The sequence below is a fragment of the Cheilinus undulatus genome, linkage group 2 (assembly GCF_018320785.1).
Source record: "Cheilinus undulatus linkage group 2, ASM1832078v1, whole genome shotgun sequence".
Lineage (NCBI taxonomy): Eukaryota > Metazoa > Chordata > Actinopteri > Labriformes > Labridae > Cheilinus > Cheilinus undulatus.
Genome location: NC_054866.1, coordinates 8,598,765 through 8,670,853, shown reverse-complemented (window position 1 = coordinate 8,670,853; position 72,089 = coordinate 8,598,765). Strand labels below are relative to the sequence as shown.

General features: G+C 38.2%; 2 protein-coding genes across 5 annotated transcripts in view; one reads left to right on the top strand and one right to left on the bottom strand.

Moving 5' to 3' along the window:
• The window catches only part of mmp13b (matrix metallopeptidase 13b), a 10,396-nt gene extending 9,953 nt beyond the window's left edge, over positions 1-443 (top strand). Inside the window, exon 11 of the mRNA XM_041809616.1 lies at positions 117-443. Within this exon, the coding sequence (XP_041665550.1) occupies positions 117-217 (101 nt within the window). The 3' untranslated portion in view covers positions 218-443. The remainder of the gene's footprint in view (positions 1-116) is intronic.
• Positions 444-34,863: 34,420 nt separating this feature from the next.
• Positions 34,864-56,912, bottom strand: tsku (tsukushi small leucine rich proteoglycan homolog (Xenopus laevis)). Of its 4 annotated transcripts, XM_041801863.1 has the most exons (4): positions 56,649-56,912; positions 56,157-56,531; positions 41,052-41,363; positions 34,864-38,243 (listed from the first exon to the last, which is right to left on the bottom strand). In XM_041801863.1, the coding sequence occupies exons 3-4, from the start codon at positions 41,358-41,360 to the stop codon at positions 37,503-37,505; spliced, it is 1,050 nt and encodes a 349-aa protein (XP_041657797.1). In that variant the 5' UTR covers positions 41,361-41,363; positions 56,157-56,531; positions 56,649-56,912; the 3' UTR covers positions 34,864-37,502. The 4 variants fall into 4 exon arrangements, with proteins under 4 accessions (XP_041657797.1, XP_041657805.1, XP_041657779.1 ...); XM_041801871.1 differs by lacking the exon at positions 56,157-56,531 and having other exon boundaries at positions 56,645-56,912; XM_041801845.1 differs by lacking the exon at positions 56,157-56,531.
• Positions 56,913-72,089: the final 15,177 nt, after the last annotated feature.

The following is a 72,089-nucleotide window of genomic DNA, read 5'->3' as shown; positions in this document are numbered from 1 at the left end:
CAAATAACCATGCCTGGAGCTGCAGCTATCACTAGCATGCAACATACAAACCTGTGCTTTTTCTCAGCTTCATCATCAAACTACTTTAACTATTATCCTGCTGTGTTTTGTTTCAGGGTACTTGTACTTCTTTCATGAACAAATGCAGTACGAGTACAGTTACAACGCAAGAAAGGTGATCCGCATCATGAGAACTAACTCCATTCTCAACTGCTGAAGAGCTGGCCTCCTTCTGTCAACACTGCTTTATCAACATTTAACGAAGAATACGTAAATACTCAGTTATCTCCTCCTGAGACACACAGAGATGAAACTTCATGTGCAGATATGGGCAGGGACCGTTTTTATTTTTTACTAGTGCTGGACACCTGTGGATCAGACAACGAGCTCTGGAGAGTTTCTGAGAGAGAAGTACTCCGTTAGATCATTGTTATTTATTGCACTTCTCCTTATTTTTACACATAAACACTCTATGGTCTGTGAGCTCATTATTTGACTACTTGTTTTTGTGATGCAACAAAGATTGTATGATGTTTTTGTGAATATCAATAAAGAATAAAAATGTTAAAAAAATATATATATATATTTTGTGATTGATAAGCAAAACATTCAGTAATGTACTGCTTAGTAAAACTTCAGGGAGCTGCAACATAAAAGAGCTAATTTAAAGTGTTGTCTTTGCATGGCAATCCATGCAACTGCACAAAAATATACTGCAATATGTCGAGTACAGCAAAGATTGCTCAACCTATGACGGCCGGTGGGATTTTTGAATGAAGTCTGAGCCAAAACACAGAGACTTGGTGTTTGTTTGCTTCCACTTACAGGCTTGTACACAGTGATCAGGTGCAAAAACCTCAATTTCAGTTATTTTTTATTTTAATTTGTACATAACTGTATTTGAACTGGGCTTAATGGGTCCTGTGGCCATTATACAAGCATCATTATTGTATAATCTCAGAGGTTTGGAAGGGCATTAAGACTTTGACTTTTGGTGCCGATATTTGTGTACAGTTAATTTAACCCCACATCATTTTTTTCAAAACTACTTTAGGCCAGTGTCTGTAGATTAAAAGCAATATTGGAACAGTAGCTACTGACTTGTCTTTCAAACATTCACTGCATGATAACATCATCAATCCAAGATGGCCAGCAGGTAGGCTATGAGTTAAATCCCTCTGTCAAATCTCTTAAAACCTATCTTAAGGAGTCTGATTATGATGAATAAACATGAACAGTAAAATGCATGTTTATGTTTTGTAAAGCAAAATTTAGAGGTTTTTTTTTTTTTTTTATCAACCATCAAACAACTGTACTCCAAGGACGTCATTCAGCAGGTCTGATTTTGTAATACGCTAATTTATCTTTTTCCAGGGATCACAGACACCTCTTGTATGATAAATATTTAAACACAAATATCAATACATATTGCATATTACATGATGAAAAATATGTGAAAATGTGTTAAAAAAAAATAAGACCAGTTAATAAATAATCAACAGTTTGTTAAACTTTATTTGGGTCACATTGATCCATCAGTAAAAGCAATATTTGCAGCAGTGAGTGTTTAACACACTGTCAGTTTACTGGATTCATGTAACTTGGAATTCAAAGTAATGTCAATTTAAAAAATACTTAACATAAGTGACTGCTGAATTTTCAGCCCCTTCAAGTCAGTATTTAGTAGAGTCACCTTTCACTGCAATCACAGCACTGAGTCTGTGTGGACAGGTCTCAGTCAGGCTTGCACATCTGCACACTAAAATTTTACTCCATTCTTCTTTGCAAAACTGTTCAAGCTATGTCAGGTTGCTTAAGGACTGGGTGTGAACAGACCTTTCCAAGTCCAGCCACAAATTCCACAAATTCTCTATTGGATAGAGGTCTGGGCTTTGACTTGGCCACTCCAGAACATTCACCATGTTGTCTTTAAACCATTTCTGTGAAGCTTCTGCTGTGTGCTTCAGGTATTAATGTCCCCTTGCAGCAAAATAAATCTTCTCCTGCAGACTGAATAATACGCTTGCCTCCAATGATTTCTTATAGCAAATTCACCCATTACCTTTACAAGCTATTTAGGGCTGGCTGCTGAGAAATATCCCACAACATGATGCTGCCACCAGTGCTTCACAGTGGGGATGGTGTGTTTGTGGTGATGTGGCTTCTCTCACTAATCTCCATCTTGCACAGTCACTCAGTTTGTGAGGACGGCTTGATCTAGGCAGATTAACACATGTGCCATATTCCTTCAGTTTCTTGATGATGAATTTTACTAATCTCCTGGGGGACGTTCAGTGCCATGGAATTTTTTGTAAGCATCCCCTGACTTATACTTGCTTGAGTTGCTTGGAGTGTTCTTTAGCCTTCATGGTGTAATGGTAGCCAGGGATACTGATTAACCAGTGACTGCACCTTTCAGACACAGGTGTCCTTTTACCTCAATCACTTGAGACACATTCACTGCACTCAGGTGATCCCCTTTTCACTCATTTTGAGACTACTAGCACCAGTTGGCTAGACCTCTGTTGAATTATGTCAGTCACTTTAAAGGGGATGAATATTTATGCAATCACTTATTTTATATCACATGTTTTTATACATAGACATTGTATAGATGTGCTACCTGTGGCTTTTGCAACAAGACAAATACAGAATCAAAGGTGGTGATTAAATTAATATTTAACATAAAGTGCTTAACAAATTTATTAGACCACCTGTCATAAAAACAAGAAAACATATTTTTTAACTTTTACTTTAATGCGGACTCTTTCATTTCCAGTGAGCCCTCCATGTTTTACCATTTTGAACAGGAAACTGAATTCTCCTTTTTATACACAAATCTGAGCCGGCTCACTGGGCTTCTCTGAGAAGTCAGAAATGAATCAAGCATAACATTCAACCACTAAAACTCATTTTTCTCTTCAGGAATGCAAGTAAATAACTATAATTTGGCATATTAATCAAGAAATATTAATGTGCTTCTCTATTTTTTCAGTTTTTTTGTAAATCGGTACATTTGAAAATTCATGGATAACAATAACAATTCTATTTTAGCATCAAAAATATCATTTGGGTTAAAGAGCTTCCACATATTGGTGTATTAACCATTGCAGAAACATAAAAAATGATTTTGGTAATTGCCAGTGCTGTTAATTTAGGGCAGCTGTGGCATAAACCTTACTTTGGTTAGGGTTAGGGTGGTCTAGTAAATTTGTTAAGCAATGTACTCCTATACAACAGTTGTTGGCACTGTTACAAGGACTCTTGCACATGCATGTCATTCTCTACTTTTTCCACTAGAGAGCGCCCTCATCAATGATTTGAGGGAGTCAAGGCCCAGCTTTCAGCAGAGACTTAACAGTTCTTAAATATCTGGAACAGATAGGTATTATAAGAGATAAATGAAATATAATTGAAATCTTCCACAGTGAGCCATCATGTATCTTCATCAACAACAGCCTCAGTCCATCCTGAAACCCAAACAGGTCAATGTTTGACTCTCTGATCTTGTTATATCTGACCTAACATCACATCGGAGAGATTATATTCAGTAATCGTGTTGTTAAAGGGCCATTACACCAATCTTAACCTCTAAAGACATACTCCAACAGTCCAAAGCTCTTAATCTGAGCAGGGAGCTTAGAAATACTCAAGGTGTTGTATGAAAATGATTCATTCAGAGTGCTTGGATCCGAAGGTCAGTAAAGCATCTCTAAGTGAAGTTTAGGAAACAGTGTAGTTCAAGCCAAGAGGCATAATCCACAGGCCCAATCATGTGGATGTAATTACAGTGCAGTCAAGCAGTCATCTCATTTGCTCATTTCCGAGGTTTTGCATGGTGCAGGCTGTGTCAGCAACACACACAAACCCTGCCTTCATTACTGACTTTTAAAGCCCAGCTCCAGGTAATAGAAACATATTGTTCATCTGAAAGAATTATGAGTTTACATTAGGACTGTCTTTGTATTTTTACATTCTAGTTCTCTGCTGTGTTTATAGAGATTGTGCAGATGCTCAGGCCTGCTGACAAGGATCCAAATCCTCATCCTTATCTGTAGTTTTACCTTAAAGCCAAGGATGTTCATGCATACCCACTTGTGGTGCAGCATAAATCAAACCCAGATGTTTAAAGTGATACACTCACCGACCACTTTATTAGGTACACCTTGCCAGTATGATGTACCCTCTCTTGTCTTCAGAATGGATCCACAAAATACTAGAAATATCCCCAAAGGTTTTGGTTCATATATACATGATAGAATCATGCAGTAGCTGCAGGTTTGTCAATTTCACAACCATAATGTGACTCTCCTGATCCACCACATCCCAAACGTGCTCTGGATTGAGATCTGGTGACTGTGGAGGCTTGTTTGAGTACAGTGAACTCACTGTCATGTTCAGCAAACCAGTTTGAGATGCTTTGTGGCATGGTGTGACACCCTCCTTGAAGTAGGACAGCACTGTAGTAACAGGATGGGAACACTTTTCTTATAGCATCAACTTCCGGGACAAATGTGGCATTTATCCAGCACCTTTGGCTGAGATGTGGCATGGCAAAACAGAGGGCTGAATGGTAACCACATGCACTTTGCTATACCTTCAGATTCAGAGGCAATTTCTCCTCCAGGAAACTTGTGTAGCTGGAGCACTTGGCCAGAATAAGGTTCGACTTTTGGGCCACATGTGGTTAGTAACCGGCAAACATGACATGGCAGAACATGCGAGGGCCAAGCCATAACCACGTGTGTTTTGCCACATCTTCAAAACTGGAGCAGCAGTTTTGGAAAATGAGGTGGAGGTGATGATGATGTGGTTTCACCTGGTACGTGACAGAGACAGTGGGAGAAAAAGACTAAGAACATGCCTCAGACTTTGAATTGAGTCACAGACAAATACAAGTTCTGACTTTTTAACCCTCAGGTTGCTTTTCTACATTTCTATATTCTTAAATTCTTAAATGTTTGATTTGCTTTTGTTATGGTCTTGATTTTGTTCAGTGGTGTTTTAGTTTCAGCTTTGGTTTTATCAGGGTTTTATTTTGTCAGTTTATCCCTCCCCTGTCTCTGTGCTCCTTAGGTGTCCCATCATTATTTTCCAAATTATACTTTCTAGTCTTTAAAGTGTTATTTTAGTTAGCTCCATTCCTCTTTGCAAGCTTGGTTAAGTTGGGGACAAGAGTGTTAACAGCCCTTTTCAAATCCAACAACAAATTCTCAATCGGACTGAGGTCAGGGCTTAGACTTGGCCACTCCAGAGCTTTCACCTTGTTGTCTTTAAACCATTTCTGTGTAGCTTCATACCCAGTCACGCTGCCTGTACCTCTACAAGCCTTCCAGGGCCATCTGCCTAGAAGCATCCCCACAGCATGATGCTGCCACCACCGTGCTTCACAGTGGGGATGGTATGTTTGTGGTGATGTGCATTGTTACATAGCATCTTGTCTGATGACCAAACAGCACCATTTTGGTCTCATCAGACCAAAACACTTTCTCCCACTTCACTTTGATTGCTCTCCCTAGATTCACCTGTGTCTTCTTGTTTGTCACAGTGTGGAATCAGACCTAGTTTATCTGATTTAGTTTCCATGTAGGTGTGACTCTCTCTTTGTTTGTCGCATGTTTTCTGCCTTTTCTGTCTCTTTATATGGCGTTTGGAGTTACTTGGTGAGCTTTGTTTGTTTTTGAGTTGGTTTTTTTTTTTTTTTTTGTGGACTTTTTCTGATATTAGTTTTTGCCTGTCTGTTTTAATGCACTTTTATGTGCTGCATCTTGTTCCTCTTTTATCTATTTTTTTTGCAAACCCTGACAGATCTCTATGCACTTGTGCACTGTTTCTGAAATGGACCATGATTCAGAAACTGATCTTTGAAATGTATGGTTCACAAACTGGTGTGGTCAAAATGAAATATCTATGTTTAAAGGAAGTGTGTGATTCTTTTTTGCAGTATTATTCATATCCATTTTCTAAAAAACATCTAAACTTAAATTAAACACTGTTTTTATTGGCCCATCATTCACCCCTGACTCTAGGCCAGATTAGAATAGTAGGCAGTTTGGTCCGTCGGTCACATTTAACTGTATAACACCATTAAGGCCTTATCGAGACTCCCTCATACAGGTTTTCCATATCAGGCCCATCTCTGAGCTATATCAACTGTTTTATTTGGTGTAGTCTTGGTAGAGGTCTGGCTAACACTGCTGTCACACACTTGGGCTAGATCAGGGCTGTCATTCACCTCCCAAATGACGGCTACATCTTTGCTGATCATTTGACCCATGTCTGAGCCAAAGGAGTTTTGCTATCAGGGTTTGGTCCTAAAGGGAAGGACAGGATCAGGAACAATATATTCAGACAGGCTTTGGCGTTTAAATGATGCTCAGTTGGTACAAATGGGTCAAAAGTGTGCCAGCAAAATATCACCCACATCATTACAACCCCGCCAGCAGTATGAACTGTTGATACAAAGCTGCAGAAATCCATGTTTTCATGTTATTTACACCAAAGTGTGACTCTACCATTTGAATAACAGCAGAGATGGAGACTCATCATATCAGGGATTACCTTTCCAATCTTCTGTTGTCTCATTTTGGTGAATCTGTACAAATTATCACTTTAATTACCAGTTCTTAGCTGTCACCTGCGTTATAGTCCATCTGCTTCAAGGTTCAACGTGTTGCGTCTTCAGAGATCCTCTTCCTCATACCTAAGTTGTAATGAGTGATTTGGGGTTTTTGTTTATTTTCGATCAACTCAAACTGCTCTGGTCATTCCTCTCTTCCATCATCGAGACAATCTGGCCTGAAGGACTGTCTCACAGGATATTTTCCTTTCTCCTCACTGTTGTGAAATACTCAGATGGTTCAGAGTTGCTTGAATTACCCCTCTTCCCCATTTTGATGCTAGGTTTGAGGTTGTATTCATTATGACACTGGTCATAGGCAAATTGTCAAATATGTGATCCTCTGCATAAAAGTTCCTTTACCAGCAGGTGTCTTGTGTTTTCAGCCAAACAGCAGTAGAAGCCAGTTTCCACCACAGGTATTGCAGTCACTGAAGATGACAGCACCTACAAATCGGCCCATACCCCGACATGTTTTAACTACTTCAGTGCGAGCATATCTCCTTTTATAATCGCTTTGACTATCTCTATGACTAACACCCTTGTGGTTTGCAAATTCAAGCAGTAACTGGAGTTCAATCGACTCCTCTCTGCAGGGAGGAGGTTCTTTAGCCCACGTGGATTTAGAGGTCATCTAGTCTCTGTTTACTTCATTCCTGTCACAGCTGGACACCTCTCCCTTTTTCTGCCTCGTCAGAAATCATCATGATTCTCAGGTTCCCTCCTCAGTGATACTGCAAGATCAAGAATCTGATCTAGAGCCAGAAGGAAAGACCATAAACCGTGATGTGTTTGCCTTTTATTGGTCACTTATCAAGTAAAGTGATGCTGTTTTAACAAATATTCTGGAAGCTGCTAATGTGTTTAGACCACAGGTGTCAAACTCAAGGCCTGGGGGCCAAATCCGGCCCATGGAACAGGTAAATCCGGCTGGCAAGCTGATCCCATATTTCTGTTATAACTGGCCCATCAGTGTGAGGTCTGCAGATTTCCTCAGTATAAAAATGTGAACTTATCCTTGATGATTACAGATATCCTTGTTAAGTCTTAAAATCTGAAAAAGTAAGGAAAAAAAAATTCAGATAAGAAGTCAGGAATTTGGGAAAATTAGTTAACTTGTGTTTTAATTTCATATTTTCAATTTTGCATTTCACAATTAGAACTCAAACTTGTGATTTTAACTTTTAATTTCTTATTTTGAGCATTTCAACTCATAATTTTGACTTCTCATAGAGTATTTTGAGCTTTAAGATTCATAATTCTAATTTTTAAGTTATATTTTGACCTTTTAAACTAATTATTGTGTATTTTACCTCAAAATTTCAACTTTATAATCCCATAGTTTGACCTTTAGACTCATAATTTAAAATTTTGAATCATATTTTGACTTTTTATTTCATGACTACAAATTTTATTTCATATTTTGACCTTTTAAACTTCTGATTTTGACTTCTTTATAATACATTTGCCATTAAAAAAACATTGTTTTTCAATTTCAATTTCATGTTTTGACCTTTTTGAACTACTAAATGTTCTTTTCTCAGATTGTGAGCCTTTAAACTTTTCTTTTTAACTTTTTAATGTCAAAATAGTTTTTTGTCAGTGCTGTTTTTAAATATTTTATTATAGGTGAAATGAGGTTGATAGTTTATGGTTAAAAAGGGGGCTGTGTTAGGCCCTCAGGTTAGTCCTGAATCCAGAATCCAGCCCCTGCTGTGACTGAGTTTAACACCCCTGGTTTAGACTGTAGTAAACTCCCTGCAGTTATTACATGAAACATAACATCATCCAAGCCCGTAGCCAGAGGCCTTCAAGTTTTTTTTAACAAATGTGACACAATATAAGAATTCTTAATCTCGCCACTGACACTGACGCTCAACAACGAAAGCGCAAGGCAAGAATTAAACCCTTTATGTGGTTTTTGGGGAGTTAGATGGTGTCTTTTTGACTGATTTCCACAGTTTTGACAGGCAGAAAAGCTACACAATTCTTTTGTGAATCAGGCCCTCAGATATCATGAAGTATACCACTATTTGGCTGTAGATAAGAGCTGACCAGTGCAAAATATCACATTGACATAAGTATCCAGATCCTTTGCAACAACACTTGAAATTTAGCTCAGGTAACTCCAATTTATCTGAATCTTTGCTGAGATGTTTCTACATCTGTGGTAAATTAGATTGATTGGACATGATTTGGAAATGCATACACCTCTCCGTAGAAGGCCTCACAGCTGACGATGCATATCAGAATGAAAACCGAGCCATGAGGTCAAAGGAACTGCCTTCAGAGCTCAGAGACAGGACTGTGGAAATGCACGGATCAGGGGAAGGCTAAAAAAACATTTCTGCTGCTCTGCAGGTTCCCAGGAGCACAGTGGCCTCCATAGTTCTCAAATGGAGAAAATCTGGCACAACCAGGACTCTTTCAAGAGCTGGTCGCCTGGTCAAACAGAGCAGTCAGGGGTGAAGGGCAGAAGTATGAGAGGTGACCAAGAACCTGATGGTCACTCTGACTGAGCGCCAGAGATATTGTGTGGAGATGGAACAAAGTTCCAGAAGCTTTTGTAGAATATATTAAGCAACTGGCTCCAGTGATAGTGAACAGCTGCCTGTTGAGCTCATTTTACTCATCAGGGCTGTGCATGCCAAGTTTGTCAGATGTTGTGCTGCTAAGAATGGCATGTAATTAATGTGATTGACAGATCATTTGTCAAATGTGAAATATATCCAAAGCAATGGATATGTGAAACAATCTACCTGGAATGTCAGGTTGGTTAATTCCATTATTATAAGCATTAGCTATCTGGTACCATCTGGGAACTGCTGCCCAGCTACACTTCCTCTGAGCTCTCAGTGCAGCTCATTTTAAAACTGAGGGGAGAAACTGCAGGTCCACTTCTTGGAAACAAAAAAAAACAATCCCCTTGAACAGGCTGGCTACAGCCCTCTTACAACACACCTGTTACCGTCCTTTTAAATTTGCATTATGAGATTACTCAATTAAGTTGCTCGATCATGCATCGTAGCTCTTTAGAATCAAAAGTCTGCAGAGACAGAGCAGAGGGTGTGATGAGGTTAATGAAAAGTAGTGATTCCAGTGGAAAAAGGTGGTATCCTTTGGGAAAACATTGACACAGTCCAGCTCAGCAGCAGCTGATGGAAACCAGATGGAGAAGAACGGCAGAGAGGGCAGCAGTCTCAGGATATATTCCTTTTCCTCTGGGAAACTCCCTCCTCACACCAACAATGTGAGGGAGGGTGATGTAAGACTGCCGCTCCTCCGACAGTGAGACGTTATTGTGTGAGCAAGCAGACTGGGTCTGGGACTTTTAAAAAAACGCAAAGAAATACATCTTTTTTCAGACAGTATATAACTCTATGTATAAACCAATAAAAAACATTTACGGGGTAATTCAGATACTAATGATGAACTGATTTGAACCCAAACACTTGACAAAATGCATATTAGATTCCAGGTGGACAGTGCTACAGGATCTTTTTAAACTTCATGAGTAAGGTGAATGGACGTGTCTTTTATATTCTTGTTTAGTGTTAAAATCGAAAAATGTAGGTCCGTCTCTTTGTTTATTTTCTATTGACCCTTATATCTGGCAGTCCTGTTCTCATTTTCCCTTCTCCATTATGATAAAAAACATCTGAAGTCATATTGTTTTTAATGTAAGCAGTGCTTCACGAGAAGAGCAGTCTGTTTTTCCTCCTGCATAGCAGCAGGAATGTGCAGGCTGTGCCCTGGATTGACCCATAAGTGAGTAAATCTGACCAGAAATGACCCAGGGGCAGATAGAGAGGGCCGAAGTAGGTGAACATAGTTTGAAGACCTGGTCCTAAAAAAACAAGAGGGCGTCAGTTTAACCCTTTAAAGCCTGAAAACTCAAATTATAGCCAGAAAATTCTAATTTTTTGGAACTGAAATGTTTATTTCACTTTCTAATGAAATCCAAAAAAATATAAATTTCCATAAAATGTAACACACACACACATACACACACCCACACACCCCCACACACACACACACACATACAGTTGAAACCAGAAGTTTACATACACTATATAAAAAGGCACATAAACTTTTTTTCTCACCATCTAACATTAAATCAGATTAAACTTTTCCTGTTTTTGGTCAGTTAGGATTACCAAAATTATTTCTTTTTGCTAAATGCCAGAATAATGAGAAAAGGATTTTTTTAGACAATTTTTATTACTTTCTTCAAAGTCAGAAGTTTACATACACTAAGATTACTATGCCTTTAAACAAGTTGGGAAAGCCCAGATGATGATGTCATGTCTTTGGAAGCCTCTGATAGGTTTATTGACAACATTTGAGTTAATTAGAGGCACACCTGTGGATGTATTTTATATATATTGTACTTAGGTTTATATATATATATATATATATACATATATATATATATATATATATATATATATATATATATATATATATATATATATATATATAAAGATCTCATTTCATACTTTAGGTGTTATTGGTAACTGATAATCCACTTAAGGGCATTTTTATCATTTATCAGATTGTGTTCAGAAGTTTTTTTTTAGTCATTTATGATCATTTTGATCATCACAAAACTATGTATCAACTATGATACAACAAGCTTTAAGGGGTTAAACTAGATCTACCGCATGATGGTTATATGCCTTGTGAGTTACAGACGAATCATACGGCTGATTAGTGACGCTGCATGTTGGGTGGCCGCCATAACCGAGGTGGAAGCTGTGGTGTCTCCTGTTGCCTGCTGCCTGTGACAGCAACAGAGACAGATGAAAAACAGATAACTTCTGAAAAAGGTATCTTAACCAGAGGTTCTTAACTTTCATGATACTTAACATGTTTGACATTGTTTTCATACACATAGCATGTCTAGTTTCTTTTAAGAAATAGATAAAAAAAATAATTTTACTGGCTGCCACATATTTGTAAAAAAAAAAAAATACAATGTTATTCTACTTGTCTGATGGCCAAAAAGCTCCATTTTGGTCTCATCAGATTAAAGAACTTTCTTCCACTTGACCATGGCATCTCCCACATGCCTTTTGGTGAACTCTAGTCCAGATTTAATCTGAGTTTTCTTCAACAGTGGTTTTCTCTTTCCCACTCTCCTATGAAGCAACCAGCAACAGCCGTTGTCTGCAGAATCTCTCCCATCTCAGCTGCTGAAGCTTAGAACTCCTTCAGAGTAGTCATAGGTGTCTTGGTGGCCTCTCTCACTAGTCTCCTTCTTGCACACTCACTCAGTTTGTGAGGACGGCCTGATCTAGGCAGGTTTACACATGTGACATATTCCCTTACATTTCTTGATGATGGACCAGGGGGATGTTCAGTGCCTTGGACACTTTTTTGTTTCCATCCCCTGACTTTTACTTTTCGGTCACTTTTCTCTGAGTTGCTTGGTGTGTTCTTTTGTCTTCATGGTGTAATGGTAGCCAGGAAGGCTGAATAACTAGGACCTTCTGGACCTTCCAGATACAGGTGTCTTCATAATACAATCATTTGAGACATATTCACTGTACTCAAATGATCCCTATTCCACTAATCATGAGACTACTAACACTAATGGGCTGGACATCTGTTGAATTAGGTCAGTCACCTTAAAGGGGTCCAATATTTATGCAGTCACAATTTTTTTCCTTCACATATTTTTATTCAGTCGACATTACTTTGTAAAAGATGTTTTCCATCAAAGAGGGATTAAAAAAATATTTTAAAAAAGCCAAAGTATATTGTCCACGACTGATTTATGAATGTGAGGCTCAGGGGCTCAGAAACACCTGGAAAACCGGCTGCTGGGGCCTATAGGCCAGAAAATATAAGAAACTAACTACTGTTAAAATATTTCTGACAGACTCCTGGCACTGCTGTCAAAAATAACCCACAATGGAGTTAAAGGAAGTGTACACAGATGGAGACACCATGCTGAAAGCCTTAACCACACTGAGACATTACTTCATCAGCAGACTCTCCATAATTTAAGGAATAAATAAATAAAATGATAAATAAACTTTGCTTGAAGACCAACAGTAAGTGTTTCTTTCATAAACTGGGACCTTTCTAAACTCTTCATACATCTTTGTGCTGTATTAGCAACAATGGTTGTTCCAGCGTTGGGGTACTGGAGCAGAATCAGCTCAATAAAAGTGCCACCATGCAGAACCTGCACATGCTGAGTCATGCTTCTGCTCTTGAAATGCTGTTCTTACAGGAAAGTGGAGCTTTTTGTTGTTGAGAGGTTCTTTAAGCCGGAGCAAACCATTTAATGTTTTATTTACACGACCTCTTTAACAATGCAGCATTAACCTTTGACCTCGTGTCACAGGTTCAGGTTAGTGCAGCAACAAAGGGAGACTGATAAACTCAACATGCAGCTTTGATTGATTTTTCCAGGTTTTTCGATTACGACTCTTAACTCTTCTTGGTTCCTGAAAATAGCTAGTATTGTCCATCGAACACAGAGAAAGCTTCACTATTATGTTACATGTTTGTGTGGAGACACATCACTTTGGCTTCAGTTGGCCAAATGAATAACAATGCAGTTGTTTGGTACAAACTCCAACAGCTTTAGTGGCTCTTAGAATTGTAAACAAATCTCTGTGTCCTGCTCCAAGTGGAGCTGTTCTTTTGTTTGTCTGAAAAATAAAACCTCTGTGCTGAGCTGCAGTACGCTGACACAGTGCCTTGGTGTCTGCTGTCACGGCTGCACAACGAGCCAGAGGGCATTCAGAGCATCATCATGTCAGTATCTCTGTGTTTGTTCACATGCAGGCAGAAAAAAATCAAATCATCGGGTTTGTATGATGAAAACTGGACTTTTAAAACGCATATAAACATGTTAGCCTGCCTGAAGTATAGTTTCTTAAAGTTGGACCGACACACCAAGACAATGCAGATGGAGACGGATTTACTCCTGGCACCCAGCCCGTTTACTGACGTCCTCTGTAGTGGACGTTTAGCTCACATGTTTCTCCTTTAAGTGTTTCAGACCACCATCAATTCCTGATGTAATTTTAAGAGGAAATCCTGGGCACATCCTCAGTGAGCACATTTTACAGGAAGCTAGGTCAAATATTTTGTATCAGTTGTCTTTTATTACCATGATAACCATATATTTTCTTGTTGTTAGTATGTCAGGAATTGTATATCTGGATTTTAAAGTATTTGCCTTTCACAGACTCAAGTCCATGAAGTCTTGAGATAGTATTTAAAAAAAAAAAAAAAAAAAGAGGACACACCATCATGACTTCAAATGTTGCCTGGAGATAAGATGCACCAGTTAAAGAGAAAAAAGCTCACCTCATGTGTGTAAATATTTCTCTGCACATCATCATAAGTACAAAGTATCTAAATTTATTAATTTTAACACTTTGTGAATATTTGGCAAATCTTCAAATATGCTTTAAACGGCAACAAAAGTAATAAACTTACAACTTCACTTATAAACGTTTCCCAATGTCCATGCTTTCTTTGTTTAAATGTATTTTTTCATTTTCCTGAATATAGTAAAAACTGAGGGAGTGTGAAGGAAGGAGACTAGTGAGAGAGGACATCAGGACACCTATGAAGGAGTTACAAGCTTCAGCTGCTGAGATGGCAGAGACTCTCATACACTCTCTCTGTACATCCCCACAAACACAGAATCCCCACTGTGAATCATGGTGGTGGCAGCATCATGCTGTGGGGATGCTTCTCAGCAGCAGCCCTGAAAGGCTTGTAAAGTTAGAGGGTGAAATGAATGCAGCAAATTTTGTGAGAACAATTTTACTCAGTCTGCAAGAGGACTACTACTGCTTGGGAGATTTATTTTCCAGCAAAACCATGACCTGAAGCATGCAGCTAAAGCTGCGCAGAATGGTTTACAGACAACATGGTGAATGTCCTGGAGCGGCTAAGTCAACGCCCAGATCTCTATCCAATAAAGAGTTTGTGGCTGGACTTTAAAAGGGCTGTTCACACCCAATCCTTAAGCAACCTGGCAGAGCTTGAGCAATTTGCAAGGAAGAATGGAGTAAAATTTTAGTGTCCAGGTGTGCAAGCTTGATTGAGACCTATCCACATAGTGCTGTAAATGCAGCCAATGGTGACTCTACTGAATACTGACTTGAAGGGTTTGAATATTTGCGCAGTCACTTATTTTACTTTTCATCTTTTTGTTTGACTAACATCACTTTGGAGAAATCCAAGCCAAATTATACTGACCATAATTGATTTATAAAAATCAGAAAAGGGGGTGAATACTTACTTATTGGCAAAGTAACATGATGACCAAGTACTTTATACAAACCATCTTTAAAAACACTAAACAGCCTTTAAAAGTGATCATAGCTGGTGAGGTAAAATATTGTGCAGCATTTATTTTCAGGTAACAAAGCCATAGAACCACATGATATCAAGATACAACTTCATTTGACCAAGTTTGTGATATAGTCTGGTTCAGTCCTACAGGAAAGTCTGGGGATGAGCTGATTCATGGGTAACGTAGAAATTGCTGCAGAGAAGTCAACCCCAGAGCCTCCACAGACTTGTTGATTCCACAGTGGGACAGCACTTCACACTCATGCACTTACTGGGAATGTAACTCCAAGTCCACGGGCTCAGCTGCAGTAAGTTAAGGGATAGCATGACATCAGGGGTGTAGCTAGGGATTTTGGGCCCACAGACAGAATATTACACAGGGCCCTTCTTAACAAGCTAGCCAAGCAATAAATGTTGCGTCATTTTTTTCAAATATCTCTGCATTTTAATGTGTTTTTGAACCATAATTTCCTCATTTATGAGCAGTATTTTTACTATGGTTAAATTAAATCTACTTGCATTATTTCGCAGTGCTGGACTACACCATTTAGTCATTTCTGAGGGTGGAGCAGTATAGTATTTTACTCTATTTGATACAGATTTCAGTCTGTTGACCAATTCACTTAGTTGCAAAAAAAATACATTTTTTATTGCAGGCTTCTCAAGGGCCCCTCCCTCCTGTGGGCCTGGGGAATCAGTACCCCTTTCCCCCCTGTGCTACGCACATGCATGCAACACAAAATAAAGGGTAGAATCATTTTAAGATGAACAAAGCTGTGGGTTTTTGTAGTTCAACATACAACCAGTTTAACCCTATAGAACCCAGCGTAGCAGCGGTGCTATGATTAGCATATTCAGATTTTGATTGGCAGTAGGTTTGAAACCAGATAAGATAGATCGATCATTCTTTTTGCATATAAAATCTGGGGAGTTACACCAACATTTCACACATTCACCATGTTTCAGAGCGCTTTTTCATTGCAGAGATGGGTTTGTAAAAATACACAATAAAGCACACAAAATCTTTCTAAACGAGACCACGGGTATTTGCAGCACATCCTACACTGAAATAAACAACATCACGCTGTGGGTATGACCTGTCATATGATTCTTACATATCCCTACCTGATAGGCTCCCCCCGATTAACAACAGGAAGTGGCGTATTTTCACGGGAGTTGTAGTTTTTTCCGTGGAATACACCGAAGAACTTAGCCTGCCCACATACTCGCCCTCGCTCTCGTTTCCCCCCTACTTTTTTACAAAAACACTCAGACACACAACCCACACACACCAGACATCCATCACAAACCTTTGACACACTTCCACAAATATGTAGTTATAGATTCACAAAAACCTGGTCTCACCAGCTGGCAGGAAGCTTTTCTAATTACAATATCAGATAAAGAGTCCAACCACTCATCTGGCTCATTTTTTATTTATTTTTTTTATTTTACAGGTTACAAAATTGACTATATCTCAATAAGCAAGTTATGTACAGACTCTTAAAAAAATTCTGTGGTTCCAAAGGATATTGTGCAACTTTTTTACATTTACAAATTTGAGGGACACAGCTGTGCAGTTTATGTATTTTGAAATATTTGTGAAAAAAAAAAAAAACAATAAAGATTTTTTTTTTAAGTTTATTGCACTTTTAAGTAATTTATTGTAGTAGTTAAGACATAAATCAGTATTATAATTATTATCAAAACTTGGGATGTAAGGGTTATATTGATGGAAAGCAAATAAAAATACTCCCAAAACTTGCACTACAGTAAAAATGTAAGAATATGTCCCAGCAGATTTGCACAATGGTAGGGTTTAAAGGGTTAATAAGCCAGGTTAGCAAAAGGAAGGCCCATAGAAACTGGCTGAAAAGGGGCGTCCTGCCATCCACCATGATGGGGGTAGACATGCTCCCATTAGTAAACAGATTCTCCTGCAGGACATGTTGACTGGGACAAAGACAGTAGTCCACTTAAATATCCTTACTGAGTTTGATTCCAACTAAGAACTTCATTATCTGCCTCCACCTCTATGAAAAAAACAAAAATAAATGATTTCAAAAATAAGAACAACAATAATTAAGTTCCACTTACTAAATAGGACAGTTTAAAATTGTCTCTATAAGTAACCCAACCCTTGCTGAGTGCAGAGTGCTGTGGGCCCAGTGTTAATGCAAAGTGAGTCAGCTGCTCAGATAGCTCAGATTCTGTCTGGGAAGGTCGTATTTCATTTGTTTGATATTTGTTGAAGCAGGAACAGCGTACTCCATAAAGACACCCTGGTTCTGCTTGCCTGAATTAATTATACACAGTTCAAAGCCTCCCTTCGCTTTGAAGTAACTTCATCTCAGTGCCAGAGCACTGCAGGGTAGCAAGTGATTACCTCAGATTCCTTTACTCACATGTCCCACAGCAGGGATCAAAACAACATGCCTGGATTGAGCTGATTTTAAAAATATGACTAATTACGATCTTTGCTATCCTCTGTCGGCTGTCCTGTTGTGCTCAAAACAAACTTAGAACAAGAAAAGTTTAGAAATAGTTTTTTTAGATGTGGTAGGACTCTATCTGGTTGAATCATGTTTAAACATGCATAACTACCTGCTGTTTGTTTAGCTGTTATTATACCACAAACCTGTGCACACAAGACCTGCTTCCTTAGAAATCAGGTGAATAAAATACAGTTTACCATATCAGGTTTTATCTCGACCCAGTATAAACTTTATCCACATGAATCCTGAGAAAGGCTGCCCTGTTCTCAAGTTACTGCCACTCCTTAGACGATACTGACAGTTTGAGAAGGTTTAGGTGATTTGGTTTCAGTCAGGAGAGACTTTTTAGTGAATGATTAGAAAATAAGAAATGCAATGTCCTTAGCTGTTTGGATTTTCTCAGACTCTATCGTTTTACCTTTGTGAGTTCAGAGGAGTGGTGAGGCTGACAGCAGGACAGGAAACCCCCTTTGTAGGGTTTTTTTAACCAGGGGAAAAACTCACTGAGATTAAAAAAAAACAAACAAACAACTCTTTTACAAGACTGTCAGCAGCAGAGTTAAGGTACAAAGTTACAGGCAAACAATGAGCAGCCATACAGATAAAAATGTCAAACACACAACTGAATTGAAAGACAAGAAATTCTCATTGTTGGTGGTTAAGAAGGATGCAGGATGTGGCCACTGACATATTGGAGCTGTTAGGGTTAATAGTTTTGACTAATTTTTCCAATCATTTGATCACATGAAACATGAACTTGTCTTTTGTCTGATGAGGTAAAACCAAATTCCACTCCAATAATATAATAAGAGTTGGGACATTATATAACATATAGATACAAACAGAATACAGATATTTGTGAACCCTTTTTAACTGGTATTCAGTTGTCTACACACAGACATATACACACACCAACCACTTTATTAGGTACACCTTGCTAGTACCAGGTTGCACCCTCTGTGGCCTTCATAACTGCCTTAATTCTTCATGGCATAATTTCAACAAAGTGTTGGAATCATTCCTCAGATATTTTGGTCCATAATGACATAAGAGCATCACACAGCTGCTGCAGATTTGTCGGCTGCGCGTCCATGATGCAAATCTCCCGTTCCACTACATCCCAAAGGTGCTCTATCTGATTAAGTTCTGGTGACTGTGGAGGCCACTGGAGTACAGGGAACTCTTCGTCACGTTCAGGAAACCAGTTTAAAGTGATGATTTGAGCTTTGTGACATGGTGCATTATCCTGCTGGGAGTAGCCATCAGACGATGGGTACACAGTGGTCATAAAGGGATGGACATGTCAGCAACAATACTCAGGTAGGCTGTGGTGTTTAAATGATGATCAGTTCGTACTGAGGGGCCAAAAAAATATCCCCTGCACCATTACACCACCAGCAGCCTGAACTGTTGATACAAGGCAGGATGGGGCCATGCTTTCATGTTGTTTACGCCAAATTCTGACCTTACCATCTGAATGTCGCAGCTGAAATCGAGAATCATCAGACCAGGTGATGTTTTTCCAGTCTTCCGTTGTCCAATTTTGGTGAGCCTGTGTGAACTGTAGCCTCAGCTCCCTGTTCTTAGTTGACAGGAGTAGCACGTGTGGTTTTCTGCTGCTGCAGCCAAGCTGCGTCCAGGTTTGACATGTTGTGTGTTCAGAGATGGTATTCTGCAGACCTTGGTCGTAACGAGAGGTTCCTTGTTCTCAAACAAGTCTGCCCATTCTCCTCTGACCTCTGACATCAACAAGATATTTTTGTCCACACAACTGCTGCTCACTGGATATTTTCCCTTTTTTGAGCCCTGTTCCCCTTTCTTACCCATTCTGATGCTCAGTTTGAACTTCAGCAGGTCGTCTTGATCACGTCTACGTGCCTAAATGCATTGAGAAGCTGCCATGTGATTTTTACAGTATCATATGTGTTTTATTGATGCACTTAACATTAGCTTGGTAAAAAGATTTAAGCTTTTAAAGCACTTGAGACAGATTCTTGCTTGAAAAAAAAAAAAGAAGTAAGAAAAGGAATTATTGCTGTTAATGCTGTTTATCTTTTCTGGTTTAAAGTGAATATTTGTTTTACCTGCCTCTGCCTCTTCTAATGTTGCTAAAAGCATTGTGGAAGTATATTTTGTTGGAAGTTTTTGATCAGTAAATGTGTTTAAAGGTTCCACTAAAAGCTCTTGAGGAGACAGCTCTGAATCACTCTTGTGATTTTATTTCCCCTTTTTCAGTGACATGTCTTGGCATGGAGGCTGCCATCAGTCGGGAAATCAATCACCCAAACTCACCTCTGTAACATGGAACCACCCACACGCTGTATTTCCAATGAATCAAGACCAGCACGGCTCACCACCGTTCATCTTCACTTCCTCCTTCTTAATATTACTTTTAGTTTTGAAGTGAGGACTCTGTTTAGTAAAAATTCACTTAAAAGTGTATTTCCTCATTCATGCTGGAACGCTAAAGCACAAGAGCACTCTAGGATCACTTTCAGTGTAAAAGCAGAAGTGCACTTCTAAGGTTAATTTGCTCCCATTATGAGAAATTTGTGACTGAAAACAAACTCTTCAGCAAATAGGCTTTCTGAGGTTCAATTTTTATGAACAGAGTCCTCAATTCAACACATGAAGTTTACAGTAAAGATCATATTGTTATAGTTTTTGTTTAGAGCCCCCTGGTGGTGGAATTTTACACATCCTTAGCCTCATAGCATAATTGCCAAAGTCATATATAAAGGCAGGGGTCATCAACTCTGTTTTCACAAGGGCCAGCTGTGGGGGCCAGACATTGAGAGAAACTCAAATAAAATCAATATTTTTGTCTAACTGATATTTACTTGTCAGAACATTTATTCATTCCAAAATTAATGGAACTTTAAGCCTTTAAAAATAAGATCAGTCCTTATCACCTTTACCGCAACCAGCCACAAGAGGGCGTTTGAGATATTTTAACTACATGCTTCCAGAGCCGTCTTGATGTCTATCGCTGAGCTTGATGCTAATGTGCTGCTGTGAGTGAGAGGGACCCAACTGCAGTCAAGATGGCCGACATGGGCGTTGCTATACATCCAATCCATGCCGGAAGTCCCAAGCGGAAGTTTCTTCTTCGTGTTGGACTCAGCTGCCAGTGTTTGTCAGTCTTTTTCACACCCAAGCCTAACCCTTGGTGCTGGATCTCAAATATATCACCTTCCCTACTGCCTTACCCTGAACCTAACCACTCAGGTTTTAATGCCCAAGCCTAACCTTAGACGTACGGACTTCCGGTTGAGACTCCCGGTATGGATTGGATGTATGTCGGCCATCTTGTCTGCATCAAGGTACTCTTGCTGTGAGTGGCCAAAAACATATGCAGGAGACAGATCTTCAGTGAAGATTATCAGAGGGGGAGGTTGCACTCTCAAAGAGTCTTATATGGAAAATTGATGCAAAAAAACTGCATGTTTAATCAAGATAAAAATAGTATGTGTTTACTGTACCGAATTACAGAAATACTAGTGTGCTTCCTGTCTGATAAGCCAATAGACCACAGGTGTCAAACTCAAGGCCCAGGGGCCAAATCCGGCCCGTGGAACGATTATATCTGGCCCGCAAGATCATATCATATTTGTATTCTAACTGGCCCACCAGTATGAGGTCTGCAGATTTCCTCCAGTATAAAAATGAAAACTTCAACTTGATTATTTAAAATATCCTTGTTAAAAATAAAAAACTGAAAAAAAGAGTAAGAAAGATTAGAAAAAACTACAGAATGTGGGAATGTGGGGGAAAAAAATAATTTGTGTTTTTATTTCATATTTTCAATTTTGCATATCAAGATTATGACTCGAACTTATGATTTTGACTTTTCATTTAATTCTTTGACCTTTTCAACTCATAATTTTGACTTTATATGTCACATTTTTTATCTTTTAGATTCCTAATTTTGAATTTTAAGTCATATTTTGACCATTTTAACTCCTTACTTATTGGCTTTTTAATCTGATATTTTGACTTTTAAACTCATGGTTGCAATTTTCCTCATATTTTGACATTTTTAATTCATAATTTGTACTTTTTATATCATATTTTAACCTTTTAGACTCCTAATTTTAAATTTAAATCAAATTTTTAAAAACTTTTTAAGTCATCATTTTGAATTCTAGCTCATATTTCGACCTGATTTCAATTTTCTCCTCATATATTTGCTCTTTAAACACATAATTTTTCTATTTTTGATATCATGTTCTGATCTTTTGAACTAAGAAGTTGGAATTTTTATCTCAGATTTGAGCCTTTAAACCTATCATTTTTATTTTTTTAATTTCCAAATGATTTATCATCAGTGCTGTTTTTTTCATATTTTATCACTGGTGAAAATGAGTTTGACAGTTATGGTCAAATGTTGACCCTGTTCGGCCCTCAGGTTAGACCTAAATCCAGAATCCAGCCCCTGCTGTGATTGAGTTTGACACCCCTACACTAGACTGAAGATTTTATTTGAGATTTAAGGAAAAAAGCTTAATAATAGCATGCCATGTTATTGCCCTCTCAAATTTTCTGAGTTTAATAATTCTCTGTGGGCCGGATGGGAAGCCATGAAGGGTCTGATGTGGCCCCCAGGCCTCCAGTTGATGATCGCTGTATTAACGTTTTGAGGGAAAAAAAAAAAAAAAAAAAAAAAAAAAACCTTTTGGCAAGCACAGAATATTTTTTCATTTATACTGTAACAGCAGATTCTACCAGATGTGTGAACAAGTTACTTAAAAAAGAAAAGTCAGAACAAGGACTACATATCAAATACTGCTGATTTAAAAGATAATAAAGATAATAATTAATCAGTTAGACGGCTTAGACATATAGACTCTGATTGGTTGAGGATAGGCAATAAGGCACAATGAATCAGCAGCGTTAGGAGAGTAGAGTTAGGCAGATATCACAGTCTGGCCTAAAAATGACTTAGGCAATTCTGCTATGAGGCTAATGATGTTGTGAGTTTGACTTACATTTGTGGATGCAGTGGAATACTGTGTTAGGAAACAGCAGTTTTCCAGAGCCCACGTTGTAATATCTATCACAAAATGATGCTGGTTTTTAATGCAGCATCACCTCAGGGGTCAAAGGTCATATGCATTCAATGTTGTTTTTCAACCTTGCCCCTTATGTGCAGGGATTTCCCGATTTTCTGAAACTGTAGATGGTGAAGACTCTAACTTCATTGCAGTGTAGCACTGTTTGCCTGCACAGTCTTTAACAAAGAGGAGCACCATGCACCATCGTTGACTGTGAATGACTGGGCCTGTAAGGAGAGCTCCTTTTATACTGAATCACGGTACTATCACTTGTTCCCAATTCTCCGACCTACCTGTAGAATGTTCCAGGTGTTTATTTAACATTCAACAACTTTGCCAGTCTGGGCTCAGCCTTAGAGACAGGGTGAAGAGCTCAGACATCCGGAGGAAGGATCACCAAGTAGAGCCCCTGCCATTCACATCGGACGGAGCCATCTGATCAGGATGCCTCTTGGGCGCCTTCCTGTGAAGGTCTTCCTGGCACGTCCTACTGGGAAGAGGCCCAAGGCAGACCCAGAACTTGCTGGAGGGATTTTATATCCCATCTGGCCTGGGAGCGCCTTGGAATCCCTCTGGAGGAACTGGAAAGTGTTGCAGAGGTTGACATCTCGGTTGACTTGCTTCGCCTGCTGCCAACGCGAGCCGACCCTAGATAAGTGGAAGAAGTATTTCCTTTCCCCTGTCCCAACATTTCTGGAACATGTTGGAGTCATCAAATTCTGAATGGATGTTTTTTTAATATCTTTTCTTGGTGCTTTAATCACATGAATATGCAACATAGGTTGAAAAGGGTTTGTATTCAGCTTGTATTCACATACAGTGCTGTGAAAAAATCTTTGCCCTCTTCCTGATTTTTCTTTTTTTTTTTTTTTTTGCATGGTATTTGTCACACTTAAATGTTTCTGATCATCAAAAATAACCTGAGTAATTCAAAATGCAGTTTTTTTATTATGGTTTCAATTCTGAAGGGAATAACGGACCTACCTGTCTATGTGAAAAAGTAATTGCCTCTCTTGTTAAATCATGAATTAAAAAGATTAACAACATCTTTTGGAAAGCTTAGTCCAATTTCACAAGCTACACCCAGACCTGATTATTGCCAGACCTGTTGAATCTAGAAATCCCTCAAACAGAACCTGTCAGACAAAGTGGAGTAGGCTACAAGATGTAAAAAACACACATTCAAGAAATTCAAGAATAGATAAGAAACAAACTCATTGACATGTATCAGTCTGGAAAGGTTTACAAAGCCATTGGGACCGCAGAAAACTACAGTGAGATCCATTATCCACAAATGGAGAAAATTTGGAACAATAGTAAACCCTCCCAGGAGTGGATGGCCCACTAGAATGACTCCACAAGTGCATTGATGACTCATGCAGGAGGTCACAAAAGAAGCCAGAACAGCTTCCTTTTGCTGCACATGCCTCAAGGTTTTTCCTGATGATACAAAGGTTTGATGCACTTGAACATGGTTGTGTCATTAAAGGACATCAGCTTTGTGGTTGTGTCATTAAAGGACATCAGCTTTGTGGTTGTGTCATTAAAGGACATCAGCTTTGTGGTTGTGTCATTAAAGGACATCTGCTTTCTGTTGTTTTTCAGCAGGCAAACATGCTCCATGTCACTTTTTGACAGTTCAGCAGGGTTTGTCTGCAGAAATGTGGACATTTCTAACAGGATGTATAGATTTGAACTCTCAGAGAAACTCTTCAGCTCCACTGGCTGTAAAACACGGTTACATGGTGTACTCTCCCTGAGCTGAGAATCTAACACATTGGACCTTTTTTCCTCCAGTCAGCTGGTCTATAATGTAACATGCAGCTTGCACGTCAATGCATTCGTGCTGCTTTTCAACACATCTGTGCATGCTCAGCACCACACAGAAGGTCATTGTTAGCTGGCTGATTCTATTTCAGCCCAGCTTTACGAGTCCACTAAAAAGCCTTAAACACATTGTTTCACTTTATCCTGACTCAAAGTGGATTTAATATTTGGACATGAGGAGCTACAGCCACAGCCAATCCCTGCCTAACCTGATTCGTAGCGGTCTTGCATTCTCTGAATATATTTGCGATTTCACAGTTTTGTGGAGAGCTTTTATCTGTGTGGGCTACTGGACAGTTTCTGATGGATGATTGGCTCTTTAGGTCTCGACATCACAGCAGGGACTAAAAAGGGAAAACATCTGGAAGTGTTTTCTGAAATGGGGTCAATCCACCGAAGGCTTTGGGGCAGCTTCAGCAGAAAGGGTTGCATTCACATAAATCCAGGCATGATACAAGAAAACTGGAGGGGGTTTGTTTGTTTAAAGATCTACAAAAGCTCCTCTATTTTTCCTCTCACGTACAAGCATGATGCAATCTGTGAACCCCCCCTTTGTTAGTCACTCTTGCTTGTTTCTGGGTGTCTGGGTGGATTTAAAAGATGTGTCACAGAAAGCAGCTGAATGTTTTTTTCTGTTTCTGTCCTCACCACACACAGAAATCTGAAAGCTGCCGTGACTGACACCCAGCTTTCTCTACTTCTTTCTCTCTCCGTCTCCTTTCTTGTCACCTCCTTGGCCGGCTACCAGCCCGGTTTGGCAACAGTTTTTCTGCCAAACCCTGGAATTTCTGCCCACTTCTGTGTTTACAGGGACCATTCAAGACCACAAGTGTGTGTTTGAGTCTCAGTATCCAGACACTTCCAAGTAAATAAAGCTTAATTGCTGCACTCTTTAACTTGTTGCTGAGTCTTTAAAAAGGAGAAGAACTGCTGAGAGGGTAAAACTTAAATTTGAGCTTTATTCTTGTCCCGTAGGAGACACACCCTGTTATGAGTCAGTCCGGTTCACAGGAACAGCTCAGACACTGCTTTAGAAGACAGGATCTACTTCACATGGTCATCTTAATCTGGGAACAATAAGATAATGGTTGTAATCTGATTTAATGTGTTAATGAGTTATTAGAACAAAATGTTAATATGTTTCTGTTAACGGCTACGTCTTTCCATGTATAGTAAATCAAAGAGAAACAAAGTGATCAGCTGAAGTTCAAACTCACTGCCCACTGATATGATGGGCCTTTCCCAGATGTGATTTAGTAATATCAACCAGGGCACAGGTTCTCCACCTTGGGTCCAAGCACCCCTAAGGATCTCAGCAGGGCTCTGTCTGTTCTGACTTTGTCATAATTAGAAGTACAAATATTCTCTTATACCATGATTTAAAACACAAGGTATGAAATTGTATTAGGGCCACCCCAAAAGATAAAACATTAAAGATAATCTGTTGTCTTTCAAGAAACTATTAAGAAGAACTGATTTGATATAATAAAGTTTTATTTACAAGAGCAAAACTCAGAATTCCAGGGAAAAATGTCATATATTTATGGAAAAAACTCAAAATTTCCAAGTTTCAAAAGTCATAGATTTTGATATTGTAAAATCAAAATTTCATATTTTCAAAGTCATAAATTTATGACACTGTTAAGTCAAAAATGTATAAGAAACCAAACTGGGTTACCCCAGTTTACAGCAATGTCTCTTTTTAGTCCAGATAATACTCATGGTGTGACGATTCTGGACTAAAATCCCCAGTATTGTCTTTCTAAACAGACCCAGTAAGAAGTATCATTTGATTAAGGTCTGATCCGAAAAACATGCAAGGAAAAAGCTTCATCTGGTCCGGTTTTCTTCCATGCAGTTGGCTATTTTCAACTTTGTAATATCAAAAATTCTAAGTTTTGTTACACCTTAATTTGAAACTTTATGAAGGTTAAAGTTTGATTTCTGTTAATTCAGACTTCTTCAATTCTTCTCCCTAATTAACATATCCTCATTATTTTTTAGAGGTCCTAATTAGTGCTGTCAAATGATTAAAATTTTTAATCAGATTAATCACAGGGTTGCTGTGGATTAATTTCGATTAATCATGATTAGATATTCATTTTTAATCTATATCAGTTGTGTTTTATTTTGTAAAATCAAACAGACTCAATCTCTGATGAATGTATGCTTCGTGTTAATGTGGTAGTTTAAGCTGGAAATGCTTTGGTGAAAAGAAAACTCCTTCCTGCAGAATGTGCAGAATACTTTTTGTTGGTCGACTGTTCTGTCTTGTTTTTTTTTTTGTACTCAGATTTCCCATCGAGAGGGCCAACATGCTGTTTAGTGTCTTCCATATCGAGTTGGTTGGTTACTACCTGATCAACGGCCCATTTGCACATGTGCGGCAGCATGCTCGACCGTAACCCTACTTGGACAAACTGCCCAAAATGCGTTGCCAGAGATGTTACAGGGATTTCGAGTGATTCTGCGCTGTAGATGGGTTAATTGCGTTAAAAGTTTTAATCAGATTAATCATGATGATGGATTAATCCACATTAACGCGTCAATTTTGACAGCCCTAGTCCTAATACATCGTAATAATGGATAGTTAGATCTATTTCCAATTGCAAGTGTATGAGGCCTATTATGTTAAAAATGTTGTTAATTAAAACAACTTTAATTGGTGTTTGATTTTTCCAAGTTGGCCCTGGGGAGGCTTAGCTTTTCTTAGGTACAACCAGGAGGGTCCCAAGGTAAAAAGGTTGGGAACCACTGAACTAGGGTGACCATACATCCCAGTCTGACCTGTTCTCAGTCCCTGCTTTAGAAACCCATTTCCTCATTTTCTTGGTCAACACACAAATGTCAGAAAAGTGGCAGGAAGAGAACACCTGTAGAAATCAGTGTGAACGAGGGACATTGTGTATGTTAAAGCTCTGAATGGTCCGGCATGCTGCAATCATCAGTGCAACATTTCTACATGCATTAGCCATGATCACTACACTATACAAAAAGATTTTTTTTTTTTCCACAGGTTAACCACTTGTCCTGGAGCAGATGCAGGTACCTGTCCTTAAAAATGTCCCATCTCTCGCCCAGTGACTGCTGAGATAGGCTCCAGCCCCCTGCGACCCCCAATGGTATGAGCAGTGTAGAAAATGAATGATGGATCTCCCCAGACATAAATCTTCCTGCAGGAGATTTCAGGCTGCAGGAGCAGCAAACCTGAAACTCCTTTTACGTGTCTCAAAACGGACTTTTGCCATTGAGTCACAGAGCGAAGACTGTAGCTTCCAGAACTTTTCACATGAATGACATCACACAAGTATGACGAAAGCAGATTTAATAAAGCCTTATAAATAAGGGAATGCCAATGATATAGCCCACGTGTGGTCAAAAGCCACCTAACTTGATCATTCAGAATTCAGTGATTAAGAATTTTAGATATGTTATAAATCTCAGTGCCCCATGGTTAACAGTATCCCAAAAATTAAGACATTGAGGAGATTCATGCATGTACAGAACATCACCATAATCATTCAGAGGTATAAAAGTGGCAGAAACAAGACTTTATTTTACAGCAAAACAACAACTAGATTTATTTCTGAAGTAAAATCCAGGACACAACTTCTACTTTTTTACAAGTTGCTCAATATGAGGCTCAAAAGTCAGAGAATCATCATTCTGTCAAAGTTAGTAAAAAACTCAAAAGGAGGAGGACCCAGAAGCAGGATGACTCAAAAGGCTTGATTTAATTAACCAAACAAAAGAATTTACTTAAACCAAATCCACAGGAATCAAACTCAAAGTCCAAAAAACAAAGGAAAAGCACAGGGAGCAGCACGAAGAGTAACACTCAGGAAGACAACTGGAAAGACATCTGACGAACTGACAAAGGACAGGGAGAAACACTGAACCTAAATACACATGGAGTGATTGGCCAAGGAGAGACAGGTGTGGGTAACGAGACTCAGGTGAAACTAGTGAGGGTAATCACAGTGGAGGGAGACTGAGGCAGGAAGCAAAACTGGAATCACACACAAAGGAAGGCAACTACAAAATAAACAGGAAACTTCACAATGCACAAGAACGCCGGACCAGGAAGAGATACAAAACATAAATGACACCAGGAGTGGAGCAAGGAAACAAATACAAACACAGGGAGTTAAACTAGACATGATACACAGGGGACAAGGAACAAATGCCAACACAGGGGAAGAAAACTAACTCTCAAAATACCAAACAAAACTAGATACTAGAAACTAAGACCTGGGAAAATCTAGAATGCAACACAAAACAAAACACTGTGAGCTAAAACTCTAGAATGAAATACAAAGGAAGTCAAAACCCAGAAACATAAGAGGCTACAAGGTAAAACTTCAAAGGTAGAAACACACAGAAAATCATACAAGAAATAAAGAAACACAAAAGGTCATAAACTAAACACTAGAAACATGAAATAACAAAGAGCACACAAACCATAGAAACACAAGAGGTCATAAACTAAACACTAGAAACATGAAATACACTGAAAAAACACAGGAAAACACTAGAGAAACTCCTAAACATAACATCTTGTAAATGAGAAAGAGCCTGATGCTGTGTAGGAGTGGAACAATAAATGACAGTCATCTGCATATAAACAACATTTTTCATACTGACAGGACCTGCTGCCTATGCAGCTGCACTCAAAAATGGTGATTCCCATTGGTTTTACTTCCCATGTATGCTGTCTTTTCCTCCACATTTGCCCACATACCTTTCTCATGCACAGATGTCATAGAATAAAACAGATTATCAGGAGAATCTTGGTGTGTTTATCTGCATTGTCATGATACTATAATGGTCTTTATCTGATAAAGAACATCAGATTACACCGTTTACATGATAACTGGAGTATCAGGTAACTCCACAAGTCAGATCATAATCGGTTTATTGGCGTATGTGTAAACTTACTGACAGTGTTAACACCAGCTGTGTTTATGTTTGCTGTAGTTCCCAACTGACCCATTTATGATGTGTGTTCATGCATCAAACATTTGATCAGAATTAGAGCATTTCCACATGGGCTGAGCTGTCCTGATCTAATCTGTCAGAAACAGCAGGAGCAGATGTTCTTTCTTGTTCAAATGAAAGAAAAATGGGCTCCAGTTAGAAACATCTTTTTAAATATATTTTAAAATATTATTTCATGGCCAGTAGCCAGCCTAATGGACAGTGGATCCTTTTTTCATGAATGTGGGGCTTTTTGCAGTTTTTATCTAAATATCTAAGAAAAAATTTCTGGGGTAATCTAGAAGGTAAACCCAAACAAGTTGAAACTAATCTTTTTTTTTTTTTTGAAACCGGTAAGGTCAAAGTCTTTAAAAAGTAGTGGAAAAAGGTTTTGAGTAATCATGACTGGAACATTTATGTTGGGATAATTCTATTCATTTCAGTTTAAATCAAACTCAAAGCAACATGTTTAAGGACTTTTCATAAAGCTGCATGTTCTTTATCCACTGCAATTTTCCCTCATTTCTATCATTTACAATAATTTTGATAATTTACATCACAAGGTGGGCCGACTTAAATGACAATGAGAAGATGTGAAAGGTGCACACTGCACCAGGAAGTCCTCTTCCACTGTATTCACATTATCATCTATCGCAGGGATCATCAGCTCCATTCGCACAAGGGCCATCCTTTTCATGACAGACACTGTGGGGGCCAGACGTAATAAACTCTGATAGAATAAATATTTTGGTCCGGTTCACATGTACTTGTAAACTATTCAGTTTCTTTCCTTCCAAAAGGAAAGAAACTTGAACAGTGAGATCAGTCCCTCTCCCCTATACTGCAGCCGGCCATAAGAGGGCGATTGAGTTTGATGCTAAAAGGCTGTTGTGAATGGCCAAAAACAGCAGCTTAGATCAAGACAAGAATGCAAAGTATGTGTTTACCATGACAAATTACAGAAATATAATATTTGTGTGCCTCTATCTGATATGTTGCAAGGTTGAAGGTTATCTTTAAACATCAAGAAAAAAGCTGAACAATAGCATGCAATGTTATTTCTTTTGCAATTTTCTGACTTAAATAATGCTTTGGGAGCCAAATGGGAAGCTGTGGGGGGCCTGAGATTGCACTCAAGCCTCCAGTTGATGATCACCGATCTATTAGAGATGTGACGTTCATGAACGATCCAAATCTTTTGAACGGCTTTTTTAACACGAATGATGGGAACCAATTCACAGATGTGAGCTGTTCGTTTTTTTATCCATGTTTCACACAGATGCACACACAAGCTCCTCCTTTGTTACTCCACAGAGTGAGAAGACTATACACCCAAAGACAGTTCAGGAGTCCTCTGCAGGGTTTAACTTTTTTACAAGGCAGCTATATGCACTCCAACAGGTCAACGGTCCATTGCAGTGTAAACACTAGTAGGCTGTACGTACATTTTTCTAATACTTGAAATATTGTTTTTTTTTTAAGTATTGAGTTTTTCTATCAAAATATTTTTTTGTGAAATGTTTTCTCTAAAATTTGCACTAAAATCACTCAGGTGTACTACATACTTAACCTGACACACCAGATGGATGTGTGCATCTGGGAAAGCTTCAATAGGAAACATTTGAGAAAAGGCAGAGGCTTTGAAAAATCCTCGGAGTGTGATTGGGTGAATGTTCTGTCTGTCACATCTCTACGGGCCAATCAGAGCAACAAAGCATGTGACGTAGCCGCTAGCAAGCTGAGCGTGCACAACTACTGAGGAATAACGAGAAACATGGCGACTGTAGACATGTAAGTACATGACATTCGTCATTTTTGAAAAGAAAACAACACACTGCTGTTCTTTGTTCTTCTTTTAACAAAGAAATGTCATCAAGTTCTGATAAAACCGGCGTTTTAGCAGCATCCATGCTGCTAAGACGCTGTCTTCCTCCATAAATGCACCAGCTCTTGCTGCTGCTTGTTAATGTCACGACTCTGCTGTGCCTGAAAGTACTGCCCCTCGACGCTGATTGGTCCTGTCACTTTCTAACCGGGCTCAAACGGTTCAGATGGGAGCTTTGCAAGATGGATTCACCAAGTGAGAAACAAGGAAACGGGCGTATCATCTGCTTTGCAAGGTTACTACATACATCCATGCAATACTAACAGTACAGAACCACGCAGTATGTGGTATCTATATTTTTCTCTTGTTTACTAAATTTCTTAAAGATGCTTTCAGTGATTTTATCAACAATATAATATGTATGTGTGGGATGTCAATGTGTGAATGATTCTGACCCAAATCATACCCTATTATTCCTTCCAGTGGTTGTTTCCTGGACAGAATGAATTACCCCCTGGCTAGCTTCTTAAATAATAAAATATAAACTGAGCCAATTTTCTGAACAGCTCTTTGAAAGGAATGGATCCACAGGATCCAACTCCCTTTTAAGAGCCATTAATCCCTTCTCTACGACCTATTGTCAGTTGCGGTTGTTCTTGGGACTTCTCTAACTGAGTCAGTAACTTCACTCATGGTGCAAATGTATCTAATGCCCAATGGCATTCTGGGAAAACTGCAGATCAAGGGTAACCTGACACGTCAGATGGATGTGTTTCACACATCCATCTGGGAAACCTCAATACTAAGTGTTTGGGAAAGGGCAGAGGCTTTGAAAGGGTGACTGAATGAACGTTCTGTCACATGGGACCAATCAAAGCAAAAAAACATGTGACACAGCCGCATCAGAGGTGTGCATGTGCAGCTATCGTATATCGTGCAGCTATCGTTTTCATCACGACCCCGCCGCGCCTGAAAGTACTGGGAACGGGCATATCCATCTGCTTTGCAAGGTTAGATTAAGGGATGACTGTCAAATAATTTAAGTACAATGACACATGATTAAGTCCTTTTACTTTAAAATAAAGATGTATTCAATCAATTAAGAAGAAGAGAGCTAAAATAGTTATTTGGGATTTTTATGTTGACAAAACTCATTTTTTACAACCTGTATCTGTTTAGTCTTACAGTGCAGCAGTTATATCCATGCCACGTGTACATGTAAATAGTCCTCAATTAGAATTCAATCTTACTCTGAAAAATATAATGTGTTCACAATCTATAACAGGCCTATCCAATAAGCGGCCCAGGGGCCACATGCGGCCCAGAACCGACCCCCAAGTGGCCCAGCCTATGGTCATGCCAGAGATGCAGAGGGCAACCTGTTTTGCAGCATTTCATAAATTCCCACAGTATTTCAGATGTGAATGCAACACTCTGCGTAGCCTAGCAACAGTCTACCTACAATGCACTGTGCTGATTTGAAGCGTGGATCGGGATGCTCGCGACGAGTAGCCCCCAAGGTAAGATGTGACCAAATTTATTTACAGAATTTCATTTTATTTTTTCATTCTATTTATTTCATATTTATTCAAGTGAAAAAAAAAAACATTTCTACTACCTCAGGTTATGTTCAAATACTGCTCTGTTGTTGTGTTTTATTGCATTTTTTGATGTGCTTTTATTATGTTGCCAAATTAAAAAGGGAGACTACGAATAAAATGGGTATTTTTATCAACAAATTGGTCTGTATTAGTTAGAATTTGAATTTATCAGCTTCTTACTAGGTGTTGAACATGTCTGACTCGGCTACATATCGTGTAATTTGTAATGGAATAGCCCTGGTCTATCCGCCTTATTCCAGGGGCCGCCACTGTAAATCTGAATATGGGCGAAACTTCTGGTGCTAAAGCAGAAGTACATTAAATACATGTACTCTAGTACATCAAAACGTGATTCTTCCAAGGGCTTACAAAGTGATTTAGCGTCAACAGTGGCTGTTCTGAAATAAATAATTGCTGCAATAAATGCCGCTTCATTTTTGTTAAATCAATAAAGTTAAATGAACTGAATGTTTTAAATAATATTTTCTGTAATGCTCAGTACCTGTTGCTTCATTGGTGGTACTAATAATGTGACAATGTTAAATATATATCTAACAACAGTGTTTTCAACATGCTGTTCACTGTTTAAATGCATTTGGGATGTAATTCTTTCAATATTAATTCATCATTAATTCAAAACTTGACATTTACCAAACTGAAGAGTTGACAACTTGAGTCATGGATAGTTTTATCAATATAATTCCCACATTTTAAGAGGGATTAGTTTGTAAAATAAGAATTTCAGCAACCCCACAAACTCGAAATGTTATCTGAAGGTGGTGTCCAAACTTATTTAACAAAGCGTGAATGTCTATTACTATACTGATATGAGGCTAATAAAGTTAGCTAAATATGCTTGTCTGAGATATCCAAGGTAATGCCGTCACTTTGTACTCTTTAGATGAGGGCGGAGAAATTATAATGTTATCCCATTTGAGGTGAAGCAGACAAACAATACATATTTTAATGTCCAAATTGCTCTAATAATCACGTTTCACATCTCGTTTCTATGCAAAGTCCTATTTAGACAGGACCAGAAGTTGAGCCCATATTTCACGCAAAGAATCATGGGGGCTAGGAATACGGTGGATAGGATACATTTACTCTGCATGCTGAGTAATATTTTCAGAGTTTATTCTATTCTTGAAAGTGTTACTTAACTCTAAAAGCTAATTATATACTTCATGGCTAACAAAATAAAAAACATCTGGAAAACTAATAATCTGATACATCTATGGTTGTCTGGTGAATATAGAAAAATGAGATTCTCCTGTAGGGAAACTTGTGGCGCCTTTTCTGCATATCATTCACCACTCTTACGCTCTCTAGTTTCCAACTGTTGAACAGTTCTTTATCTAAAATAAATAAATGAATAAATAAACTGACCTAAATTCTGGGGCACTGGCTGAGTTTTTCTGAACCCTTTGAACCTGTCGGCCTCCAGGCTTACACTCAAAGTGGACAGCAGCAGCAGCAGCAGAACCCTCTGGTACTGATAAAGAATGACATGTGAGCATTGTATCTGTCAGTGGGTGTATGTAAATAAGATTTTCTCTTGGTAAGATTCAGGTAGATCAGAACTGATACCTCACTTTTTTTAATCCGCTGTCTTTTTGTCAGTTTCATAAACATGAAATGGTTGCCATGTGAGCTGACTCTGCCTGTGTTGCCGACTACTTTCCCTGCACGTTTCCTTTGCTCATCCCCTCACTGCACAACCAATCTAATCCTCTTCCTCTCCCATCTTTGATTTTGGATGTCTGTATTTCTTTTTCATGAGTTGAAAATGAGATTACATCGAGTACTGTGAATGATACTTGTCTTCCGCTGTTCTCAAAAGACAAACGGTGCAAACTTCTTCTGCAGTCAACAATCATGGGTACAGAAAGATCCCTAACTTACCAGGAAGACATGTCTAAGTGAGAGGATGGACGCAGATCAGGATAAAAACAGACATTAATTAACCCTCTTGTTCCTGCAGAATCAGACAAGAATCTCAAACTGACATGTGCACATGCAACATTTTTATTCTGTCCAGTCCTTAATTGCAAATATTTGTGTCTATGTACACGTTGCTAGTGAGGGAATCTCTCCTTGGAGGGGATTTATTTTTAATATTTGTGTGATTTTGTTGACAGAACATGAGATAGCAGGCAATATTTGGAAATATTCAATTTATTATACAGCTCATTTGTATTCTTCATATAAAATTATGTACAATATAGTTACATACATACAAATATAAAAATTTACAAGGCATGGTTTGCGATTAGAGCACAGTTATAAAGGTGTCTTTGCTTTAAAATCTTTAACATTGAAGGCATGGAGCCTTTACAGATTACAGACATTCAGAAAAAAGCCTAAAATGCAGTACAGAGGCGGATTTTCTTTTCAGGAACACAGAGATACCACAGGAATGCTAAGGCATGGTTACACACAGGAGCACAGAGCAGCGGTGTTTAACCCTAGACAGAGTTTCAAACTGGATTCAGTAGCAAATATAGAAAGTTCTCATACTGCATCGGGCAAATGTGTTGAGAAATGAGTCTCGCACAACTGGGCAGAGATTTGACAGCAGGTCAAAATAAACCTGCGGTCAGCATGGACCTCAGGTGTTTACTCCTGTAGCAAAAATAAAGGGAGCACAGATGAGTGAGAACCATGTCAAAAGCTCTGCGTCGAGCTGGTCAGAGAAAAAAACGTCTGAAGACAACAGACAAGTTGTCAGGTTTGGGCTCATATTCACAAAAAAATTCAAGTAAAAAGTCATTTGGTGGGTGTGACAGGAAAAGATCCATTCCCCCAGATCATTTTAGTCACAGATTTAAACGACTTAACTAATTTTTACAAAGAGAAAGAGTAAAGATTGATGCATCGCTCATGTCTGTTTGGTGAGTATGAAGCTATGGCAGCTGTCTCTGCAGAAGACATGGAACAAAAGAAGAGTTAGTCTGCTTAAGTCCAAATAATTCAGTGTAAAACTTTTCTACATATGATAAGTTTATCGATGAGTGGGACTGAATGCTGCTGCAGTTTCTGCAACATAAAAGTCTAATTTATGCTCTATGTTTGATACCTGTATGGATGCTGACTGAGATGCATGTTTCTGCTTTTTCATCTGTATTCCTGCAGAAAAGTGACCTGTTAGTCAAACTGATCTGATTTTAAGGCCAAATTTTACACCAAGTCCCAACTCCACTCAAGCATCCCTGTCCACACAGGATCTACTGAATATTTATTTCTCTGCCTTTTGAATTTCCTTGTAAAAAATACACAGGCAGTGAACACTGAAGCTTGTCTCCATGGTGACACATGTCAGAGCACAATACATTTCAAACACAGATATGGATGCTATTAATACGCAGATATCTCTAACTTGTAAAACAAGCTCTTTAGAGCCAGGAAAGTGAGGGATGATCAAGGAAATGTTCCATCTGACCCTCATTGTGCCATGTTTTTTTGTTCCTTGCCCGTCTCAACACAAGAGACGGAAAAGAAACGGGGCGACAGGAATGCTACTTTACATTGCAGTGCCGTCAGGATACTGCAATATGAATCCATGTAATCAAGCGGATTTTGTAGCTGATGCTCACTTGGATCAAGTCCAGTCAGGACATGTAGAAGTGTTACACCAAAAGAAGTATTTTAAAAACACTGATATCAGATGGTTTAAATTGTTATTTTAAACATTAGCACTGGTCCTAATCATTACAACTGGAGCATCTCTGAGAAGAAGCTTGTCTCTAATGGGAGCATATGACTTTGTTTAACTTGTGTAGGTCTACCTTGACCGGTTACGACATTATGGCTAATCTAAAAAAACAGCAGACTGGGTGATGTTGGCCTGATGATGATGGCATGCAGAAATTAGTGGGCTTATATTTTCTTTGCCACCTCTCAGCCCTGCCCATGACGGTTTGTTGACATTGTTTGAAGACAAAACTTTGGGGTTTTGCTACTTTTTAAGCAATCAGCTGCAGCTGCATACAGGGTAAACAGATCTTGGAGAGGTATCAATCTCTAACACTTAAAAAATTCTTATGAAACTATCCTGTCAAAGATTTCAATAAAGCATCACATTCAAAGTCAAATGAAACACATTAGTGGTCAACAGTCTTCAGTGTGAGTATTATCAACAATGCATAGAAATGTATATGACATTAAGGCCATGTTTAAGTGCATCATTAAAAAACACCTCGACTGAAATAAGTGCAAATAAAACTTAACGTGGTCCCACTTTGAATGAAGCATATAACCTGTTACTGCTACTTTAAGTTATGGACTGATAAGAGATTTTCTACCACTTAAGATCATTCTTTTGTGTTATGTAAAAGGCTTGAAAAGTTTTAGGATTTCTGACATTAGTGTGGAGGCTTTAGTAAGGCAACATTAAGCTTTTAAGACGTATTCCAGTTCCACCTTGGAACGTAGAGTATGTGGTCAGGTCAGGGCAACACAGAGAGAGTTTTGCAAGTAAAAGCAGATAAGGCACAAATAGAAACCTTGTTGCATGTGTTGTCTAACCACTATAAAGTGTTTATATGGCTCTTTCAAACACTAAAAGCTGGCTGTCACTGCAAAGAGGAAGGCAATATTGTGTAAGAGCATCTTGGTGTTGCACTCTGCTCCGTTATGTGACGTGTAGTTCTGTTGAAAAGTTGAAAAAAATAAGAAAAGTATGCTTTAGTAGGGAATTGTGAGGCTGATTATCTAAAAGCACTTCTGACTGAGTATACTGGCCCTTTAGAGGACTGGTCCACTTGTAAAGGCACTGTCTTATAACACCACACCCTCCATGTTACAGCTCAGCACCTCGTTGTGCTGGACCTGACCCAGCTGCCGGTGAAACTGGCCCTGTTTCTGGGTCCTCCAGCACTGGATGTTTTGTCCCAGAGTAATACTCTTAATACTGGGCAGGTGGGTCAGCATGTTATTTGGCAAGGATGTCACCCCAGAGCCAGATAAATTCAGCTCTTGAAGGGAGACTAGTCCACTAAAAACTGCAGTGCTCAGAGTCTTGAGTTTGGGGTTGTTTGAGAGATCCAGGATCTGCAGGCTCTGAAGGCCTTTAAAGCTGTGTGGCTCAATTTCCTGGAGCTCCTGGAGGCCACTGATGGACAGATACACCAGATCTTTAAGTTGAGTAAATGCTCCTTCTTTAATGTGGGTAATGGGGTTACCATCCAGGTTTAGGTACCTCAGAGGAAGTCCTGCCAGCTTTGGTACGCTCAACAGCCGGTTTGATGACAGGTTTAAACTTTGAATGTGTAGTACTCGTCCATGCAAGGTCATAGAGACTGACACGAGCTGGTTATGGGACAGATCCACACTGACAGGTTCACCGTTAACTTTCGTCATGAATACGTCCATGTCGAACATTTGGAAATTGTTATGGCTGAGGTCGACTTCAGCCAGCGGGAGGCCAGAGAAACAGCTTGGGGAGAGGCTCTCCAGGTTGTTGTGGCTCAGATCCAGAGTCTCCAGGTAACGCAGCTTGGACAAAGCACTGGGGCTTACCTGAAAATGAGACGGCAAGGAGTGAGTGAAGAAATGGAAAACTACAGTGAGTCAGGCATTAAAGGGACAGTCTGTATTTTTGAAGAGGGGTTGTATGAGGTACTTGAAAGTGCTGTGGTGAAGCAAAGTGGCTGTAAAATAATTTTTCTCTATATATAGTAGTACTGCATTAGTAATCTAAGTGCAGTACTACTATATATAGTAGTACTGCATTAGTAATCTAAGTGCAATCATGATGTGAGGCTGTGTAAATACATTGTTGCATGAAAGGCTGCAGTTATTTTTGTATTAAGTACTTGAAAGCTTAACAATAGTGTTAACAATAGTGGCACTATTGCATTTGTAGCTGCATCTTTATTTTCAAAAGAAAAGGTTTTATTTAATTTATTTAAGTCTTAGGTTATTTTGAAAACAGTACTGTAAAATCTTCAAGTTTTGTTTTTTGTCTCTGAATGTTCTTTAATAGCTGGAAGCCTCATGATACAATTTATGTACTTTATCGCAGTTGCAATCACAAATTGTGATACTGTCCAGTAAAATGGCAATCACACATCATTGCCAAATAGTGCAGCACTAAAAAAGAGCACATTTATCCTGATACTGTTCAGTGGCTTGCTTTTTTGTTTGAAAGTACTATTTATAATATATAAGTTGACATTTTATAGTAATAGTAGTAGTAATAACAGTAGTAATAGTAATATAGTATATTTTGTATTTATTCATCATCTTTAATTGCATTTATCTGTCCTCTATTTCTATTAGGGCTGGGAAATTAATCGCAAATTAGATTAAATCACAATATGGCCTGATGCAATTTTCAAATCACAGAATTTGCAATAAATTTCTAAACTGAAATTTGTGTCAAAATACCAGTTTTAACCTTTTTTTTTTGCAGCAGAGATGTTTTGCATTACATATCATGCAATCATTCTAGTGGCATATTTTAAGAACAGTGTACAAAAAAAAATCCCATTTTTAAAATTTTTGTATGTTTTTCTTGTTAAATATTAGAATTATATTAAAATTATCATCCCCTTTAATGCAACAGTTCATATCCAATTTGCAAAATGAGCCAAAATCATTGCAATTAGATATTTTTTCAAAATGATCACCCTATTGTAATCTTATATTGTGTTGGTTATAGTAGAGAATGAATTATTGCTTGTTTTTGTTGGAAAATAAATTAGATGTGCAACTTAAGAAATAATTGCATATGAAATCGCAATATTGGGTAAGAAAAATCACAATTACATGATGCCCCCAAACTGTTCAGCACTATTTCCATTGTATTTGTTGCCAGTGGGCTGCTTTGTCTACACCACTTCTTGCTGCTGTAAATTTTGGAATTTCCCCTTGTGGGACTGAAAAGGAATATCGTATTTTATCCCTTATCTTCCTTGAAGGCAATCAGTCTGGTAAAAGAGGTCAGACTGACCAACATCTACTGTGGCTAATATATTTACTATTGACAAGTACTTGATACTACCTCTCTTCAAATATACCAAACTCGCCCTTTAAAAAGGTTTCATTTACAAGGCAGAAGATGCAGTGAAATAAAAATATATAAAAGTATACAACGGTGGTTCTCAACTGGTCTAGTGTCAGGACTGACCACCACATCAATTACAACCCAAATTTCTTCAATTCTTCAACCAAAAACAGTTTTTTAAATAATAAAATAGTGCAGCTTGAATTTCAGAAGGAACAAAAGATGTGGCAAAATAAAGAGATAAAGACATATCCTTCAAAATAAAACCACATCTTAGATTTTTTTCCCCATAATTTATTTTTTCAGGCATTCAGATGAAACCCACTGAAAATGTTGACCCATTTTTAGATTACCAGCCCACCATTCGAGAACCGAAGTTATAACTGATATTTTTCTATCCAAGTGGAATCTCTAACAGCACACTCACATGAAGCAATCTGTACTTTGCCTTAGCACACATGCCCCAAATTCAGTTTATCTGACTAGTGCGGGTGCTTCATGCTGAAGAGCATAGTACATTTCCTTGGCCCTGGCATGGATGAAAGAGGTCGGCTTCTGCATTGTACGGTTGCTCATGCAGGCATACAAGTGCTGGTGTGGAACATGCATGTGCAAACACCAAAATAAACCACAAATCGAGCCAAGTTATGCCAATGTTGTCTATGTATTTCTCTATTGTGCAGAATCTGTAAGACGTGTGCATTTTAAACTAGGGATGTTATATTATGACATGATGATGCATCTGTGCCCAGGCATGGTAAGGCTTGGGGTAGAGTAAGGGTGAATCCCATTTCTACCCCTTAGCCCTTATCTTAGCCCTACCCCTTGGTTTTGCACGTTCACGTCAGGTGAAGTGATGTCCCGATTCCCTTTTGAATCGAGGGGTAGGGCTCAGAGCCAAGGGCTACATAGCCCTTGAAATTAAGATTTTTCAGGACCACACTTGAAACCAAAGAGTATGATGAATTTCCCCTCCATGCACTGCATTCAGTTGCGAAATGGCACAACAGACTACGAAGGAGGGGCATATATGAAAAAATATTTTTGGCATATTGATTGTAGAAAACACAACAGTTGTATTTTCTGATCAGAGGGCCTAAATTTAAGTGTTTTAAAGTGTAGCACCCTGCAAACATCTTTTTTTGTTTTGTCTTTTTTTCCTCATGTTTAGTACACCACAGGCTGTACCAACTATTACGGGTAGTTCTAAATAACACCAGATGGAACAAACTGTATCTGCACTGCTGTCAGTTAAAATGGAAAGAGAAACCTAGAATAATAAATCCTGACTGAGAAACTGAGACAGAGTTATGTGTTACCTTTGTTATTTGGTTGCTGCTTAGGTCCAGGCTTACAAGGGTGGTGTAGCCTGGACCAGCCAACATGGTGTCACTGAGTGGGCCCATAGAATTGGAGGACAGGTCGAGGTGGGAAGTGTCCAGAGGGATGGAGATTGGCATCGTGATGCTGGGTCCCAGTCCTCTACAGTCCACCCGAGTCAGGCTGAAGCTGTCGAAAAGGCCAAAGCTTTCTACCTCACAGCGGCAGCCAGGGTGGCAGTTCTTCACGGCGCTGGACTGGACGGAGGCCAGCAGCGATAGGCCGAGCCAAAGGAGCAGTGCCATCATGCCCTGGAGGGAGAGCAAAGTCAATATTTACTTTTGAAACATGTCGAACCGGTCACTCCTATTGAGGTCATTCATCCTTTTAGTCCTTTCATTGTGGGCAAATCAGCTTTTAATCCTCAGTTCCTATTTTGGAAAAAAGGCCCAAACAAAGTCACCACACCAGATAAATACACAAAGCTCACAGTGGTTTAATGAAGGGCTGGGCAAGATATGGAGTTTTTAAGATCAGTATTTGTGCTGCTTACTTCTGATGGAGACCAATTAATCTCCCCCATCAGTAATGTTGTAGCCCTATCAGACATTTCAAGGTCAAGTAGAGACCAGACGTTCTGTTCAGCATGCCATCCCCAGTACCTTTCTTCTTGTTTTGAAAAACTGCACTCCATAAGTGATATTTATTAAATAGTTAACAGAAAGTGATCTGTGACTGACTCACCGTGCAAGCCAGTAAGGACACTATTAACAGCTTTTCACCCTTATCATGTAAGTGTTAGGGTTAGGGTTAGGGTTAGGGTTACCCAGCCATGACCTGCGGGCGCTACAGAAGCAAAAATATCAGTGTACTGTTTAGTAAAAACACCCTATGCAGTACAGTTTTATTGTAACAAGTCTGCAATTCAAACAAGAAATAAACAGAGCAGTGTGTACCTGCTGTCTTTTGTTATTGTTTAGACAGAGAGCCCCCTGGTGGCAGAATTCACAATGAATATCTATGGCTTAAAGACCTCATGCTTTTCTTAAACCTAGAGAAAAATTAAGTATACCCTAAGGAGGTCACCTAGAAAACTTGAGAATGTGGGCTGGGGCTCTTACGGGACAAAAGAAGAAATGTTCTCAATGCTCACTATGTTTTTTACTGTACTGCACCTGTAAGACGAATAATTCTTTAATAAAGAATTTCCATAATGTGTGTCTTAAGGAGCACTATTTTATTTATTTATTTTTTTTTTTACAAGCAGGTATCTTATTTTATGCAAACGCTGATATTATGTGGCTGGCTGTTAATAAAAGTTCCTGTGTGACATTTGGAGTCTGTGTATTTGATTCAGAACTGTCTTTGTTTAGTTATTTCTTTTCAAAAACAAACACTGAGATCAGGTCTGCACAGAACATTGCAGTTTTTTATTTAACACCATGTGAAAAAAATTCAATTTTCAAATAGATTGTAGATAATATGCATTTATCTTTTACAGTTCTCATTGGTGCAGCACAATTATTCTAATTGCAGCTGCAAAGTCAGGCAGTGCTATTCCATAAAAGGTTGCAATTATTTTTCTATTAAATTCTTTTCTTTAAATGAAAAAGCCACTGCATTTGAATTTAGTAGTAGTAACTTAATTTAAAAAAAAAAGAAAATTATATATTTTCGAAACTATATTTAATTCTGAAAGCAGTACTGTGAAAACTTAAGATTTTGTATATTTCATGCTACTAAATATTTGCACACTTTAAGTTAACAAATGCACACTTTTAAATTCTCATTACTCTCTGCATTCATCTTAGTAACGAAGCAAATGAGCTCAAGACTCATGTAGCATTATCGCAGGAGCATGCACAAATCACAATATTGTCCAGTGTAATTGCAATCACATATTGTTCTTATTCTAAGCTATCTGCACAGCTACATTACATAGTGAGGGCATTGTTACTGTGCTATAGACTTTCTCAAAAACCACATTACCAAGTCTTCATTAATTGCACAAAATAGAAAAATGTGCACTTATTATAAATGATATTTAAAGAAGAGATGATTTTTCTCAGTATATGCTCTTTTACGTTTGATGGAGGCCCAGATGTGGCCATGCTTCAACACCATGTTGAGGCAGTCAGATGTTACTGAAACACTTTAAACAAAAGATTCATAAATCCCACATTTTTCTGATTTCATGCGAGCCTCAAAGATAATGTTTTTTATTGCAATGCCAGTTCTTTTCCTGTATCATGCAGCAACACTGAAAAACATATCATGTATCACTATTCAGCTCAAATAAAAAAATGACTTTTCTGTCCATTTCAGCCCTAAAGCTCAAAGAAAGACTGGTTTGTGATCTAAATCTCGGGGGGAAAAGGTTCAGTGTGACGGTAAACTGTTAAATATTGTGAGCAGACATTACACTTAAATTCTTACAGTCTGAGTAGCCCCAGTTTCCGTCTCTCTTGCTTTCCCAATGGGTGTGACCTTGTTTCTTTGATCAAAGACTCTATTTGCACTTTATTGGTGCACTCACTAAAATGAGTAAGCATGGTTGTAAAAATAAAAATGTGAGCGCATTGTAAATCACAACCCTCAAAATAAATCTATTCCAGCTTAAAATTAGGATAATTTCAGCTCCCAGGAAAGCCTCTGAACCTCTTCATTTTAAACAAGAAAACAACTTAACACCCTTAAATGATGCTGCAATACCATCGTATTATCATCAGCCTTTTTCTGCTACAAAAACTTGTGAAAACCTTAAAAGTAAATAAAAAACTTACAATAGCCCATACATGTGGGGCAATAATGAGTTTAAAAATAATCAAAAAGGGTATATGTGAATAAAACTTGTGAAAAATCCACAGAGAACATGTCATACCTGTCCAGCTGTTGCTGTAGTCCCTCTGTGTCACTGAGATGAGAAAAATGAGAGCTCAATAGATCTCACGCTGTTTTACTTAGGCAATGTACACTCACACACACACAGTTGCACACAAACACTCAAACAAGTGTGAAAATTGGGCAGAGGTTAAGCGTTGCGTAACAGGTAGAAACGAAGTCATAGTTAAGTGACCTGGGCATGACACAGCAGAGCTCCTCTTAAAGAAACAAGCCAGAGTTTAACAGCATCACAGTCATTTGATTACAGTCTAAAGTCTGCAGTAAACCTATGACCAACCTGCAATTATTAACCGCAATGACTCTAATGATCCCACCTGTTATTGATGTATTTATTAAGGCTTTTATTTTTCTGTGAACAAAATCCACACCACACTGAAAGCTTTGGTTCAAATGTTAAATCCTTCATACAGTATAAAAAGTGTTCACCCCCTTGAATGTTTGACCCTTTTATTGGTTTTAAGAATTAATAACGGTCAATATAATTTAGCTTTTTTGACCAAAAAAATCGACAAAAACTCTCTTAAAGTCAAAGTGAAAACAGCTTTCTACAAAGTAATGTCAGTCAAATACAAATATGGAAGTTAAAAGAAGTGACTGCATAAATATTCAACCCCTTTAAAGTGACTGACCTATTTCAACAGATGTGCAGCAGACTGTTGCTAGTAGTCTCACAATGGGGATCACCTGAGTGCAGTGAATGTGTCTCAAGTGACAGAAGTATAAAGACACCTGTGTCTGGAAGGTCCAGACACTGGTTAATCAGTATTCCTGGCTACCATTACACAATGAAGACAAAAGAACACGCCAAGGAGTTACAAGCTTCAGCAGCAGATGGGAGAGACTCCGCATACAACAACTGTTGTGGGAGAGTGGCAAAGAGAGAAAAGCCACTGACAAAGAAAACTCAGTTTAAATCTGGACTCTACTTCACCAGAAGGCATGTGGGAGACTCCATGATCAAGTGGAACAAAGTTCTTTGGTATGATGAGACAAAAATTGTGTTTTTTGTCCATCAGATAAGATATTAAGTGCATATATTTCTGAAAATTTTGTTTGCCAAACAAACATGCGGGGAACAATATTTGTAGCCTACACAGTTAGTGGTTCAAATGCACTTTTTTCCTTATAAAAATTTAGAAATAAGTAAAATCATCATTCCCTTCTATGCAAAAAATGAAGTCTAGCATTAGTTTATGCAGGACATGGTAGTCATACAGCCAGCCGTGACAGCCACAGTGATGTATTTAAATATAAAATATTTCTCACTAATCCCTGCTTGTATTAATGCTCATGCATCATACTGCTGCTGCTGGCAAAGCTTAACCTCCTCCACTAGGGGTGGAAGATAAAATTGATACAGCATAGTATCGTGATATTTTGTCTGGTGATATATCGAATCGTCTAGTCCACCAAGTATCATTTTTTTTTTTTTTTCAAATTAAATGCTAATATGACCAGAACTCTTTGATACTGGAAAAATAAAAACAATTGTTCGGACAATTGTTTGTCCAGTGAGATTGGCAGAGGTGACGGCCATAGAGCAGGAGAAAGTTAGTACAATAAACTTGGCAGAGCCAAGGGAAGGACATTAGGAATGCAAGCAGGGCACGAATGAGATGGACATGACACATGAGGTTTACAGGAAGTGCTACATGAAAATAAAATACTGCGGAAATACGACAAACATGAGGGAAAGACTAATGCTAAATCAGCTAAACAGTTGGAAAAATGGTATAAATTGCAATATATGGTATCACAATACTGTATTGGAAAATGTTTAAAATCACAATAATATCAAATCGGGACCCAAGTATCGTGATAATATCATATCAAGGGGCCACTACTGGTTCCCACCCCTATCCTCACCCCAGCCTCCTCCTTCATAGTATAAAGCTTGTTGTCCCCTAATATTCAGATTCATGCTACTATGGATTACTTGCTTTTGAACTAATGTGACTGTATTTGATTTGTATTGCCATAAACTTATCTTACTAACCTACTAATCTATCCATATGGGGGTTTCTAGCTATGTGCTCCCTGGAAAGTCAATGCATGCTGCTTGACTAACCCAAGGAGCATCTTTTGAGCAGAGCTTTCTTCACCACATAAAACAGAATATCCATTTTGCAACAAAATGATTAAATGTGACAAGAGTTTTCCTGCTTGAATTTTTTAACAAATTTGCAATATGGGTCAGATGAATCACAATTATATATTTTTTTCAAAATTGTACAGCCTTAGTTTCATCTATGAGATATTGTGTTCGTCAGACTATAGAATGAGTTAGTGCTTGTTTGTTGAAAAATACATAAGCTAAGGAACTTTGATTCAGCCCTAGCACACAGGGCAGCCTTGGATTCAAACTCCCAGCCTGTCAAAGTGACGTTATTTCTATATTTTCTCGTCCTTTTAGTTATGTAATAAAGGCGTACTGAGAGGCTCATGTTACAGCTGTTACCAGGAGTATGTAACAGAGGTTAAGATTATCTATCTTGACTTATGTAACCGGCTAAAGTTACGAGCGGCTACAAGGCACTAGTGGGTCAATAATGCAAGGCTGATTACCGTGGCTCAAAGTCTGCTTAGATGGAGCCGTTCACCTCTGTGCAGTGTTCACTTTGTTTGACCCTTGAGCTCACAAAGTGTTGCTCAGTGTTTGTAGCATGGGTAGTTTTTCACTGTAATTAAATGAATTACTTCAGTCTCAAGCTTCATTTGAACTGCAGAAAAATTGAGTTATTTTTATAAATGTATAATTTTTAAAATTGTCTCTTGTGATATCCACAGCAGGGCTGGACAATATGGACCAGAAATGTGTTATTCTTTTAGCTGAATTGTGATACAAATGTTTTAAAGAAATAACAAGGGGTTGTTACAGTACCAGAATTATAAACTTTTTATGCGTATTAAATTTTTATTAAAAATATAAATGCTCCTTAGTAAAATCAGATAAAAAAAATGGTGAATTTCCTGTATAGACTAAACATTTGATCACCAAACAGATTACTGTTATTGGTGCTAATTATTTACTATAGTTTATTAAAGCTATTGAGTGTTGAGTTGTTAGGGATATGTTTCATGAATGTGTGTTTGTGTTAGTGAGTGTCCCGGGTCAGACTTACCCCTCCAGCCGGAGGTTTGGACCAAACAGGAATGAGCGAGTTTTATGACAGACAAATTAAGCTGAGTACACAAATCCCTCACTCACAGGACAAAATTTAACAAGCTCTATCTTGGCCGAGCTCTTCAGAGGTAGAAGAGTTCACCCAAGGAATAAAATATCAATTAAACAGCTGACGGAAAACGCCGTGAATGAAGTCTGTGGCTGTTCAGAGTCAGAGCATGATGTGATTTCACATACAGAGTTGTGGAAATTAAATTTCAATGGCCTGTTTTTCTGTGTATCAAACACATATTATAACCCATTATCAGCTGCCATAAATCAATCCTTAATGGCACGTCTCCACCTCTCTGCAATAATAACACGTCTTTAACCTCAAGCAAATGTCAGCCCTAGAAGATCTCTACTCTGGTGGGAAACCACAAAGAAGCCCACCACAGACTAAACATGGGAAACAGCCAGTAAAACTAAGTGCTCATACCTTCTTTACGTCTGCCACACTGGTCTTCAGCAGCTCGTCATCTCTGTGTGGTTTTTTGCAGCCACATTGACCCGTACCTCCTTCTTTTCTCTGCTTCCTTTGCTCCATCTGTTGCTTGAGTGAGGGTTGTGAACTCTCTGCACCAGGTGTTCCTCTCCAGCTCGCTCGTATAAATCTCAGCTAACAGCAAACTGCTGCTGCCGCTGCCCTCAAATCAAACACATTCTAACTGCTGCAATTAGCCAAAGGCAACAGCACTTACAGCGATGAACCCCCTGAGTGGACAATTGATAAAGGCCTGTGAAATCACGCCCCAACACCTTCTCACTTTCAGAGGTCCTTTCACACCTTTTCTCCTGGGAAAGTAACAAAACCAGTGCTGCTCTCTGAGAATCAGCAGCCATGAGACGTTTATTCATTTAAGGTCCTTCCATCACACACACTGACTACTTTAGATCACACATTTTTACATCTTTTATAAACACTCATGGCCAAATTAAGTTGATATTCCAGTCTGAACACAATGACCTGTATGCCAAAGGAAAATACAAAACTGCCACTATTACTTCTGCCAAACAAAATCTCAAATGCGGCTGTCATGATACCAGAATTTTAAACTTTGACACGATTCCAGTAGAAACAGAACATCACCCACACCTAATGTGATACCACAACAACACAAAGAAGTCCTAGATGCCCAATACAGATTTTTCTTGGTTTAAAATTACCAACAACTACACTAAAAACATCAGCAACGTTGTGCAATCAGTACCAAAGCCAGACTTTTAAGCACAATTCTATTCTATCCTGGCCCATGTAGGGTTTTGTATGGAAGCCCATTTCCACCACTTAAAAAATAAAAATGTGAAAGTTAGGGAATTAAATAAAAAAGAAGAAGAATATAAGAGTCATAATTATGAGAAAAAAAGTCATAATTATGAGATAAGTCAAAATTTGAGATAAAAAGTCTTAATTATGAGGTAAAAAGTCTAAATTATGAGATAAAAAGTCATAATTATGAGACAAAAAGTCTAAATTATGAGATAAAAAGTCATAATTATGAGATAAAAAGTCAGTTATGAGATAAAAAGTTGAAATGAGATAATAAAGTCATAATTACGAGATAAAAAGTTAAAATTATGAGATAAAAAAGTCAAAATTATGAGATAATAAAGTCATAATTATGAGATAAAAAGTTGAAATTGAGATAAAAGTCACTGACTACGGCATAGGCAAACACATTATCTCATAATTATGACTTATCTCATAATTTTGACTTTTTAATCTCATAATTATGACTTTTTATCTCATGATTTTAAATTTTCATCTCATAATTATGACTTTTATCTCATAATTTTGACTTTTTATCTCATAATTATGACTTTTTATCTCATAATTATGACTTTATTATCTCATAATTTTGACTTTTTAACTTATAATGTCAACTTTTTATCTCATAATTTCGACTTAGGATTTTTTTTTTTTTTTTTTTTTTTTAATTCCCTAACTTTAACATTATTATTTTTTAAGTGGCAGAAATGGGCTTCCATAGTTTTGGGACAAGTCAGCCTCAAAAATCCTGTCTTATCCTGTGTACTGAACCCTATAAGTATAGCTAGGCATTCTCGTGTGCCAGTGAACATTTATCAGCCAGTATTGACAGAAATTGGCTATCTGCAAATAATATGGGCATAGACCTGATAGATGTCATCACATATCGTCTTTGATGTGTGGCCTCTTTTCACATTGGGTGAGTAGTTATACATGAGTTCAACCCTCTACAGCCTACATAGCTTTCTATTTCCATTTACTACTTTAGAAAACTGTTGTACAGCTGTCCTGCTAACCACTAAGCTACCGCTGAGCTTTACATGTTTACATCCGATGAAGTGCCAGAGAGGAAAGCAGCAGCCATTCACTGAAGCTACAGTGGCCTCTAGTGGTGGGAGGTTCATTACAGTTTAAAAGAGCATAATAGACCAGGATTTCAAGCCCGTGTTCATAAAAAATGATAGATAATTAGTATGACCGACTAGTAAATCCTGCGCTGGCTAATTTGATAAACAATTTTAACTGTTTTACAGATTAACCGTGTGCATCCTTAATCCATACAAATAACTAATATATCCAAATATACATTCAAGAGTGTATGCTCATATTTATCTTCAGCTGAATTAGTGTACTTACACATATTCCTACCTTAATGCCTACACGTTCTCCATTCCCTTACATTTATTTTAAGCTGACTGTTTTTAATTTTCTTAGAGAATAAATACATGGAGATATACTTTATATTAAATATTACCATTGAGCTTAAAAATATTGAAATATGATTTTTGATCAGTATCACCCAGCCCTAGTTTAAAGTACTACTTAATACTTATGCAGCACCAGTTTTGTTCTTTTACTTGTTCAGTGTTGATGCACTACAGACACACTACCACAGGTAGCTCTATTCAACACAAAAGGAATGAACTGGAACTGGCAATTTAAATAAACAATTTCCCTGAATTACACATTCAGGACTTGTTTTTCCCTGATGGACCAAACCCTTACTGAGATGTGGCCTCTGTGAACTGTCATATGAGACAGATGACAAAAGTTTGATGAGTCCTGTAATAACACCCCTGCATTTATGATGCGTCACAGAGAGACGAGCACAACAGACTGAAAAAGAGAAGTGTTAACAAGATGCACTTCAGCCATCCAGTGAACTACTGCCATTAGAATTAGCTTCAAACTAGTGAATCATTCATGGTTATGCTTAAATGGACAAACAAAGTAAAGTCATGTTTGTCAAGTCTTCTTTCTGTGTGTCTGTGTGTATACCGACCCCTCTTCCTGTATGGAGTAAACCACATGTTTGTTAAGTCATGGCACAAACTTATGGCTTTGCGATTGCCTAATCAGACACAGTAACCATGGTAACAGACAGAACTATCGTCTAGTCTGACCTCATCATTAGACAGTGTCACCCTTTCTTTATTGTGGTTAAAAATCTGACTGAAAAACTGCAGTTTTTTAAAAACTTCTGTACTCAATGAAACTATAAAATAGGAGAAATTGTGTCATTTATAATCTTTAAGCATCGACAATTTAATAATAACCTCAAGTAAAAAAAAATCAGCTTGTGTTTAACTGCACGTTTAGATTTAACATAAGCCGGATAAACATTTTTAAACACTTTATAAAACATTTATTTGAATAAATGTTTTAATGTGGAGTCAAGCATCTTCCAGTCCTCTACTGGTTCTCTGTCCTCCAGTGATCTGATTTATTATTTTTCACTCAAGGAGACCTCTCTTGGTTTAATTTAATCTCTGACTTAAAGGCTGAAAAGTGCGTAATTAGAAGAATGATGCCACACTAATCCTTTTAAGCCAAATTAATGCACGACACTCAGGAGGAGGCAGGGCGTTTCAATTCAATCAGTGCTTTAAGTGCTTTAAAACAATTGGGAGGCAATGGGACACCTATAGCTAAGGTGATTGAGTTAACTCGCAATCAATTAGACAAATAAAGGGATGTTTTTGAAAGAGCAGAGCTGACAGCGCTTTAGAAAAAATGTGATAAAGGCATGAGACAAATACAATCAGTGTTTTAATCAATGGGCCACTCTGTTTTAATCAGCAGGATGGAGCATTTATCCTCTGTCCTGTTTTAGTGTGGCAAGCTGGATTCAGCCCAAACCAATAACGTTAAGATAGTCACATAAAAATATTCTAAAAACTAAACATTTCAGACAAGAAACAGAATAAGAAAATATTGTTGACAGCCATATAGGTTAGGTTGATGCCATATAATACTATAATAAAGCTAAAGTAAGAACCACTGATAGTACAATGCTTATTGTTATAATTAAGGGCATTTAATAATAATAATAATAATAATAATAACAACTTTATTTATATAGCACTTTTAAAAACAGTTGTTTACAAAGTGCTTTACATACGGCAAGAGCAAAAACTCAGGGAAAAATAAACATCAGCAATCAGAGCAGAATAGGAGCTCTGTAAAATCAAACACGAAGGGAAGAACATAATGTGGACATATAACAAGGAAACATAACAAAAATGAAAATGACACAAGTAGATCTTGAATGACAGTTACAGTAGAAGATTGTAAAATCTAAAATATAATGGCGTCAGTGAAAAGCAATGATTCCTATTATAATATTCTGAAAGATATGGTAGGATGTGGGAGAAGGAGAGAGTTAAATACATATATTCAAACAAACAACCAAACAAATACATGAAGATAATGACGATAATGACGACATCACATCAGTGGGGATAAAACAAAGATAAGATTCAAGACAGAAATGTAGTAGAGATGAGACTAGTAAAATTTAGGTAGGTAAACACGAGATAAAGAAGAAAATGAACATGAGATAAGAAAGAAGAGTATAAAATTATAAAAAGAATAAGAAGAGTAGTGTAAATAAAAGAGAAGTAATGAAACAGATAAATAGTTAGAAGGGACATCACATAAAAGCAAGTCTATAAAAGTGAGTTTTAAGGAGTGATTTAAAAGATGTCACCGAATCTGCCAGCCTTATCTCCTCGGGCAGGTTGTTCCAAAGTCGAGGAGCCCTAACAGCGAAAGCCCTGTCTCCTTTAGATTACAGCCTCGACTTTGGAACGACCAGGAAGACCCCGCCTGAGGATCTAAGGCACCATTTGCACCCATCAGCCACTTTATTAGGCACTTAATCAGCCAATCACATGGCATTAACTTAATGAATTTAGGCATGTAGACGAGGTCAAGATGACTTGCTGAAGTACAAACTGAGGCTACAATTCGCACAGGCTCACCGAAACTGGACAACAGAAGATTGGAAAAACTGGTCTGACGAGTCCTGATTATTGCTGTGGCATTCAGATGGTAAATCATAACAGATGAAAGCGTGGATCCATCCTGCCTTGTATCAAAGGTTCAGGCTGGTTTTGGTGGTGTAATAGTGGTGGGGATATTTTCTTGCCCTACTTTGGGCCCCTTAGTACCAACTGAGCATCGTTTAAACACCACAGCCTACCTGAGTATCATTGCTGACCATGTCCATCCCTTTATGACCACTGTGTACCATCTTCTGATGGCTACTTCCAGCAGGATAATTCACCATGTCACAAACCTCAGATCATCTCAGGCTGGTTTTTTGAACATGACAATGAGTTCACTGTACTCCAACGGCCTCCACAGTCACCAGATCTCCAAAAGAGCACCTTTGTGGATGTGGTGGATTGGGAGATTCACATCATGGTTGTGCAGTCGTGATACTATCATGTCAATATTGACAAAATCTCTGAAGAACGTTTCCAGCACCTCTTTGAAACCATGCCATGAAGAATATAGGCACTTATGAAGGCAAATAGAGCTCCAACCTGACTAGCAAGGTGTACCTAATAAAGTGGCCAGTGAGTCTATATCATGTATCAGAAGAGACACAGCAATTGTGATAATTAGTCTGACAGTTTGCTTCATCCGCCCTGTAAAAACTCTCTTATTTGATTCAGCAACTGAATTTCTGTTGATGCCATAACATTTAGCCCACGTTTGACAAACAGCAGATACTAATGTTAAACCATGTAAACCATTTGACTACAGAATATTTAAACATGATTTTAGGTCCATATTGCCCAGGCCTTCATCATAGTGTAGTAATCCAAAATGTTAAACTTAATTATAATCAAACTAATATAAAAAGGATACATGATATTATTGACATGATATCTATATTAGCAGATATGAAAATAACTGACCACATTTACAACCCTTACATAGGCTGTAAAGATTGACCTGTACTGGCTGCATGCGCAAATACATTTTTGGAGTTTCAGGAAGGAACAACAGATCTACATAAGCTGAGGTCTTCTTTGTTCCTTAACTTTAAGGTGTTTGATAGACTGACTTTGTTTGTTCATTCTTAAACCTTTCTTAAGGACCGAAATTTTAAGTCTGACCTGCATTTAAATATCGATATCAGTATCTTAAAAAATTAAAATCTCCACCTTTGTAATGCACATTTGATATGGTGTTATTTTTGGTTTAAAGTGCTCCATGCTGCTTATTTTATGTTTTTTAAACATGAAACTTGATTCAGTTATTCCAGATGATGTATCTGTACTTTCTGAACATCTACAGCAAATCATAACAATACAGTGATAAAACTGATAACTGTGGTATTTTAGATCACAAGATGACATGAAGTGATGGGAAATTTAATTCCCTTATATCTCTGACTGGTATCAATATTGGTGGCAGCTAAAAGAATTTCTAAAAATCAGGATATCACGGCCAAAATCAAATTTCATGCATCCCTAGTTTTAGCAATATTCATCATCAGCTATGTAATTTATAAAGAAAATCAAATAATTCCAGGATACATTTTGAAATATTTTCCTAGATATCTCATCATCACAACAAGCAGTCCTATCATCAGTGATGGTATGTATTAAAAATCATCTTAAACTAAACCTCCTCCTGAACCCTGAATAACAGATATACTTGGGTTACTATAACTATACATGGTTGAGTCTCTCCACTGTAACTTTGCTAAATAATGGAATAATGCTGGATCCCTGTGAATGATAAAACAAGGTGAACTTTAACCCATAAAACTACGTGAGTTATTTGTCTTTGTACAGTGAGATAACATTTGTTATGACTTGCCTGCGGTATACAAAATAAAAGATTGATTGACTGATTGATAAAAGGAACATTTCAGAGGGCAGCATGAACAGATAGCAGCAGTAAATGTTTACCACAATGTTTTATTATGGTGCCAAACTTATAAAATAAGATGTTTTTTCCTCTGTTCCTTAAAATATGCCTTCTTTTTCAAACAAATTAAGTTTGTATACATTTAGCATAACATAACCTAAAAAAAAACATTCCTTATTAAGGCAATTAATTTAAATTTAGATGAAATAGTGATATGGCCTAGTAAATCACACAATGTGCAATATGTCTTTAGTCTGCTGTGTGTCAAAATACCAGTTTAATACATTTTATTTTGCTGCAGAGATAATACACTGATCATACAAACATTCAAGAGTTCATCTTTAAGAATAGTTTAAAAAAAATGCAACTTTCCTTATGTTTGTGTTTTTCTTCCTAACCTACGCCTAGTGTATCATATTGAAACATTCTTTTATGAGACCTCTATCTAAGCAACTGGATCAATAAATTACTTAAAAAGCTTTTGAATACAATCAGATGAATGATAAAAATTTCCTCCCAGTGGAAAATCAGTTTACAAAAATGGCTGTTGTATCAAATGTGATACACAAAAGAAATATGTGAAATTTTATGGCTTTTTTTCTTTTGGTTGAAGGTTAAATAAACACTTTAGTTTCAAAAATGGGAATTTTCTGGCTAATATTTGAGTTATCAGACTTTAAAGGGTTAAGAATGAGAATGACATAAACAGTATCTTTCTTTTGCATTCTGCAAGGTCCCTCACGTTACAGAATCAAGTTTGAGACTTTTCATGACATTTTAAGACCTGAGCTGAGAGAAATTAAAACCATGTTTTGTGTAGTAAATGGTCAAAATTAAAGGCATGTCAGATTTCTCAGTATGCCAGCAGAGCTGAAGTATCTAGCTTTATTGACTGTAAATGAAATGACACGTGATAAAGGAAAAAGAGATTTTTTTAAATCATACACATCCAAATTGATGCTTTTTGGCACATGAATGCCTTGTTTCTACTCTATTCTTTTCAAATAAATGTAGGTAGAAAAGACAGATTGGATGTAGACACATTTAAGTCAAAGTGCCCTCTAAAATTTTAGACAACTCACTGGTAGAAAAAAAGACTTTTTAAGACATTTTATGGCCCTAAATTTAAAAAGTCCAATTAAAGATTTTTTAAGGATCTGCAGGAACCCTGAATATGAGTCAAAATAATAAAAGTAAGATATTTTATTCAAAATTGTTCAGCTCTGTAAAGATGATCGATTACAAGGCTGTAAAGTGAATAAATTAGTGAATTTACAACTTATTGAAGTCGCTAAAAAAAATATGTTATTTATATTGATTCATGCATCATCTCATCTCATCCTTACATAAAGGCCTGGCCTACAGGAAAGAACTTTCCATGTTTAATCTATTTTATTTTGGTTAAAATAAAGAATTATTACTTGTGTTTGCTGAAAAATACATGAACTGTGTTAGACTATTTTCCCAGATTGTTCAGTCCTATTCCTTATCTTCACCTGTGACTTTGCACTTTATTTAACTCTGCTGGTGCAGGGTGTGCACACACATGAACAGTTACATAACTTTTCAATTAAACTTTCTAATGTGAATACATTTCAACTTTGGATTAGTTCTGAGCAATAAAAACGAGTCATGCAATAAATTTAAATTGTGGGGGCATGAAATAGTTACATTGTCATAGTTACTTTCTTGTTTCAGTCAACTTTTCCTCTACTGTTAAAAACGCTTTTTCATTTACTAGAGTACATTTTCCCACTGTGAATCATAAATTCAGACAAACTGTGGTAAAAGTGTGACTGTCCGGTCTGTTTGTAACCACCGTGAATCACTGCCCTGTCCCGGGACGGTGACACATAAGGCGGGTGCAGCTTCACTCACCGCTCGGGCACCTCTGCAGACCAGATTTCCCCCAGCTGTACGTGTCAACCCAGAGACATGAGAGCCTTTCTGATATATGATGTTAAATCAAACAATCATGTGTCCTTTGACTCACTCCGCTGAACCTGAATGAAAGCTTCAGTCAGACCCGCCCCTTCCAGCTGTCAATCACCGCTCCACATGTCACCTCTGCGCGCATCATTCACAGGAGCTCCCACTCCACGTTAAGTTCGTTTCTCTGTCTGAATAACCAGCGGTGAAATCACACAGGAGGGTGGTCAGCTCAGTACGGACACCAGGGGCGGTTTGTGAGGAAAACGTGAAATCTGATCTGACCGCTGAGCTCCGCTGGTCTGCTGCGTTTCTGAAACTTCCCTGCAGTTCAGACGAGCGTAAAACTTTACAGTTACTGCCAGCAAAGACAGAGAGGAACGACAAAAAACAACCCCATAAAAGTACCTTTCTCATCAGCTCGTGTCAAAACTCACTTACTTTGGTGCTTTTCATCCAGACATTTCGCTTTTCGGTCGTTTTTCACTTCACCGCTCCCATTTTTCCAGCAGACCTCCGCGGCGTTTCTTCTTCTTCTACTATTTCTACTTTTCCTTCTTGTGTCGGATTCTTTCTTCTTCTGCTGTTGTTGTTCTACATCAGTCTTGTTGGTCCCTGTAAGACTGGAGCTGACCAATAGAGACTGTCACAAACTGGAAACACTGGGGCACTCTCGTCATCCCATCCCAGAAAGTCCTTCGGCGTTTTTTCCTACCACCGTTAAGCCAGCGAACGTATAACTAGAAGCACTTCCTGTTGATACTTTCCAAAATAAAACGCCTAATAGGACGTTCATGCTCTTACTGTTACATGACCAATAGACACAGCTCTGCCGCGAATTAACACTGAATCTTTTTTTTTTTTTTTTTTTTAATCTCTTGTTGGAAAATTGCACTGAAAGTGACTGATGTGAACTGTCATAAATTACCCCATAGACGGGGTTAATTGTAACGTCAGTTTGGCTGTTTGTCACACCTCCCAGAAAATTTCATTTAAGAATAATTAATTTCAAAACAGCTCTCATTATACATGATAGATATCTGTGATATATAATGTGATCGATGATTAACTGCATGTATTTCCTTATCATTCCTCAAGTATGGTATGGAAAGATTAAAACATGGATTGGTGTTACTGTTTACTGATAAAAGATGTAAGAATATAAATATTATTAGAGGAAACACACAGTAGTTAGGAAAATATATTTAAATGCATCTTCCTCTCATCATTCTATTATCATATACTGTATGTTTATGTTGTTTTTTTTGTTTGTTTGTTTTTTGTATATCATCATGACTTATAACATACAGTGCATTCGAGAGAATTCAGACCCCTTTCACATTTTAAAATTTTGTTATGTGTGTTTTTTTTGTCTTTCAGTTTTTTCTGTAGGTTAAAGCTTATCAAGTTTGCCTTCTGCATCGTCCTCAGCTGGTTGGTTGAGCTGATGGCTGGTGCTAGCTTGGATAGCAGTAATTCCAGGCCTCAATCTGATCTGACCTGGCCCTTTCTGTTTTACTAGCCTGAAAGAAGTCACTTCACCTATGCTTTCCTCTCATGTTCAGCCCTTTGGGCCCTCAGTAGCTGTCTGGTCTGGAACAACTTAATTTTTTTGATTAGCCAAGCATCCATAATTGTGACTTTTTGCATCTTTTGCCATGTAGTGGCTGGTAGAGGCACGCTTTGTCTTTTATTTTGGTGGAGATGCTGAGTCTGATAGGGCTGTAGTGCCCTCATAACTTGCGGACAGAAATGTCAGCTTAAATACCGTAGCATAAAAACCCATTTGGCAACCACAAAAAAATCTCCCACAACCCAGACTTTGGGAATGAAGGCTCTAATGAGACTGAAAAATAAGTGGGTATACTTTGTATATCTGCATATACCCTGCTCTACACAACTGTCGCTACGACTATTTTATCATTTAAAATCATATTGTTGATGAATTTAGACGCCAATAACCAAATATTTAACATATTTTTCAGTGATAATAATTACAAAGATCCAAGGCAACATAATACACGTTTTATATTCCCAATTCTCATTAAGACTATTATACTGGTACACTAGCTCTGGGGTGGAAAGTAACTAATTACATTTACTCAAATCCCTGTAACTGAGTAGCTTTAGTGTGTACCTGCACTTTATTGAGTATTTTTTAAATCACTCACTTTTACTAATACATGAAGTATAAGTAAAAGGTGTTAGGTATCAAAAGTAGCTACTCAGTAGGCTACTCAGTACTTTGAGTAAAGTTTAAATGACTTACTTTCTACTTTTACTTGAGTAGATTTATAGTCCAGTGCGTTTACTTTTACTCAAAAACATTTTAACCAGAGTAACTGTACTTTTACTTGAGTACAATAGTCTGGTAGTTTTTCCACTAGCTCTAATTTTACCTCAGAGTGGTTGAGACAAAGTTTAAAAATGAGAACATGTTTCCGAGTATTTCTACTAAAAGACGTCAGTCGGGTTTTATTTTGAAGGCCGTCGTGTGTATTTCCGGTATGTATCCGTTAGCTGAAGTTTTGCCGCTGTTTTCAGCGCCCTCTAGCGGATTTTCCGTGAAAAGAAAAAAAAACCCACATGAAAAGAGGATCAGAAAAGTGTGTTGCGCAACAATGCGGCGGTTTGTTTGATTTGGCCTGTAGCAGACATTCTGATGGAGACGATAAAAGAAATAATTGAACGGAAACGCAGACTTTTCCTGTTGCTGCCCTCGATGCATATCTGGCCTGCTTCTTTTCAGAGAACGCCGTCAGCTTTAACGTAGTGAAGACAGATGCAGAAGTTCATGAAAATGAGTTTGAAAGAAGAATATTTTACGTTGTTTCGCTGGATGAAGGTAAATATGAGTGCAGGATAAAAAAAAATCATTCAAACATTTTTAAAATCCACGGTGTCAGAATAGTGCACGAGGAGGCGTTTATACAATGCACGCAGACATGATCTTCATTCTGTGGGATGAGACACAGAACAAGAAGTCCTTTAAGAGGGGAGTCAAGTGTGATGAATTACAGTGAACATCTGTTGCTGCTCACACAAACTGAGGGGCCTCCAGTCCTCAGCTATTGTTTTCCTTATGAGAGCATGACAGCATCGCAGCATACACCCAAGCTGATTAAATTCACTTCAACTCAGACCCTGGGGGAACACAGCTACATAGAAATAAGAATAATGTCATCTCTGAAATGAAAATGTCACACAAGCAGGGCCAGAGGAGCCAATCTAACACGCAGGTGTTACATATTTATGTTGTGGAGCATGCTCACTCCTCCTGCATGCTGTAATGTCTTGTAATCTTGAAGGCTGTAAAGATAAGAGGGTGCAGGCAGGAGGAATGCAGACTGAAAAAAGAAACAAAAACACAACAGAACTCTGCAGAGAGACACTGTGTAGTTCCATGATAGCAACAAGGAGACCAGAATGAGCACGTAGGCCAAACAAACAAAGCTGTAACTAACTTTGAATCGTGAATTGACATTTATTTAACAAGGCAAGTGTTTTGCATTCAATAGCTTTTTAAAGAATACATGAAAACAACCCTAAACAAAGCACAAGGAGGCACAGAAAGTGGCAAGGTTCATATGAGCATTATGTAATATCAGTAGGTGGGGCATTGCATGCTTTGACACTTGAATCCAGAATCACAGAGGCGCCGAGCTGATAAAAATCTAAAAACAAACAGGCCTACCTTCTACTTCATACCAATATATACTGAAATAAGCTGTCATCATCCATCAAATTCAATACCGATTAAAGAAATTACTCCTTTGTGCTTGATCTTCCAGTGGGGGTCGCAGTTTCTCACAGATGGACCTAACTTTTCAAAGCTGATGTTTTGGCCAGATTCCAGGTCAATCATCAGGCAGATCCATCTTCTAAAGGTCCAATCTGAAACATGCCTGGTCTGAGAACTGATGGGTCCATCAGCGTTTGAGCACCTGAGTGGAACAACTATGTTCTTTTCTTCTGACTGACCTCAGCATGAGTTTGTAATAATTACAGGTGTGCTTTAGCTGTACTCAGAGGTGAGGAAAGCTCAAGACTATTGTACTCAAGTAAAAGTAAAGTAACTTTAGTTAAAATCAAGCAGAAGAAAAATAACTGTCCTATAGAGATAGTCAGGAGAAAGTCAAAGTATGACATTTAAAGTTTACTTACTGAGTGATAAGTTGCTACTCAAGGCTCTCCATGAGGGAGGATAAAGAGGAGAGCTTTCCAGGGCAAAGCCTAATAAAGGGCCCATGGAGGTCCCCGAAATCATGGTCCACTATGACGCTAAGCTGTGATAACCATATTTTATTTCTCAACTGAATAATAACCACTCTTATCACAGCAACAAAATGAATTTTGAATTTTAATTATTAATGCTGTAGCACAATGAAGCCTTATAAAAATGTAAACCCCTTTTCTGAAATCAGAACTAACTTTTTATTGGTAATGTTAACAATGTGGATGAGCACACTGAGCTAAACCATTTCCGAAATAAATGTCAGACTTCACAGCTATAAGCTATGATGAACACAAATAAGAGGATGCTAGAATATAAAGCAAATTAAAAAACGGAGACAACTTGGATGAAAAAAGAAACATACACATGTGAATAAAATTGTTGGTACCCCTCTGTTAATGAAAGAAAAACCCACAATGGTCACAGAAATAACTTGAATCTGACAAAAGTGATAATAAATAAAATTCTATGAAAATTAACCAATGAAAATCAGACATTGCTTTTGAACTGTGGTTCAACAGAATTATTTTAAAAAGCAAACTCATGAAACAGGCCTGGACAAAAATGATGGTACCTCTAGAAAAGATTGAAAATAATGTGATTATAGGGACATGTTCAACCAAGGTGTGTCCTCTTATTAGCATCACAGGTGTCTACAAACTTGTAATCAGTCAGTCGGCCTATTTAAAGGGTGACAAGTAGTCACTGTGCTGTTTGGTGACATGGTGTGTACCACACTAAGCATGGACCAGAGGAAGCAAAGGAGAGAGTTGTCTCAGGAGATTAGAAAGAAAATTATAGACAAGCATGTAAAAGGTAAAGGCTATAAGACCATCTCCAAGCAGCTTGATGTTCCTGTGACTACAGTTGCACATATTATTAAGAAATTTAAGATCCATGGGACTGTAACCAACCTCCCTGGAGGAAAATTGATGACAAATCAAAGAGACGGATAAAACGAATGGTAACAAAAGAGCCCAGAACAACATCCAAAGACATTAAAGGTGAACTCCAAGGTCAAGGTACATCAGTGTCAGATCGCACCATCCGCCGCTGTTTGAGCCAAAGTGGACTTCATGGGAGACGACCAAGGAGGACACCACTGTTGAAAACAAATCATAAAAAAGCCAGACTGGAATTTGCCAAACTGCATGTTGACAAGCCATAAAGCTTCTGGGAGAATGTCCTATGGACAGACGAGTCAAAACTGGAACTTTTTGGCAAGGCACATCGGCTCTATGTTCACAGACACAAAAATGAAGCATACCAGGAAAAGAACACTGTCCCTGCTTTGAAACATGGAGGAGGCTCTGTTTTGTTCTGGGGCTGCTTTGCTGCATCTGGCACAGGGTGTCTTGAATCTGTGCAGGGTACAATGAAATGTCAAGACTATCAAGGTATTCTAGAGAGAAATGTGCAGCCCAGTGTCAGAAAGCTTGGTCTCAGTCACAGGTCAAGGGTCTTGCAACAGGATAATGACCCAAAACACACAGCTAAAAACACCCAAGAATGGCTAAGAGCAAAACATTGGACTATTCTGAAGTGGCCTTCAAACCTGAGACAACTGGAGTAGTTTGCTCATGAGGAGTGGGCCAAAATACCTGCTGAGAGGTGGAGAAGTCTCACTGAAAGTTACAGAAATCGTTTGATTGCAGTGATTGCCTCAAAAGGTTGTGCAACAAGATATTAAGTTAAGGGTACCATCATTTTTGTCCAGGCCTGTTTCATGAGGTTTTTTTTTTTTTATAATTCTGTTGAACCACAGTTCAAAAGCAATGTCTGATTTTCATTGGTTAATTTTCACTGAATTTTTATTTATTATCACTTTTGTCAGATCCAAGTTATTTCTGTGACCATTGTGGGTTTTTCTTTCATTAACAGAGGGGTACCAACAATTTTATCCACGTGTGTAACTGGGATAAGAGGCAAAAAATTGGCAATAAGTGCCAAAATTCTAAAAACAAAAATAAAATAAAATAAAATAAAATAATAAAAAGGAAAAATTCTAAACAACTGGCAAAATAAGAGGCAAAACCAAAGCTAAAAGTGACTTAAATTGGCTTAAAGTAGAAAAATGGGAGATTAATGCAGGACAATGGACATAAAGTGGCTAAAGAGAGGCTATGAAGGGCAAAAAAGATATAAAGAAATAAGTTAAAGTTGGTTAAATACGGTTAGAGTTGGCAAAAAAAATGGTAGTGTTGAAAAAGGGGCTAAAAGTGGTGAAAATTGGTCAACAGAGGCAAAAATTGGCACAAAGTAGCAAAGATTGTTTAAAAAATGGCAAAAATGATAACCCCTTTTCTTAAAACAGAATTTCCTCTTTATTGGTAATGTTAACAGTGTGGATAGGCACGCTGAGCTAAACCATTTCCAAAATAAATGTCAGACTTCACAGGTAAGCCATGATGAACACAAATGCCAAGATGCCAGAATATAAAGCAAAAGCAAACAAACAAACAAAAAAACATTAAGAAAACTTTGATGGAAAACAACACAAGTTTGATAAGAGGCAAAAAAAATAGGTGAAAAGAGGCAAAAAATGACTACAACTAGCCAAAAGGGGGGGGGGGCTAAAATGGATGAAAAGCAGCAAAAATGGTTTAGAACTAGCAAAAACTGGCGAAGTGTTGCAGAAATCTGTTCAAATTGGCAAAAAAAATGGTAAAAATGGGTTAAAAGCTGCAAAACAGGATAACAGGGCAGAAAGAAGTGGCACAAATGTGAAGAAGTTTCAAAAATGGATGAAAAGTGGAGAAAAAAAGGGTTTATAAGTGGCAAGAAAGGATGACAAACTACAAACTTTAGTTAAAAGAGGCAAGAAGACGTAGTAAAAATGGGCAGGAAATGTGATGAAAAGGTGTGCAAAAGCAGGACTTTCTGAGTACTTTTGACTTTTACTTAAGTAAATGTTGGTGACTACTAGCATCAGTGGGCTGGACCTCTGTTGAATTAAGTCGCTTTAAAGGGAGTGAATATTTATGCAATCACTTATTTGACTTTTTTTGTCACATCTATTTTCATATTGTAGTTAAATGTTTTTTTTATTTTCTTTGTCTAAAAAGCCAAATTATATTGAACATGATTGATTTATGAAATACAAGGGGTGAATATTTTTTATTGGCACTGTAAAACCCTGAATTCCCATCTAAACAGGTGTGTCTAACTGGCTCTTTAAGTCACTTAAAGAGTTTGCAGAGTGCAAAGATAGGGGCAGATCTATCACCTCGAGTCCTCAGGCGGGGGAACCAACAGTAACTGAGGAGTGTTTGACCTGAGGGAGCAGAGTGTCTGATAGAGGTAAGTCATTTCAGATAATCTGGATCTTGACAGTGCAGGGATCTGAAGATGAGTGAGGATTCTGAACTGGATTCTGAATAAAACAGTGAGCCAGTGATGGGATCTATAAGAACTGAGGTGATGTGTGAGTATTTGTTTGACCTTGTTTGACCTCTGGCTGCAGCATTTTGGTCTGACTGGAGGTGGTTTAGGGTGGACATACTGAGGGCAGGTATCAGTATTTTAAGTTCAGCGGTGGAGAGAAGATATCTCAGTTTATATTTTTTGATGAAAGAAGTATGATTTGGTGAGCTGTTCACTGTGGCAGATTGATCAAAAATACACAATAAATAGCCGAAATAATGACCAAATGATGGTTTAGTTCTTAAGGCAGTGGTTTCAGATACATGTCCGGAACGAAATACATTCTGAATGGTTTGTCCACTAGGTGGCGACAGAGATAAACACCAGTGGTTCATAAGAACATACGCTGTACAACTTTGTGACATTTTCCATGGTTGTGACAACCAAACAGGCTATCATGACTCCTCTGAGTATCTCTCTAGATTCATTCATATAAATCAGATTTAAGTAAGGCCTTAATGTTAAATCAAAGATCCTATGTCTTTTTCCCAGTGGTCATTGAAACTGACTACGCATTGATCCATCAGTTGAACACTGGCAGCAGCCCTGTCAGTATATTTACTATCAGTGTATCTCTAAAACTGACCACCTCTCTCTGTTTTACTACTGTCAGTTACAGCCATAAATCTGTTATCAATATTATAACTGTCAAAGTGAAACTAAGGCTGGCCACACTAGACAATTTAAAAATCTTAAACAATTTTACAAACATGGGAGACCCCAGACATAAGGACAAATTCAAACAATTTTTGATCTTTTATCCTCTAAGCCAGGGGTGTCAAACTCAAGGCCCGAGGGCCAAATCCGGGCCGTGGTGCAGTTACACCCGGCCCTAAAATATGAGATCTGTAGATTTCCTTCAGTAAAAAAAGTAAACTTAACCTTAATGATATGAAATGTCCTTAAGTCATAAAAATGTGAAAAAAAATTCAAAATAACTAAATCATTTGGGAAAACAAATTCATTTGTGTTTTTATTTCATATTTTTAATTTTGCACTGGACAATCGTGACTTCAATCTATTATTTGGACTTTTATTTCATATTTTGACCATTTTCAATTTATTATTTTGACTTTTTGTCACATATTTTGACATTTTCAACCTATAGTTTTGACTTTATCTTATATTTTGCCCTTTTCAATTTATTATTTTGACCTTTATAACTTATTTTGACTTTTTAGGTGCACCATTTTCAATTTTAAGTCATATTTTGCCTTAAAAACATGATTGTGACTTTTTAATATATATATGCCTTTTAAAAACATTATTTTAACATCTAATTACATGTTTTGACCTTTTGAACAAATAAGTTTGACTCTCAGATTTTGAGCCTTTTAACTTACTATTTTGACTTTTTAAATCTCAAAGTCATTTTTCATCATTAATAATTTTTTCCTCATAATTTATTGCTGGCAAAAAATGAGGTTGACAGTTAAAGGTGGACCCTGTTAGGTCCTCAGGTCAGGCCTTAATTCAGAATATGGCCCCTTCTGTGACTGAGTTTGACACCCCTGCTCTAAGCACACACATTAGATGACTCAGTCAGACTGTCAGACCACTGAAACCACACCCTTGCAGACCTGCCAGCGACCGTGCATGATCACATGACTTCTATCAGTATCTTCAGCTTGCTTTACCTCCATAACAGGATGTCATGGCATACGTTACAGCTGCAGCAAAAATCATAAAAAAGGAAAAGAATCAGCATGAAATCCTGACTGGTACAGTTGTGTTTATTGTAGCTGAGCTCATGGTGCTCATTCATATTACAGATGCATGGTATTTGATTTTTGCTATTATTTGCAGGACTCAATACTAACATTTATTTTCCGCTGGCGTCCAGTAAATGGCGTCTCTTTTGCTGTGATGTCAGATGCAAAAGGTCAAATTAGAAAACTCCTCAAAACTCCACAAGCTTAATGCTTTTTTTTCTTAATGCAAACTTATGTTTTTTTTTGTTTGTTTGTTTTTTTTTATATATTTCAGGACTGCACAGTGGTGCAGGGGTTAGCGCTGTTGCCTCCCAGTAATAAGGTTCCTGATGGCCCTGATCAGGGCCTTTCTGATTGGAGTTTGCATGTTGTCCCCGTGCGTGCGTGGGTTCTCTCCGGGTTTTCCGGCTTCCTCCCACCCCCAAAGACATGCTCCTTAGGTTAATCGTGCACTCTAAATTGGCTGTAGGTGTGAAAGTGATAGTGACTGGTTGTTTGTCTCTATGCGTCAGCCCTGCGATCGACTGGGTGACCAGTCCAGGGTGTTCCCCCGTTTCTCGCCGAATGTCAGCTGGGATAGGCTCCAGCCCCCATTACCCCAATGGGATTTGAAAAAGGATGGATGAATTTGATATATTTCATTTCATTTTTTTTTTTGTGTATTTAGAGATAACTCATTTACACTGCAGACCATAGTCATCCAAATCCCTTTCTTTTTACTCAGCTCTAATGTTTTATGACAATTTGAACAGCAGCTAATCTTGAATTGATCTTCATCTTGATTCTGATCTTTTCAAATCAGATTTGCAAATCCATTGATGAGAACAAAGGACAACATAAACAGGTATTTTGCAAAGTAATGCAAACAGACAAACAAATCTGCAGCATGATTGCATTCACACTAAAAGCTCAGTTCTGATTTTTTTTAGCTCTTGTATGTTGAAGTTACTTTTAAAAGTAGTCCCTCCAGACTCTATTCACATCAGTGGATTTACATATGAAAGTGATCCAAATCAGATTTGAAAAGCTCAGATTTCAGTGTGACTTATGCTGTTCAAATTGTAATGTAAATATCAGATCTGAGCCAGATTCTGGCCCTTTGGTTCTGCGGTTTGAATGCAGCCTCAGACAAAGCACAGGAGCCGATAGGAGCTCTTCTCAGGAGCATCTTCAGACATACTGCCTGTTCGAACACACTCAGGCTGAGCAAAGAGCTGAGTCAACACTTTTGTCCTCTATTCTTGGATGCAGGACAGCAGTGTCAAGGTTTAAGAGGCTCATCAGCTTATTTGGGTTAACGGTCAACAAAGGTGATACCTCTCACACAGACACACGTACACAACTTTTTGTTTCTGGATCAGTTCAACCTAACTGCTCCGTCTTTGTTGGTTCAATCACCATAAACATGTCACAGTTAAAGAACTAAGGGTTAGCTTTAATTTGTGTTATTGCTATCAGATATTAAAATGTCTTTATTAAATACATAAATCAATTTTGTATTAATTTGTGACGGTTCCTCTATCATAAACCCCCATTATTAGTCTACAGAGTGAGATACGGTCTGTTAAATCATCCATGCAGCCTGTATTTGCCTTGTCATGCACTGGTTGTTGTAGCAACTAGCTGTTCATGTTATCATTTGGCATCTTCACCAGAGGAGTCCATAAAAAAAAGCTGAAAAGACTGACGCAGGCAAAACCCAGCGGACCTCATGGGACCCACAGGGAGAGCCCTTCGTTATCTTTAATTACAGCGCTCCACCAGGGTTCAAATTCATTTAACCTGTGGTACCTGCTGTACTGCGGGCATATTAGACCAATTAAAGCTCGGTTCAGGTGTCTCTGCACAATATGGCTAATGTGTCTCCAAGGCAAGACAAACAGTCACGCTTTGCACGTCAGAAAATGTTGGTAATGCTCGTAAATGCGTGTTGGAGTATAGGTTTGTGACTTCATTCACAGAGGAGTGGGATAACTGATAAGGAAAGGCCTCGTTTCCTCCCCAGCAGGGGGGTTTCAGTCAGTTGGAGGCCAAAAGCAAAGTTAACTATGATAACCTTCTCCATTTGGCTTAAAGCATCAGAGGTAGTGAAGAAAATATTTTAAAGCATTTCTTATCAGGTAACAAAGACTCCAGAACTACAGGATATATCAAACATGCACAGACATATGTTCATCACCTTTAAAGTGAGAAGAAATCTGACTTAAAGTCTCAACATCTCAATAGTTTAAAATAGTGGGACCCTCCAGAGGGTAGTGAGATATCCAACAGGGCGTAGAGAGATGCCTTCCAAAAAAAAAGAAAAAAATTTTTTTGAATGATTTTAGATAGTATTTTTGAATTGCAACTATAAAAATATATACATAAAATGAATTTATTTCCATTTTTTGCAGGCTGATGCGTCCTTTTGCGATGCCGTGAAAAGCTCATAAGTGAATGTGCACATCATCATATTTTTAACCACCATAAAGGACGTGGAAGTTCCTGGTCGGTCTGTCATTTTGAGGTTGCAAACTGAAAGTTTGAAAACTCCTGGTTTAAGATGTCTCAAGAAAAACTTCTAAAAAGAAACATATAGAAATAAACAACGTATGCACACTATGGTGTGATATCAGTTCTTCTGCCACAATTCAAGATTTTCAAAAACATTTTATATTATTTCATCATGACAAGGCACTACTTTATGAATTTTACATTTCTATATACATTCCAAAGAAGTTGGCCCAAGCTCATCTGAGGTGGACTCGAGGCCTCCCATACAGGGGGGATAAAGAGAAGAGCTTTCTGGGGCCCTGTCACATGAGGGCCCATGGAGGTCGGCAAAATCATGGTCCATTGTAATATGCAAAAAGGGGCAAAAATGGCTGGGAAAAGAAGGCAAGAATAGATTCAAAGAGGAATGAAAGGAAAAAAATTGACAAAAAAGGGGCAACTACAATGCAAAAAGGGGGCAAAAAAGGCTGGGAAAATGGTGCAAAGAGGTTAAAGAGTCACAATAACAGGTTAAAAAGGACACAAAGGGATACAGGTGGGTAACTATGAAACAAAAAGAGGGGCAATTTGACTAGAAATTATAAAAAAGAGGTTAAAGAGTCACAAAAATAGGTTAAAAGAAGCCAAGGGATAAAAGTGGCAAAAATAGCTCACTAAAATGCATGAAAGGGGCAAAAATGGCTGGGAAAATGGTGAAAAGATGTTAAAAGTGACAACAAAAACATAGGTCTAAAAGAAGCCAAAGGATGAAAGTGGTAAAAATAGCCTACTAAAATGCATGAAAGGGAATAAAAGGCTGGGAAAACGGTGAAAAGATGTTAAAAGTGTCAAAAATGGAATAGGTTAGTTGAAACAGTGGTGAAAAGGGGTTAAAAAGTGGCATGAATAATTAATGTTGATATCAAAACTCACCCTGCCACCCTTTCCAACTCAATTAAGAAGAAACTATTAGCCAGGACACTAGCACAATTGCTACTGATCCACCACACATGTACTGATATCATTGATAAAAGCATAACTGGAGGGGGACCTTTAACCGGGGTTTTCAGGGGCCCAGGGAAGTTTGTGGGCCTGGATAGACTGATCTAAAGTGGTAAAGCATGTCGTGTGTTGAAAAGTCCACATTTAAAATTGTTTTTGAGAAATGGTAGTTGACAAGTCATGTGGGCTGAGGAGAAAAAAGACCCTCCATCAATTTATCACTGAACTTACATCCTTGACCAGTCAGATTAATTTAATAAATTAGCACTGTTTGGACCTAAGACAATACAAAACTTGACAAATCAAAGAAACAGGACAAAACAAGCATCTTCTAAAAGACTTTTATGGACCTGCTGGTGCAATTTTTGCCTCAAGGACATATTTGCGACCCACTGAAAAGGGCTCCATGACTTGTTTTGTGATCCTGATGCACCAGTTGAGAACTACTGATCTAGATTTTAATCAATGCAAAGCAAAAGCTAAATCTGAGATGATGTGGAGTGTATTTGTGTCCATGGCAGGTAACATGCACATCTGTGAAGACATCATTTATACTGAGAGGTTTGGGAGCAACACATGCGACCGTCTAGATGACATTTTTATACATTTTTGTTTTTATCAGGGTCTGTCCTGCTTTTGTTGATGAGACAATACCAAGCCACATTCAGCATGAGTTACAGCAGCATGGCTTCACAAACAAGGAGTGTAGGAACTAGACCCAGAACACAACAATGAAAATCATGCACTGTTGAACAACTTCAGATGTACAGGCAAGAACAAGAAAAAAAATCTTTCAGCGCTCTTACAATTGGTGTTGTCAGTTCTAATTATGCTGTTTTAATTCAAACATAGGGCGAAAGTGATTTGCAAATCACTGCATTCTGTTTTTATTCACATTATACATAATGTCCCAACTATTTTGGAATTAGGGTTTATAGATACCTTGTTATAATTTGCTTGCAGACATGGTGGGGCTTTTTGGAGGGCTTAAACTCAGTGGAAGGCCCAGGGGTGTTTCTCTGTGAGATTTTAGACAATTTAACTTTATTTTGATGATATTCTGTTCACTCTGGCCCCTACTTATTTAACTTTCAAATTCTTTTCTACCTCACATTTGATGCACATCTTTGCCAAACCTCCAGACCCCTTGGTGAACAAGACCCCAGCAGTGTTAATTTCGTCGACTAAAACTATGACTAAAAATATTTGTCGACAGCCTTTTTTTTCCATGACAAAAACTAGACTAAAACTAACAAAAACAGATCTGTGATTACTAAATCTCACAAAAAATAAGTTGAGTTTTTGTCAAGATTACTAAAACTAGACTAAAATTTAATGTAGTTTTTGTTGGACATTCAAAATCTGTGATATTTCTCCACTGTGGGTAAATCCGTCAAAAACAATGCATCTGTAGCTATTCTGTCTCTTAGATGTAGAAAGCAGGGACCCCAGGTAGCAGAGTGTGGAGAACACACTACCATGATTTGGAACTAGATTTAGGCAACAGATAACCTTTCAAAGCAGATGGATGCGCCCGTTTCCTTGTTTTTCACTGGCAAATCCATCTTGCAAAATTTCCACCTGAACTGTTTGGGCCCAGTTAGAAAGTGACAGGACCAGTCAGCAACGAGGGGCAGTACTTTCAGGTGCGGCAGAGTCGAGATGTAAACAAGCAGCAGCAAGAGCTGGTGCAGTTATGGAGGAAGAGATTAGCGTGGATGCTGCTAAAGCGCCAGTTTTATCAGAACTTGATGACATTTCTTCGTTTAAAGAAGAACAAAGAACAGCAGTGAGTTGTTTTCTTTTCAAAAACGACAAAAGTGGAGTACTGACATGTCTATGGGCGCCATGTTTCGTTATTCCTCAGTAGCTGCACGCGTTCAGCTTGCTAGTGGCTACGTCACATGCTTTGTTGCTCTGATTGGCCCGTAGAGATGTGACAGACAGAACGTTCACCCAATCACACTATGAGGATTTTTAAAAGCCTCTGCCTTTTCTCAAACGTTTCCTATTGAAGCTTTCTCAGATGGATGTGTGAAACAAATCCATCTGGAGGGTGAGGTTAGGCAAGAGAATAAATGCTTGGACTAAAAGTAGAGACTAAAATGTGAGGACTTTTTATGGACTAAAATTAGACTAAAATGTTTTGAGTTTTTGTTGACTAAAACTAGACTTATACTAAAAAGGGCAGAAATGACTTAAATGGGGCTAAAATTAAAACTTTAAAACTAAGACTAAAATTATAAATCGTTGCCAAAATTAACACCGCACCCCAGGCACTTGTCTGCTTTTGCCTAATGGTAACCCCCCCCCCCGCCTGCTTGACAACCAGCCTTTTAATGTAGGCCTAAGGCCTGCTGTCAATCCTCTTATATTGTGCCTCACTGAAAATGGATTAGAGAGTAACACCTAGGTTTCGGCTCAGGGTCACTTTGGAGGGATTTGACTGAATGGACCTGAGGCTGACACGAGCCTCCTTTATTGATAAAACACCCATGAATCTGCCATCTTTACGAGTTTATTCAGATTCAAGGAAGGACTGCTCATCTTTGGACTCCTCTGTGTTTTAATCCGGTTGGAAATATGACGTGAAAGACATTTATCAATCAGAAAGACAGGAACCAAGAGGAGCAGAGGTGATTTCTCGTCTCCCTTCACATGAGCAGAGCTGCTAGTGGAAACGCTCCGGAGCCTTCAGAGGCGCTGACTGCGGGACATAAGTAGCTCTCCAGGGTGCTGAAGTTGTCTCCAAACGCGACAGACGCAGCACCCGAGCTCTCCCCGTCACTTTCAGACCATAATCCGAGCACAGTGACATGGCTGTCCTCTCTGGAGAGAGTAGGTAAAGTAAGGGGCATGTTTGGACACTCTTCAGCAAAACTGGAGACAGACGAGCAGCTCGGAGAGGACACATGTACGACTGTCGTATTGGACTTTAACGCGCTGCAGATGGCATCAAACAAACGGTAGGTGGTAATTCTGCATACATTCAGCCTTGTGTGACTCATTTTAATTCATGTATAAGTTTAGACTTGACTA

Excerpts from the sequence above, each read along its gene's own strand:
- tsku (XM_041801845.1), bottom strand. Across the intron at positions 38,244-41,051 it reads GCAGCAACCAAATAACAAAG|GTAAGCCCCAGTGCTTTGTC; the intron begins GTAACACATAAC and ends TCTCATTTTCAG.